Source organism: Chlamydotis macqueenii, chromosome 22 (assembly GCF_036417535.1).
Source record: "Chlamydotis macqueenii isolate bChlMac1 chromosome 22, bChlMac1.mat, whole genome shotgun sequence".
NCBI lineage: Eukaryota > Metazoa > Chordata > Aves > Otidiformes > Otididae > Chlamydotis > Chlamydotis macqueenii.
In genome coordinates this window covers 3,882,578-3,954,666 of record NC_141577.1, presented here as the reverse complement: position 1 = coordinate 3,954,666, position 72,089 = coordinate 3,882,578, and positions in this window count along the sequence as shown.

Here is a 72,089-nt window from a genome sequence, read left to right as displayed (position 1 = left end):
TGCGCGCTGGAACTGCGGTGTTTCTGCACGCATTCTGCACGTATTTGCATTCTCCTCTTCTTCCCTCTTTTCCCTTCCTTTCTTTTCCAAGTTTAAAATAGATTTCCAGTATGAATTGGCCATCAATGGAATTCTTTAGTGGTTAATTTATTCTTAATAGAGACTGGTGGGTTTTTTTCTGAAGAAAAAGGAACAATACCTCTTTAGAACAAGTTTGTAAGTGTCATGATTTTTATACTAATTTATACTACATACTTCCCCTTTAAAATGTAAAATTCCCTCATTGTATCTCTGAATATCATATATACTCGGGCCCGAAATTAAGCTTGCTGTATAGCTGTCAAAATGACCACAATTTGCTCTGTGAAATGTCCTGATTGCATGTGTAATTCAAAGCAACCCTAATCTCCGTATAAACCAGTGCCGACTGCTCGGGGCAGAGTTTATGTATGCTGATTGGGCCTTCAGTGCAGCTGATAGTGAATACACCTCTGTGTTGAAAAAGATGCGGTGCGGAGTTTCAAACTCCTAAATGCTAAAGAGAAAGGAGAAAGAAAGACGAGACGAAAAGCTATTCCACTACAGCAAAGGTTTCAAGAAAGGCTCCGTTTTTGATATATATATATATTTTTGTTCCAAGCTCTGTTGGAAGCTGCCTAAGAATTACCTCTGCGGTGAATATATTCATGTAGGAGAAATTGTATTGCAAATACGACTCCAACCCGCGGTTTGTCCCAGCTCTTACTGAAGTGTGTGATTTCAACAACAAAGGTGAATCATATTAGGAAAACGCCTCATTGAAAGTAGCCCCATCCCGAAACTTTCGTCCTGTTCGTCTTTCTAGGAAGTACTTAAAGTATTTCAGGTATTACTCAGGAAGGAGCTGGCTGTTGAGGAAAGTTGCTGTAAGTCTTCTGAAATCCTGCAGAAGTTTGTGACGTTTTCTGGAGGACTCCATGCTTTCGTAAACGTTTGAACAGGGTTAATTCTTCCATATAGGTAATTTGTTAACAAATCTGTTATGTGGCAGAGAGACATGTAACTATTTAGTATTCTTTATGTAATAATTAAGGCAGATGTAGTGGAACACAGGTAGCTGGTATGCTGTAAATAGAATAATTTCCAATTCTGAGAACTGTTTCAGAAATGCACATATGAACATGTGCTGCGGTGGAACAGCTTATGCAGATTCATACAGACTCCATAGTGTGAGGCCCTGTGTGTTTTGTTATAAAGAACGTGTAAATTAGGGACAGTTCCTACGTAAACGGCATTTCCTGGTTACTTATGTGTTATTGTAATGATCTGAATTCTGCTATTGTAGGCAAAAATTATTGTTCTCTATTTAGTGTCCATCACGGTTACTTTGAAAATGAAAACATCGCGGTGGGTAATTTAGTCAAAGGATTTAGGCTTTACCTCTGCATCGTACTGATGAGCAGATCATGCTTTTCTCCACGTGATACATTAGTAACACTCTTCCTTGAAAATGTTTTGCCGGTATTTTTTATCAACCTTGAGAATGACTTGTAAAGTTTAGCTGTAACTGAACTTATTATCTGTCATTAAATATTGCTGTGTTTTACTGAGTGAACACAAAATAGCTCCCAGTAAGAGTTTCTTCCTGATGGAACTCTGCTGTTGATTTCCACAAATGCCTGTGTGTGGATTGCCATTTGTTTTTCATGAATGAGTGATCCACTCCAAGTTCCATTTCTCCAGTGTCCATAAAAATGACCATTAGTAAGAGGAAAGGCATAGGTTTATCAAGTCACACGAGGAGAAAAAAGGGTCTTGTGGAAGCACTTCTGTATCATTGTAGTTGTTGGGTCTTCACCGCTAAGTGACTGGTCTGGAACCAAGGCTGAGCTAGTTAATGAGTTTTATTGCTTCAGGAGTGTACACGGGTCCAGAAGCACTTCTTTGCGCGTAGGTGTAGCCCAGCTAAACGTTTGGAGTAAATGTGCATGTTTTCTTCACATTTATTGATACTGAAAAGTAGAATTTGCCGTGTCATCCAGTCCAACCCCCCTGCAAGGAGCAGATCGGGTTGCTCAGAGCCCTGGCCATCCTGATGATAATAGATCACATAAAAATATCTGGTAGCTAAGGCTGACTGGAGCCCAGAGCAGCCTGCTCCAGCCTTGCCTGGTCTGTGCTTGTTGCGTACGCTCCCAAAACCTTGCCTGGGCACCCAGTCAAGACAGACTACCCTTTTCCTAAACGTCTGTATGCCTACAAGAAGTTCCTCCTGTGCATAGATGTGTGAATGATATGCTTCGTCACAGTCGTTTCTGCAAAAGGCACCCTTTAGAGATTGTAGCTGCCAAAAAAGCATGTTATTCAAGGTAGCGATACCAAAGTAATCAATGCAAATTGAGCTCATAAACGCCTCACGGGCCCCGAATCTCTTGCTGATTAGTAGTTGAAGATTCCTATGTAGATGTGCTGCTGGTTGTAGTTTGTTCTAGTGAGAGCTTGTTCTTCACCTGTTACTCGAAGAACCTAAGAAATCGTTCTGAAGGATACTGGCAGCTTTGCTGCTCATTTTCTTCTTTTTCATGTTCTGATTTTACACCTTTTAGGCATTGCATGACAAACCTAGCCAAATACGACTCGAGTCACACGCAGAGTGTTTCCAAATGAAGCATTTAAGCTCGTGAGTTTCTGTGCATTCTTTTAGATCATCTGGACTCTTACTAGAATATGGCTCTGAAGAGTTAAGGTGAAAGCTTTTCCTAATTTCCTAATGTTCAGCTGTCAAAAATGACCACAAATACACACATCAACTCTAAATCATAATAATCGGAATCATAATCATAATTTGCTCAGCATTGACCATAGTTTTGATATGTTGTTATGAAGAAGTGTTTTATTTTCCTTCATTAACCCTGCTTAAGGTATTTTAATTAGCTTTTGAGTTTGTTCATTTGACATAACAAACGAAGAGTTTGGTCAACCAACTCAACAGAAGCTGGGATGCAACCGGACCATTTTTTCCCAGAGTAAGCTTTTTCATTACTTGCTGGAAATTTTGCATTTCTTCCTCAAGCTTCTGAAAGTTCTCAGAAAATTATTGCCAGTTTCCTCAGCTTCAGTCATACGGTGGGAGCTTCTGGTGAAATGTATGTGCTTAATAAGAGTAAATAAATTCTGACGTTTTATTTTTACTCCTGAATAAAAATGTTCATCATGTTGGTGAAAATAAGCAATCACGTTCTATTTAACAGCGAAAAAGAATTGTATATATCACCCTGCAGGAGCTGAGGAATCTATTTTCATTATAACAAACATTGATTTTGCATTAAAAAGTCTCATTATTTGTGATAATGACTGTTGGGTTTCTTAGTTATTCTTCTTGTTCCTAAATCATTTAAGCTATAACGGTTGAAAAGCAAATAGGAATGCAAAAGACCCCAAACTGTATTAAAATCTGCTCTCATTTTGTCTTTAATTAAAATTACAATCATCTTTAAAGGAGATACATACTATCATAAGATTATCTTATTTATTTTGAGCTCATTTGAATGGCACCTGTATTTTTGCCTGTAGGAGCATCGCTGAACCTGGCTGCATTGATTTCTGGATTAACATTAGGAGAATTAATACGTAGGCTCCCGGGGGCCTCGTTTATCAGCGCGTTGCTCCGGTTTCTCGGCAGTGTCGTTCCAGCTGCGCTGAATCAGGGAAGCTCACCCCGCGTTTCTTACAGTTAGCAAACGCAAGACAAACCCCCGCAGCACGTGTACAGATGTACACACGCTCCCTCCCTCAAATCCTTCTGGTTATGGACTTGTTGAGGAGGGGGTCTTGTGTGCTTTGCTTTTTGGAGATTGCGGACTACTTTGAACAATTCCAGGGGTTTTGCCTTTTTTTTTTTTTTTTTTTTTAACGGGCCTCAAAGGAAGTCGGTCCCCTCTGTGCACCCCCTTCCCCCACTGCCGCGGCGCTGGGCATTAATGCATTCCCCGGCGCGCGGGGCTGCGGGGCGAGCCTGCCCACCAGCAGCACCATGAATTATTGACGGCAGGGACGTTCCCTGGTGTATACTTTTCCAAGGTTATACTCTCTGATATTAGATATTTATTCGGCGTAAGGTAGGGATAAGAACCTCATTGCCACGTTATGTCTGACACAATCAAGTTTTGGGGAATTTCAGGAACAACAGAAGATTTGTATAATGTATTCTTTTAGAGGCAGAGGCTCAGCTTTAAACAAAGCGTAATCCCTACTGCATCTCATTTCCAACCTAATGCAAGGAGAAGAAGCAGGACCTTAATGCTATCTGCATCATTTCCCTTTTGTGTTCGGTTGCAAGGACTGTTCACCTAATATTCAAAATGTATGTGTCAATTTAAATGGAACAGAATGATGGGAAAGCTAAAAAAAAAGTAAGAAAATAATGAAATAGATATCCATGAAAGTGGCATAAAATTGAGTTATGACATCTAGTTATATGATAAAGTATTTGGAAATAATTAAATAGGTGACATCCAGTACCTTTTCCAGTGTTGAACACTGCAATTGTAGTATTTTTGATGCTCACATTATTCCTAATTTCTTTGAATCAAATATTGTTTGTGTTTATATTTCTGCTATCTGTAACAAAAGGATCCTGGGAACATTTTATGCATTTTGTCACCCGGCCTCTCCTTGTCAGCCACTTTGTTAGCCCGCGCCTCTAGGGTTTGTGTCCTGGACCTTTTGTACTCCTTACGCTGTACTCGTAGACAATGGGGAACACAATAAATCTTCTGTGACAAGTTTACTTAAAGGGACACTATCGCATTAAATAAGCCTATAAATATACCCACGAGGAATACTATTCCTCTTGAAATTTTGGAAAAAATGTTTTGTCTCGGTACCGTTGTCATTACCTCATCTGCTCGCGATGCAGTAATTGTGAAAATCACATCATTTCTCACACCTCAGACTGTTCTTTACAGAGCACTTTTCAAAAGCTAGGAAAACAAGTCGGTTATTTTGCAGTTTATTTTCAGTCAGCGTTCAGGATCTGAGTGTTGTGTGCTGCCTTGGTGGGAGACTGGGATGCAAATATTGCAAGGGAGCATTTGATCTTAAACCAGACAGTTGTATTTCTAGTGAGTCGTTCATGGAAAGAAGCCAAAAGAGCGTATTTGCTAATGATGAGTGTTGTAAGTTACAGAACCTAAACAAAGCAAAACGTTTTAATGAGATTAACCTAGTCTTTTTCAGGAGAAATTCTATTAAAATACGAGGTCCTCAGATCTGTCTGGTTGTTCTCCTTTTTATTTTATGCAACTTTGTAAGTTCACTTCATGTAATTATCTTTGGTGAATAATTTAGTGGATTTTAGTGTGATAATAGAACTAGAGTGGTTTTATAGTCATACTCTTGTCTTATTAAATCTGGCTGTTTATAAGTAATTGGAGTTATTTGTTTATCAAATTCTTAGTAAGAGGGACTGAGATCTCATGATAAAGATTGAGGGAAACAACACAGAGATATGTAGTTAGAAAACATGCTGATGGAGAAAATACTGCTTGATTTGTTAACTATGTAAACTGAATTAGTAAATGAGGTTTTGGTAATGTTTCTGTAGCTGCACACGCACCCTGTCACATGCTGGCGTGCATACGCGCATTAATTTCACGCACGCTTTTCCATCAGCACAGGAGTGCCAGGGAAATCCTGTGCAATAGGAGCAGCCACGGCAGCGGATCTGCCAGAGCTTTGTGCTGCCGAAGACATCTGTGTGAGAGCCGTCGTCGTCATCATCATCATCATGTGAAGTAATCTGTTCTGGGCTGTGAGGCCGCGGTTCCCAGTGTACGGCTGCTCTCGTAAGGCTCAGGAGCTTCTGTGGGGATTTCTCTGTGTCTCAGCTTTTCTGTGAATCTTTCTGTATATTAATTAATTACACAGAGGGTTTTGTTTGGGGTTAGGGTTCTTTGTTGTTTTGTTTTGTAATGCTGGGGGTTTTTTTTTGTTGTTGAAAATAAACCCTCAGTGCTGGGTTAAGGGCTCGGGAGCTAATTGGATGGTAATGAATGGAGGAGAATAAATACCTTGCTTGGGGAAAAAAAATGTTTGCTATTTTGAAGTCCACTTTCTCTGGAGATTCCGAGGTGTTTTTCTGCAGGTTTCGCCTGGGGTGTATTCTAGGGTATCGTAAAGTTGTTATCTAATATTTAAATTAACATACACATTGCCCACTTGAAAGTTGGGTCCCATTGTGCTGGACATTCTACCGAGATGTGTGTGTCTGACTCCCTTCATCTGAGGAACATACGGCTTAAAAGTATCTAGCAAAACAATTTGTAACGCCAAAAAACCCCGATGAGGCTGAGTCCATCATACAGTTCTGCAGTAGCTGTTTGGGAAGATTTATTAGCTTTTTCTAGAGACATTTCTTGGCTCTAAGGATTTTCTGTGACATGTAAAGTGTTTTGATGTGGCATCCAGCAGATCATTGAGCAAGGCATGAAGAAGGTGATGCATGCCTGAGCGTGGGACCTCCCTTACCTCTCCTGTCATACCTGCAAGCTGTTCCTCATCTACCTTCTACTTTCCGCTCTCAGAACTCGTGCTGCTAGACCCTGAAGAGAGGCAGCGTGCATCTAAGAGCTGCATTCAGCCACAAATCTTTCTTCATCTCTGGTTTACTTCACCAGTTGAGAGCTTGGCCTTCATAAGACTTAGTTCCCAGTGATGCTTATGCTTCCCATCAAGCACTATCAAATTGATTTAATTGTTCTTAGCGTACCTGAAACGTCCAGAGCAGTTTGTCTCGCCTTCCCTATGGGATGGGCGCAGAGTTTAATGTCTAGAGGCATTCAGAGTATGACTTCAGGGTGTTCCTAGTGAGCGTTTTCCTAATTTATTGAATTTTCTACTCTTCCGCTGTCCTGGGAAATTCTTGTTTGTCAACCGTGCGTTCATCAGTGTGCAGTCTGTCAGCACAAGACCTATTAGTTGCTTACAATGCAACTTATAAATGCTATTAAAAATTCCCACTAAAGATTCTTTATTAAAGACTCATTTTGCCGACTCACTCTTCAGACCGTGGCAATTCCCTTGGGCTGGAAATGTTATTTGTTCAAGACGTGCCACCAGGCAACTTCCTCGCTATTAGACCAGCAGCGGCTTGCAAAATGTGAGAAAAATACTGTTTAATCTGTCAGAATCCTCTTCCTTCCTCCCAGCCTACTCCAACAAAAAGAGACACGTACCCGATTTGTAAAAAACACATTAAAGGAACTACGGGTGGACGCAGAGGACACTTTGAATGGTGTCCCTCTGAAAGGTAATGTACAGCGTTGGCTTAAGGGTGGTCTTGTGGGCCGTGTTCAGTGAAGGAGGTGGATGTTGTGGGAGGATACATAAAAAATGGAACGACACCTCTGATGAAATCACTTGAGTAAGAGAGTGACCGTGTGAATGAAGTGACTTTGCCACCCTCGCTGTGTGGAGCAGGCCTCGGCGGGGTTAGCCAGCAGCACACGCCACGGGCCACCGAGGCAGCGGGGGGCTCCCCTGGGCCCGCCTGGCTCCGTAAGCAGTGCTGTCCCACACGCACGTTACCTTGGAGGGACCTAGAGAAACGCCCGAGACCCCCAGCCAGGCAGCAGTGTTTGTGGTGGTGTGGGGAACGGGGCAGTTATTTATTTCACTTCGAGGAAAATACCAAAAAAAGTTAAAAATTGTCCCAAGAACTACTGAAATAATTCTGTATTTTGCAGTAATAGAAACCTGTGTGAGAACAATGAAGGTTATTGAAGTGTAACTTTGCTGCAGAATATTCAACAGAATACTGTTCTCCATGGAAACCTTCCCCCCCCCCCACCCGAGAGCCAGGGGGGCAACTAGATAAAATAATTTGGATTTATTGTGTCTTTTTTTCTTTTTTTTTTTTCTTTTTTTTTTTTCTTTTTTTTTTTCTTTTTTTTTTCTGCAGTTCGTAACTGATCTCTTGTTTCTGGAAAGCGTCGTGTTTGTCCTACATGTAGATTGGAGGAATTAGGCTGAGCTCTAATTTACACTTGTTTAACCACAGATGCATCCCCACTGCTATTTGTTTATCTCACATTTATTACACTCTTCCAAATTCAAGTTAAGCACTCAGGGGCTTTTTCTAGTAACACTAATGGAGGAGAATAGATGCATTATATGTGAATAATGTATTATGATGATACAATTTGGGTCTCTTAGCTCTAACCGAGACCAGTCCTGCCTTACATTATTTATAATTTACACACACCTTCCTGAACATTTTTATGTAAATATTTAATATAGAAAGTGAGTTAACTCTTTCGTTTGGGAGGTTTCCAGTCAAAACCCAGGAAAGAATGTAAGAGGGCACGCAGGCATCTCACCCAAAGTAGGCAGGTGGCCAGTCTTGCTTATTTATAAAAATTAAGAGGGAAACATGATAAATTACAGAGGAAAAATGCACGCTGTCATAGCACCGAATGCTTTTTACCTTTTTTCCTTCCCTGGGGAAAAATTTTTAAGGGACAACCTCTTCTAGTGAACTTCAAGCAAGTGATTTATTTGTGCAAATGTGATCGCTTTGTTAGAGGAGAACGCGTCCATTTTCAGGTGTGTGCAACGGCACATGGGACAGAGGGTATCTGCAAACTGTAGGTCGGTACTCGCTCTTTTCTAGCATGTGCTGTGTTTTAGTAAGGCTTGCTGGCTCTCTTAGCTGAGTTGCTGCTTTTGTTGTGTAAAAAAAAAAAAGAAGAAGAAAGCAAGATTAGCTTCAGGTCTTTTGGAAAATATCATCCTATAATTTGAGTCCGTGTACCTACAAATTCCCAGCAGGCCCTGAGCCAAAGAAACCCAGGGATGAAGTAAACGTACAAAAAAGACGACTGCATTTTGAAATCGAAGAATTGAGTTATATACCTTTTTGACAGCTTCCTGAATCACAGCCCACGTCCAAGATGAGTAAATAGGTATCTGGCCCTTTAACTGGGTTCTATTTCAGATAATTAAAGACTCCCAGAATTAAATGGCCTATATGGAAAGTGGCTTTCAGTGGACTAAATGCCTGAAGCAATCTCCTTGCCTGAGCACAGAAGTGACACTGGCTTACGGATCAATATCATCTCTGTTATTAATATCAAAAGCACATTACTTTGTTTTTGCCTGGCTGCGCTCCAAGCCTTGGGCCCAGCGCGCCTTCAGCCATTTGCCTGGCCCATAATTTACTTTCGTGAGTTTTTAAGGTATTGTTTTGTCAGGGCCAATCACCGTGAAGTTATAAATGGTTCTGAGGACTTGCACTCTCTGTTAGTGGCATCTGCGGTGAAATTAATTTTTAAAAGTTTCACGTCAATTACTCCTGTCCTTGAGTTATGCAAGGGGACAAAAGAGCAGGGACTTAAAGACATGAGTGATATCAAACAGATGAGGTAACGACAAACAGAAACAGCAGCTCGGGACCACATCAGACATTACACTATCTTTAATTGATGCATTGAATTAAACAATGCTAAAGCTAAATAAATATTGACCACTTAGCAAAAGACCCATTGATTTTTATGATGGACAACGTTTACATCATATACTGCTCTGCTCTACAGGGTTTGGGCTGCTAGCCTGTCGGCTCTGGCACGGATATCCTGCGGGACGGCTCGTGCTCGTGCTGGGTCCCTTTCTGGAACCGTTGAGGTAAATGTCAACCATTTCCCCCACGTTTTGTTTCCAACGGTTGGTTGTGAAGGGTTAGGTTCCGCCAGGTCTCTCCTCCCCAGCGAGCAGCTGCGGTGTTTTGCACAGGTAGACAGAGTTTTGCAGTAAGGTGGCGCGGGGCGCTGGTCGTATCTGCTCGCCGAAGATCTGCCGCCTCCGCTCTTGGGAGTGAAAGGAGGGCAGACGCTCGGCTTCTGTCCAGCGAGGGAAGGGCTCCCTGCGCTGCGGTGGACGCTCCGCGGTGGCGGCAGCGCCCCTCGTGCGATGAATAGCCCCATGCCGTGAGCTGGAAAGGGCCCATAGCGCTGGGCACCCTCACCCTCAGAAGGGGTGACCTTTCCAAATGCTCCCTGTAGCTGCTTTGCTGAAGCTGATGCGTTAATGTTCACTCTATTAATATTGATTTAATTACTTAAACATGCCGTATCTTAATGGCATGATGTCTACCTACTCTGGAAACAAACTCAGACAACAAAATAACGTGCTGACAGAGCAAAGGTTTACACCTCTGTGACTGGTAATGGTAAAGCTGCAGAGCTAGACTGTATTTTTTTAAAAAATAGCTAATTTCTGGTTCTTTAGCATGACATGTCTCCTGATTGTGAAACTTAATAAATGCCATTAATAATTGCCAATAAATGTCATTAACGTTTTATATTCTCACAGAAAGGGAAAGTGTGAGGTCTCTTTCTGGCAATACGAGGATTTCCTTGAGAAGGACAAGTCTACATGCTCAGTAACGCCAGCTTCAGCGACATACAGCCTCCTGCGTCTGCCAGGACTGCCAAGACACCACTTAATAGGTTATTGTTTCAATTAGTCCACGATTACAGCTGCTAATCTCTAATTCCTCATTGTTGTGGCTTCTTTTGACTTCACTCTGGTTATTAAGAAGCATTTGGATTTTATTACAATTGACAGGAACTCCAGCCTTCTCCATAGATAAAACACTGCCTGTTGCAAAAGAAATGCAGAAGTAATGAAAAGAGCCTTTTGAGTTTGTTTTTAGGGATTCTTAAAATTACATCATAAACACAACGCAGAATTCAATTAAGTTGGAAAATTATAATGCTGAAGGGGGAGAGACTGGATTTCTTACAGAGATAAATCAAAATTTCTTTAATTAGTTTTCAGTTGTGAACACAAGTCTAGCTTGGTAAAATGAAAAAATGAACTAACACAAAATAAGAGAAAGGAATTATTGCTAATAGCAGGGTAGGCAGATAGGTGAGGCATCCCTGTACTCCATCGCACACCTCTCCGCTTGGAGATCTGTGCGTTGCATTAGTTCGACCTTGGAAATGTCAATGGTTCAGTTTTGATGAGCGCGTGGCAGTGGGCACAAACCGAAAGACAAGAGGCTCCGTTTGAACATCCGGAATCGCTTTTTACTGTGAGGGTGAGCGAGCACTGGCAGAGTACCCAGGGAGGTCCTGGCGTCTCCATTCCTGGGGATATTCAGAAGCTGCCTGGACATGGTCCTGGGCAGCTGTCTCCGGGTGGCCCTGCTTGAGCAGGGAGGTTGGACCAGGCCTGCAGAGGTTGGACCAGGCCTGCAGAGATCCCTGCCAGCCCCCGCCATTCTCCCATCCTGTGATAAGCCCGTTGGAGTGCTTCCGCCTGCCCGGCTTCAAGGTGTACACAGCTAGGCGGACAGGGACCGAGAGGTGAGTGATGGGAGATCTAGGCGAGGAAAACTGGAAGTGATCTAAGGGGAAGAAGGCTTAAGCCATGAGGAGGATTGTCGGAATGACTGAAAGAGGTGCGATTTGAGTTGTGTAAGGCTTCTGGTGCTGTATTGTAGCTCTTAAAGAGGTAGGAGTTGTCCTCTTAGGAAGTGTGCCGTTCCCCCTGCACAGAGAACCTGACATCACAGCGTGGTTTTAACATCCGGGCAAGCACTGAATCTGTTCCTCCGAAATGCCGGGCAGTGGGTCGTAAGCTGATGCTGGAAACGCTCCTTTCCTCTGCTGCCCGTGATGTGGGTAAGAACGCCGGTGGAGGGGGGAGCTAGAGGATGTCTTCTGGTAGAATGATGGAGTTCAACTTCCTGCAAGGCTACGGGACCCTTCTTTGCGGATGTGCAGGTCACTGGCTCGTGTCTGTCAGAGCGTCCCGTTGCTGGGAATGGGCCGACTAAAACCCTTCCGTTGGTGTCCTTGTCCTTGCAGCGTGTAGGACCTCCAGCGCTGGGCTGGCAGCGGAGGAGTTTGCCTCCGTGTTTAATTTTATTGCGGGGCAGAGAGGGACACTCTGTCTTGAGAGCAAGCGCTGAAGCTCGCTGCAGAGTTCACAATCCTGGGAGATGGAACGCGACCTGCTTCACATTTTAACCGCAGGACGGGGAGCAATAAGGAGGGTCTGTTTTCCCCTCCCCCTTCCCAGCGTGCAGCCGCCCCCAGTTACAAACACGGCAATTTAAAAACATGTAAAAGTCATAAATGAGACAGCAGCTGTGTACAGCTTCAGCAAAATGCTAAATTGCTGCATCACTGTGGGCTCTAAATGACAATAAACCTTCCACCTCTCATAAATTAAGCAGACTTTCAAAAAAATGATATCTACAACTGCAACTTTTTATGGATGTTGGGTAACTTTAATCATTTTGCAAAATGCGATTCCTGGTCGTAAATTCTTTCCCAAGTACAGATTTAGGGAGAGCTAAAGCGCTGCAGTGACTTGATAGGTAAGTTTTAATCTGACAGTGCCAAAAAGTCTATTAGATTTATCCTGAGGCAGCGGCTGCCCGGTAATTACAGCAGGGCAGATGTAACAGGGGTTTTGGATGCCAGGAAGGTGACTTACAGGGTGTGTCACAGGTTCAGGAGATGAACTTGGAAATACTCCTGATCTGATTTTAACAGGTAACTCTGGAACCCACCTACTTTTTAAAAACCGGGTCAGGGAAAGGCGGGCCGGTCAGGGGACAGCTGTGACCTCCCAGCGTACGCTCTGCTCACAAATATCTTCTTACCATTCAGGAGAAGGAACGTAATCCTCCTTTCTTGCTGTTGTTTCTAGTACAAAAATGACATTCCTGCATTCATATGGCTGTGATTTTTCACCGTGCAGTCGTACACTCGGTTTTTAGCTAGTGTTGGTCATTCCGTTTTGAATTTGGCCCTAAGTTCTTGTGCGCAGGACTAGGAGGTGAATGCGCAGCCATCAGATGCCAGGGGCTGGGGCAGGGTTGCTGAACCGTGCTGGACCGCTCGTGCCGTGTCAATTAGAGGTGGCCTTTGATTAATTTCCTTGTTGGAAACCTGATTGCACTTACTGTTCATCCTCTGTATTATGAAGAAATTATTTTTTTTCAGCAGGTGAAATGATTTCTTTCAGTAACTGAGTTAGGTGGTTTTCTGTTTATTTATTGGTTTTTTTTTTGTTTTTTTTTTTTTTTGTTTTTTTTTTCAAAAGACAGATATCCAATAATATCACAGGGTGGCCTGGCTAACCATGCCTCCCTTCCCTAACTGCTAAGTCTGTCTTGTATCCTTTAATAAATAAATTTAACATGAACTGAAAGGCAGCAGACCATTCATTTAACGAGAAAAGCTGGAGTAGTCAATATTACAGATGAGAAATGCAAATGAGCTCACAATGCTATTGGAACATTGACTTTTCACATTTATAAAATTTTACTTTCTGTATTTCAGATTAGGAAAAAAAACCTATTAGCTCCTTGTGTTTTTTTTCAAAGCACTTAGGAAGGTTTTCGTATTGCATTTTCCTCGTGGGGGGTTGATAGCACCGCTGAACCCAGTTCACTGTCGGTATTCCGTACTCGCCCGGGGAGAGGCGTCTCTCCGCACGCCGAGGGAGATCCACAGAGCTTTTCCCAGCATCGTTTCTATATTTAGACGGAGACTTTTTTCTTTGGTTTTGTCACTGTGGGTACGGATCGTGTTCATACCAAGTTACGTGTGCGTGTGGGTAGGAGAGCAGGCGCTCAGGGCTGCCTTTCTGTTCGGCTCCAGAGGCAAAGCTCCGTATCCAAGCGCTTGCGGAAAAGGAAACCACAGCTCCTGAAGTCACCTGGGGGAGACGGTGTTTGCAGTTAGATACAGTCTCATTTGGCTCAGGAGCAATTCTACCTTCGAGTGACAATTTGAGGTGACATTTCCAATGCTGTGGAAGAAAAATCGCTTTCCTGGATGAAAAAAAGAAATAATGTTTGGTTTTGTGGTTTGTTTTTTTTTTTTTTTTTAAGAAAAAGAGATTACAAATACACAATATCAGCATTAATCGAATGAAATGAATGCTTCCAATATTTTTTAAAGCTTCTTCATTTGAATCAACCATTTCTGAAAATGTGGTTTATCGGGTAATATTGCAGTTATATATGAGCAAAGTGACGGCCATTCTGCTATGTTATTACTCCGTGCACTAGGGTTGCGTTTTTTGGATAAAGTTAACCTTGGTGAAATATATTGTGGTTCACTAATGTATCTTCAGCTGTCTGATAATAGGCCTTGCCCCTAACAACATATGAATATTTAAATTACTGTTAATTATTTATAGTATATTTTCATTACACTGACTTTCAGCTTGGTCAAGGAGCAGATAAAGCTCGTTATGCTCTCAGGTCTAACGTACATCTCGAACAGCATCGCTGCTGCTGAACGGAAGATAACCGCCGTGGTTTCATCCTGTGTTGGTTTCCGTGAGAGTCTGAAGAAGGTCACTGAGATGAGGCGCTCGTTGGCTTTAATATTTTAGAGGGAGATTCTAATATCTGCGTGCAATTTAAACTACAGGTTGCTGTGTCTAATAGAAACATTTCTTGAAGTGTAGCACCTCAGCACGTGCTTGGGGACAATAAATAAAAAAAGAAACAAATCCAGTCTCTTTCCAGTAAGGTCCCAAGCAGTGGCTTGCACAAGCCTCTCGCCAGAGAGATTCTTCCACAGCCTGAAGATTTTTATTAATTTTAACCTAGGTTATCCTGTTTCCATGTTATCTCATTGCGCGTGGTGTGAAAATACATTCCTCCCTCCTTGATAATCAGATATGTTTTATATTTCCCACTTTTCCGGCGAGCTCTTTAACCCCTTCCTGACCGAGCTAAGCGTGCCGTTCGACATTTTCCCACATTTTTGGCAGTTGTCCTTTCAACTTCCTCTTGTTTTTCTGTTGATCCTCTTTGGATTCCCTTCAGGTTGGTGTTGGTTCTGTAGCGAGCGCGGTGATACAGTCCATATAAATACCTGGGCGGGTGGGGGTATTGCTGAGGCGTCCCGTTATATACAGCCTAGCGCAGCATTCTGCGTGAGCTAACGAGAAACCCCCGTAAGGTCTGATTGAGATCTCCCCGCTGCGTAACCCAAGGAGATGCCCCTGCACGTGTTGACAGGATTTCATTAGCCTTTTCTGTAGCCGTATCTTCGTGCAAAACCATATCTAATCTTCAGTTTGCTGTCTCTGCTAGATCTATTTCAGCGCTGCAGCTTCTTTGGATCTCTCTCGCTAAGGGTCTGCATTGTGGATTATTTTCCCTGGAGGTATTAATGTATATTTTTCCATATGTGAAGATAATAAATGGAAGAAGCAGAGATGAAAAGAAAAACAATTACTTGAGAGCAGAAATAGAAAGAGATGCAAAGGAAAGACTGACAGGGGGATAACGGAAGAAAAATCAAGGAAGAAGAATATGAAAAAATGAAAAAGGAGTTAAATAATCAGAATAAATTAATTAATCAAAGTGCAGATCATGTGGACTAGAATAGCAAAGCACAAATGCAGAGAGCTAAAAGGAGACGGGGATAAGGATAATGAAGGATAAGTTGAAGTACAGTATATATTTTCAAAATAATGCGTTTTAAAGTGCTATTTGACTTTTAGCAAGGCAGTCACACTCCGGGCACTGTAAGGCTCATGAAAAGGGGTTGTGAGGAACAGCACCTTTTTCTCTTAACAAAAGCAGTGATTCTTACTCTGATCATGTTTTTGTTTGCACTTCAGACCTCCCTGATTTTTAGTGGTGACTCATGATTTTTATCCCTATATCACAGATATGAAAATGTGATTTAGAAGGGCTAGGTGACTTGGCAAAGGTTATAAAAGAAGTCCTTACAAAGAAACACGCATTTCTAAGTCTCCGGGTCAATCCACTGTCCCTAAGTTTCTGCAATGCTGTGGTTAGAGAGAAGGAATCCTTGTCAATTCTCACACCTTCTCTCCATGTTATGGATGCTCTTTTATCACAGGGGTTAATTATGAGTTGTTGACCTCCTCTTTCACCGTCTTGCCTCAGATGTAGAACACTGGAACAGGTTTGTAGAACACTGGCCCAGGTTACCCAGAGAGGCTGTGGGTGCCCCATCCCTTGAAACGTTCCAGGCCAGGCTGGATGAGGCTCTGAGCAACCTGATCTGGTTGGAGATGTCCCTGCTCCTGGCAGGGGGGTTGGACTGGGTGGGCTTTAAAGGTCCCTTCCCACCCAAACCATCCTGTGATTCTATGTTTGATCATGCAGTGCCCATATCATCCAAAGCCATTGCCTAAATTAAAGATAGTTGCAAGAAAAGCATTTGATTTGCTTTTCTTCTCCTGGTGTGACACCGTGAGCTCTCAGCACGCAAAACGGCCTGCTTTCTATAAGATGGGGGCTTAGGACCACCGTTTGGGAACCACTGGCCTCAGTGCTGGGGTCGGGAGGAGAGGGAGCCCGGAGCAGACCCTGGCTGGCTCCTGGAGGAGACTGGAAGGCAGGGAGAGGAATGCCACTGTCAGCAAGTGTGGGAGGCTGGGGGGAGCGCGGGGAGGACGCGGTTCATAAGCAGGTTGCCTGCATTCAAAGACCGAAGGTACCAGATACTGCAGCTCCAGGCGTCCCTACCATTGCCAGGGGCTCAATGTGATTTGCGTAGCGTGCATGGGTATTCCTAGGGGAGAGTGACAGAGATCATTAAATGAAAAGAGATAATAAATCAGCTCCTTACAGCCCCCACGGTACATAAATATGACGGTGCGTGGGGCACACGGGCAAAGATAAACGGCTCGGTGTGTATAGGGTGAGGAATCCGTAAGGCAGAGAGTCTTCGTTTTCCCCTTTCCGTCCGCAGACGCTGCGCTGGCGTACTGCTAAGGAGGGTCAAGTGACTGTCACGGACCGTGCCAGAGAGACGTAACCTGTGTCAGAGCTGCCAGCCGTTCCGGCTTGAAAAGGTCGGCTCCCCAGACACGGGAGGTAATGTCACACGTTAAGGACACGAGGGCCTCCTGAGCGCGTTGGGAACAGCAGCCGAGCCGCGTCCGGCCCCGCCGAACCATCCGGTTGTCACGGGGCTGGCGGAAAAGGCGGCTGAGAACAAGCGGGCTGGTGTCTGTAGTGGAGCTGCACATCTTTTCTTCGTTAGAAGGTTTTTAGGATCCCAGTCAGTAAGGTTGTGTTGCATGGGAAGATGAAGGATACGAGGAGGTTTCGTGGCTGTAGGTGTGACCCAGTGACTTATTCCAAAATACGGGCTGCCGTGGTTCAAATCAGACTAAAGCTGAGGGAATTCTTGTAACTGTGACCTTTCCCGTGACTCAGATCACAAAGATTTTCTGTCAGTTTGGTCTGGGCTAGATTGAAAATTATGTCATAGAAGTGAAAGACGCAGTGAGTGAATCAAGCAGATTAAGCTGAATTATTGGCTCTGGACTTGTAGTACTCTTTTCTACAGGAGATCACAAATAAATGTAAAAGGCTGGTTTGCCATTTCCCGTGAAACAGTTCGTATTTCTTTAATTATGAACATGATAGAACAGCACCCAGTTTCAGGCTGTTACGTTTCATGGCAGGTCGTCTCGTATCTCCCAGGAATTCAAGCCAACACCAAACCAGCTCTATATCAGAGTACTGCACGTTCTCTGGTATTTTTACTGTTTAAATATCTAAAAATAAATATCTTAGGAATCATGTTCAAAGAGGAGAAGAATATTTTTGTTGCTTTCCAAAGAGAAAGGATAAAGTTTATTCTTACTGCCTTTTAAAAAAGGCTGATAAATTGGATGGAAAATGGAGAAATCTGCAATGTCAGAGAAAGTTTAAAAGATATTGAGCTTACTGATTGCAAAATCTGGTTGTGACGCCAGGTATGAAGGGAGATTGGAACGGATCTTTTCAGTGCACAGCGTTATGCCATGACACCTCTGTCATCTCAGGCTATCTACTGCAAGTAAATGTGAACGAGTCATTCGTGTAACAGTTGAAAAAGTAGCTTCACGCTGTCTTCTCCAGCCTTTAGTAGGTATTCATTTCTATTTTTTGTCTATCCAAACCTGCAACAAAGATTGCAATGCGATGAGGAAGGTAAGTCAGGGAAAGCCTTTAGCGCAGAGACGGAGCGAAGCCCTGCGTTTGCCTGCGCTGGTGCTTAGCGCCTGTGTGCTTCTGCCGGAGTTGGTGGCGTTCCCGGCTCTGACAGTTTGTCAGAACTGGTGCCTCTTGGGATTTCTCAGATGTCATGGCAGGATCAGACTTGATAGTCATTTCTGAAGAGACTCAGACAGTAACAACTGAAAATGCCATTAACGTCTCTAGCTGTGGGCTTACATTTTTCCCTTACGCTTCTAATCTCAGCTTGCAAAGTGTGGCTTTTTGGGACGGTAAGTGATTTATTACTATGGCCGTATTACCATATCCTGAAAGTTGCTCCCCCTTTTTTTCTGACTCTGCTTCCTCATTTGAAAGTTTGTTTGGGCAATGCACATCCATACCCATCACCTGATCAGCCAAGTGGTACCTCTGCATGGAGTATCTGAATTGCCGAGCTAAAACATGTCTGAAAGCTCATTTAGAAACAGGGGAGAACTTTTCGGATTTCTTAGATGTTTGGAGAGGGAAGAAGTAATCGCTACAGAGCTAACTGAACCTACAGAACTGATCTCTGAGCCAAACTTCCCCAGTTCCAGTGCCTGCGTTGAGGTGGTTGGACGCGTCCATCACTACCTCCAAATGCTCTGAAGCAACGGCAATTTTATCTGCTTTTCCTGGAAGCCACAGCTCCTCAGAGCCACAGCAAAATGTTTTGGTGTCCAAGTAAATAAGTGATGTTTAACTGACTCAGCCTTGACCTTCGTATTTCTAGAATGCCAAAGTTGCATTATAGGCAGCTTGAGGGTTTTTTTTTGGTGGGAATTTTTTTTTATTTCTAAAGTGCTGCAAATCTGACATCTTAAAAAATGGACATTTAAGAAAGAACAAAAGAATCAGGACATTCAGACACAAGGAAATGTTTTTAGCACATTAGGAATCTGGGACCAGCTTTTGGAACCCATGATGGTTAACATGGTCACCTTAGGACCTCTAACTGACAGAGTTGGCTACAGCTCTAACTCAGCAGCTGGTTTAATGTACAGATTAGATTATATCAGTAGAAAAATTCAGGGTTCTTACGAAGTATCAGATACTTTCTAAAAGGGCTTGAGATAAAGCTGGAATCCGCTGAATGTCAGGTGGAAGACACAATATTGACCAGGCTGCGGCTTGTTCTTCGGTGATGACACTGAAGACCTCTCTGACATGTTTTGATTTCTTTCGTAGTTTTGATTCTTTATGAAGGCTTGAAGAGTTGAGGTCCTTCAAAGAGTTGAGGAAAGCTCTGAATGAAAGTTTGCGTGAGCAGAGGATGCCCTGCAAATGTGAACCAAGCATTAAGTACAGTTGTCTGCAGTGCTTAATTGCCCCTGCAACTTTTTTTGTCTGTCTTCTCATTTTTCCTAGGTTGGCATTTTTGTGGATGAATACCACTGGGAGTTAAGGACTTGCTGTGACTCTCACTCTTACTTATAGGAGTTTTGCCTGCAGCAGTCACATAGTTGAAAAATATAGATCCATGTGACTGCTAAGAGACCACTGAGAAGCCAAGTAAGTAGGACTCATGGCCATTTTGCAATTCCACCTCATTAGACATGTTTTGGGGCTTATGATTGTGCTGTGAGGATAAATAAGTATAAATATTATATTTGCCTCCAGGTTATCTTTAAAAATGTATTTCTCTGTCTCCCTCCCCCTCTTTCTTGCTTTTTTTTTTTTTCCCCCTCCAATTTTCAGTGTAGTCTGTCAGCTCCTGGTAGGTGAGTTATCAACTCCGTGGTCTCACAGTATGGAGGCCCAGCATAAGGTATTACATTGTAAAGGGCTGCCTTGTGCTGCCAATTACTCGAGGTTCTAGAAAGCAAAACCTGCAGTAGCATGATTAAGTCCATGTGCTAGTAGAAATTCACATAACCCCAAAACTACTGTTAGAAAAAGTACTGCAAAAAATATTTGACTTGTCCTCATTTTCAAAATATAAAAAAGTGGCGATAGCTGTCTTTTTTATCATTTGAACAACTCTTCTGCGTTACCTTTGAGATACAGAGGAACAAGCCACTACAGCAAAACTTGGGGAAACACAAACCTAAACTGATATTGTTACCCAGACGTTGGTCTTTCTTAAACAAAGTGCAAATTCTGTGTTGGACGCACTGATCCAGTTCGCTACCTGCTGCAGACCTGTGTGTCTCCAGTGGAGTCCGTGGAATTACGCCAGTTCACACCATGGCGACCGATCCCTCAGTTCTCTCTCACCTCAATGCAAAGCCCATGAGTTTTCAAACATGAATGGCCCGGTTCCTGAAGGAAAGGAACGGCACCAGCTTGCTGGAGGTCAGGAAGTAGCAGAAGCAATGTTTCTGTGGTTATTGCGGTCTTCCTCGTGAGTGTTATTAGTCTCTGTTAGACACGTAATCATCAGTTATGTGGAGCTTTAGTTTGGCTTGGAATATTCACTCTTCCATATTTCCTGATTTTGGTGTTACATGGCTACCAGTGTTGGTATTATGACAGACTGCTTTTGATTAGTTCTCCAGTCTACTTAATTAGCTTTAATCTCTGTAATTCATATTTTCACAGATTTTAGGAGCTCCTCTCCAAGATACCACTGAGATGTCATCATCAACGTGTGTGTACAAAGGGACTGCATTAATCAGCACACGTGATACAGCGGTGTGGAGTACGGTCTGAGGAGGTAAGCAGAGTGAAGTCCACATCCTGATTTATCTGACCCGGGACGATACAAAGCACGGCATCGCGCCGGTAAAACGTGCTCATTTCTTCTGTCTCCAATTTACCGGGGCAGCGTAGCTGCTGAAGATGCCAGCTATGTACAGCCTGGCTCCAGAGCTGCCGCTGCAGTGCGGGAGGGCGTTACCCACCAGCCTGGCCCAAGCGTCCGCTGGAGTGACAGCACACGAAAGGGTGTTCGCGCTTCCTTGGAAGGACTTCAGCATGTGCAGGGGGAAGTAGCAACGCTTGGGTTTTGATTTCCTAAAGGTGTTCCTGCTCTTTTTTTCCTTACAAGTGTCTTGTCTTTATTCCAGTGTGAAGATTTCAAATCCACTGGAGTTAATGGAGGTTTGGTCTAGTGTAACGTTACCGTAGTCAGCTCCAGTGGTTGCTGGTTCCATTTCTACCCATCCAGGAGCTTGGAAAAAGTCATTTGGCTGCCTTGCTTCAATTCAGCTTTAAAATGGCATTTTAAATGATGATCTGCCTTTCAGTACACAGCCCTCTCAATGGCTCTGTCATGAGTGGTGCTGTAGGAGTTTAGAGAACTTTGATGTCACAGAGACTGGAAAACCCTGACGTTAGCGAGTTGGGCTTTTGAGGCAGCCGCTACGTGATGCAGCAAGAGCAGTTCCTTTCAAGTAGAGAGCAACACTGGGGTTTGTATAACTTACATGCTTATTTTGGCTCATTGATATTTCTCGGAGATGATGCCAGGAAATACTGGTACCTTTTCGTGTCCACGTTTTAAGAGGCCGTGTAGCATTTGGGGCGCGTGCGGCTCAGGAGTGGGGGTCTGAACGACCACGAGGAGGCAGTGTGGAAGGCCCAGAGCATGGGGTGATGGCACCACTTTCCTTTAGGTTTGTTATCAGAGCAGGTCACCGGGGGACTGGATGATTGTTGTAGGTCCTTTCCAACTGGAACTATTCTATTCTATGTTTTCCAGTAAATAGAGATGTTAAAAGCTCCCGCATAGATCCTGAAGGATTTCTGCTTTTACAAAGGATGCTTTAAGCTGTTGTGCACTGATAGTCCAGATGTGCTCCAAAATTTTGATGAAGTGAGTTTGAATACTGCTCGTGAGAAGGCCTACGATCCTTTAGTTAAGGATGAGAACGGAGTTTTAGGAACAACGACCATACTGTTTCTATTTCTTCCTCTACCAGCCTTCCCCGTTCTGAAGTACGTTAAGAGGCTGTGCTGTCTTAAACGGAAATGTTTGACAAATACAAATTCCTCTGACTATATCTAAGTGTGTGTGTACACACATGCTGAGCAAACAGACACAGGCGGCCAGCAGAGAGGAACTATCCTCACGTTTGCTTCTGAAACATTTTCACAGGGACCATTAAAAGAGCCTTCTCCGATATTTGGGAAAACCATGTGCCTCTCCAGTGAGGGACAGTTAGTGGGGAACCAGGAACCACGAACACCAAATGCTGACCAGCTTTGCCAGTAAGTACTTTTTGTTTTCCTTTGTTAATAAATGTTTATTCTTTTGAATACTTGCACAATGACAATAGGGAAAATTGCATCAAATGCAATGGCTTAATCTGTGTATAACGCAGTCATAGATGGTGTGAATTCATAGAATCATAGAATGGTCAGGGTTGGAAGGCACCTTCAAAGGTCATCTAGTCCACAGTATGCTGGGAAGAAGTCATTATTGCTGCCAGACTTGTACAAAACAATTCTTTATGGCAAGAATTCTGAGTCTGCATGCTCAATGAGTAAGTGAAACTCTAACAGTGAGCAGAGCTGAAAAGAATCCTGTAGTTCTTGAACAGATACTATCCAGAAGGCTTCACATGTCTCTTTTTTCAGCAGCATACAAAGTCTCAATGCATAAAACCCCTGGCGAGGAATAAGTTACCTTCAGTAGCAGTGTTCCTTAGCCAGAAGCCATATCCAGATGTGGTCTATGCTTGGTGCTGTGGGAGGGGTATAATTGTACTCTGTCTCTGGTCAAACCAGGCATTGGTCTTCTCATCACAGAAAGCTTCCTCACAATTTTAGCAGTGCTTTCGGCTCGGTGAGGGACCCTCCAGGTAAAGAAAATTGAGATGCAGTTTGTAGCATTTCTGCAGTGTGCTTTCACATGTGGTATGGACTTTACCTGTAGTATCCTTCGGTTGTTTGGGTTGGATTTTCTTCTGTTTGTTTCTGTTTGGAGGTCTAGTTTCAGGTTTTAAAACCTCTAAAAAAATTAGTGTCTTCCTAGCTCCTCATAGTGAAATAGGTAGCATCAGGCTGTTTGGGTAATGAAAGTGACAGTGTTTTGGGGAGATTTGTGGCATCGCACTGTAATACATTTGCATTTATCATATCATATTATTTCAAATTATTGTCTTTAGGAAGTCAGAGAGCCTGCCCTAGGAGGTTGTTTGACTGAATACTGGTATGTTGCCTATAAATCTTGCAAAAGAGGCCGTGTGGCTATTTGTGTGTGGTGGCTCTTCAGTTCATACTGTAAGAGAGACAATCTCATTTAAGCATCTGAGTGTTGCCTTATTTGTATTAAGCTTTTGCATACCAAGTACCATATTTAGCAAAACTGAGCAACATTCATATACTTTTCTTCAGACCTCCGCATAATTTTTCAAATCGTTTCTTCCCCTACATTCAAGGGTCCTCTGCACTTTTCCATCGTACTCCTGTCCTCCTTGGCCCCCAAACTCTTCTAGTTTATTTTTCATTCATCCCACTCTGCCAAATGAAAGACCCTGCTGTAAGGTTCCAGAGCAGGGTTGTGAGCAGTAGGGATGCTGGCTAGGCTACTGTTTTGACTACAAGCCTTGGAAGAAGCAGTCTACTAGGAGCAAGTAGTGAAGGATACTTGAAGATTCAGTGAAATGCATGAACCTGCCAACAGCTGATCCTGAGCCCTACCCATTCCCTAAGAAACAAATTACATTCCACAAACTCCACATCTTCTCCCTGCTGCAGATAAAACCATGAACTGGTTTCTTTTAATTTCCTGAACAAGCACAGAAGGAGAATTCTGTAAACAATTAAAATTGCAAATTGCTTGTTTACTCAAGATCAGATTTATTCAAAAGGGTGCTTGCTCTTTGAGGACTGGAAGAAGGGTTTTTTTTGAGATGCCTTTTGAACAGGTAAGCATTTTTTCAGATTATGCCCAGCATAATATGCCAAGGGGAATACAGTGCATTTGTTATTTCCCTTAAAAAAAAAAAAAATCAATGAACTGAAACATTCCCTCTAGACCTATAATATTTATTTCAATGTTCTGTCAATAAATATAACAAGGTTACTTTTCTATCACATTAGTTGGAAGAATCATTTGAGGGAATTTCTATTTGGTAAGCTCGATTGCAAAAAGCAATCAATAAGAAAAATTCCCTTGTTGTTATCGAAAGAAACATTGAGGTCCGAGGAGTTGTCCTGGAACAAGTATTTATGTCTCTGCCCCAGAATTCTTTTGCTGGCCCCTGAAGGCTGATTGGCTAGCCTTTCTTCTCTCTTGCTTCCAAACGCCAAAGGAGGGGAAATGGAAGCCCACGAGAAGTCTGAGACGATGTTTGAGACTGGTGTCGCAATTCTTAAGTCTCTTGACTTGACATCAGTGCATTTCTCCATATTTCAGCCTTTTTTCCTTGATTTCTACTGCAAAATCACAGCGCATATACTGAAATGTGAGATGCTGCCGTATTGAAACCTTTACAAAGTAAAGTAGCTGTACTGGCGCTGAAGTACCAGTCTGTTAACCTGTGTGCAACAGAGAGCGAACTAAATTCAGCCGGTATCTTCCTTATGCAATTAAGTAGTAGAGATGAGCCTAATTGACTTGAAGTTTTGCACAAGCATCGTGTCATTTGTAGGTGCGTACATCCTAATTCCTGGTGTAACTGTGCACGCTGTGTGCGTGTACGGTGTGTAGGCGAGGATGAGCTGCAACTGCGCTTTGCATATTAACTGGTGATGCCACAGCGAGAAAGATTTGAGTTAGAAGAGCTCTTACCGGATCATTTGACAGGCAATTCTCATAAATTTAGTTCTTTCAGACTTTGTTTTTCCAAGGGAAATCTTTGTAACTTGGTAAAGCAAAAAAAAATCCCAATGAAAATAGAAGTTGTGTTACCATAGTCAGAATAAAGCACTTAAAAGCAATTTCTTTGAGATGGCGTTCTGCATCAGGCATGAGGGAAGCACAAATGGGTCCCCTTCTGTCACTCGGCTGGGTCAAGGCACTGCGCTGACACGGGACCGCTCTGGTGGGAGCAGTTGGCCAAAATTGCTTTTCTGATTTATTCTGGAGTAGGGAGGTACTAGGAGCAACCCAGAGGGGCCAGGGAACAGTATAAAGGCTGAATATAAAATAAATTTCTGTGATTAGATATGGTCACTGAAGCGGAGCTGAAAAAAAAGAGAAGGTGGAGCTTTACTGAAAAAGCTAATAAAGATGAAAACAGTGCTCGATAATGGCAGTGTTCCCTTCAGAATATAGTCAAAGGTTTGGGGTGAATCCTCCTGGGTTACGTTCATGGAGAGTGTCAGATGTTTTTTGCTAGGGAGTTGTTGGATGTAAAACATTATTTTGTTGTTTAAAATGGCAGACAACTTGGGAACTGCCCAAATTAGCCTTTTCAGCCTGTAGAAGAGAAGGCTTAGGAGGACCTCGTCATAGTGTTCTGGTACAAACAGCAGCTACAAAGGGGATGGAGGCTCTCTCTGTGCAAGGAGCCACATGGGGAGCACAAGGGGCAACAGGTAAAAGTTGCACGGGGAGAGGTTTCAATTGATACAAGAAAGAAATTTTTTACAGTGAGAACAATTAATCACTGGAACAACATCCTCAGGGAGGTGGTGGAGTCCCCATCTTTGGAGTTTCTCAAGGTGCAATTGGACAGGATGCTAGATAACCTCACCTACCCTTCCTTTGCCATGAAAAGTTGGACCAGATGATCTTTCAAGGTCTCTTCCAGCTTGAGCTGTTCTAGGATTCTATGATTTTCTCAACAATTGAGTCTTCTGTGTTAGTAGATTTCTCCTAGATGCTGACATCCAGAGCTACTGCTGTCTTTCGGCAGTGGCCGCTCGGCACATGAGATGGTGTACAGAATTGTCTGGTAAAAGCAAGCCAACGTTTAACCTTTCTTTTTAGTTTGACATTGGAGCAGAAAAAGATCTTTACTCTCTCTCTCTATAAAAATATATATATACAAGCTAATGAGGGCAAATTGCCTCTTCTGTTCTGATCTGATACTTGAATTGTTTTTCCAAAAATGGTGATAACTCTTTAAAATTTCTTCTTCCCTAATCTGAGAATATATTTCAGAGTGGCAGAAAAGAGAGAAACAGTTTTCATAAGGTCATGATGCGTTGTGGCCTGACAAGAGAAGCAAGAGGTCACAGCCCACAGAAACCGGCTGGAGTAGGCGATGCAGGGAGACAGTGCGGAGAAATCACAGCGGGGGAAAATATCGTTTAGCCCTTCATTTTCAGTTACCCTTAGTGTTTGACAAAGACCATCAATTCAATAGTGTGATAGTGAATATTTGTTGTTGTTCTCCATTATTCCTCTATAAAATTTTGAAATTAAATAATTAAGCTTTTTTTATCAGCACTGAGTTGTATTTTCTATGTATGCACAATCCGTAACACATTCAGGAAGGGAGTGAAAATAGAGCTTAAAAAGAGTGGAAACAAAACTGTCTTAAAAGCAGGGATTGGCCTTTCATATGTTAGCGTTTTCCAGCACGTTAGAGATCGCAGTCGTGGTATTTCTAGGTTGGTTGTGAGTCAAGGCAGAGGATCTGCCTTTATGCTTCCAAGTGCAGTGTGAACGACGAGGCGACATCATCTCTGAATATCCTACTAGTGTGTTAATTAAATTGTAACTTTGGTTTAACTGAATACTTAAACTTGTAATTTTCTTAGAAGCTGGTGTTCCAACAACGACAGATATATTTAGCAGAAATGTGTTAACTCTCTATTTGCCAATACCATTAAAGATAATACAGAAACAAATCTCCGCAGATGTCCTGCGCTCCAGCGGGTAAGTGATTTTCCACTGTGACAAAAGGTAAAAGCCTATTCATTGAAGTGCAGCTAGGAATTATTTCTAATTGGAATGAAAGAATCCTTAAATCTCTATACTGCTTTTAACACTTTGGGCTTAAATTACAGTTAATAGTTCCCATAAAAGAGGCAGTAGGAGAAATACTAAAATTCAGAATCCTTGAATGCAAAATGCTGTCTACATTTCCAGTCATAGCATCATCTCTAATGGTTTTACTGTCAAAAATAAAACAACCAGAAACTTATTTATACCAAAACAAGATGACAAATTTTTTGCTAAATACCCCTGGCATTCCGCAGCGGAGTGCTCTCCGGGTTTTTGTGTGAAGCAGCGGGCTGAATTTCAGCGCTGCGGGTGTGCGCCTGCAGCAGCGCAGGGCATCTCCCCGTCCTCCCTGCGGGACGCTCCGCGCTGCCGGCTGCGAGGGCGGGTTTGGTGCTGCTCTGCGTCGCAGTCTGAGGGTGTGTGCCCAAGTGGGCTGCTGTGGGGGGGTTGTACCGTGTGTGAGAGAGGCTCTGGGCTCTGCCCTGTTTTGTTCTCTCTGTTTGTTCCCTCTGGATGGGCTTCCTCTTTCACACGTGTTTTGCGTACTGCTTGCATGTTTTGCCAACATCAGGGAAGTTTTGAAGTTAGATGAGCATTCATTCAGCGGTCAGAAATGGATGAATATGCAGTCATATTCTTCAAATTCCTTTCTCCTAACTTGTTTTGCATGAAACATCATTGCTTCTTGCCCCAAGCAGGTGGTCTTGCTAGTTTCTTGAATTAATACTCGATTGTTGCATAGAAAAAGTATCTAGGCTTAGGATTCAAGTAACAGCATGATTCTCTCTTTGACATCATTGGACTAACTGCTACTGTTAACTAATAATCTCCTCTACCAGCGTGGTAAAGAGAAGGGCTGGGTGACAGCTGCATTCGTACGTGCCGAAAGACTGGTTGTGTTTGAAGATGCGGACAAAGGCAGACATGAGAGGAGGATGTATGTCTTGGCTCACCTGTCTGACTTGGAGTCCCCTTGTGTTCCTCTAAGCATGTTTTTCAGGAAAGTGCTGTAACATTTCTGTGAGCTCTTGAGCGTTGAGCCATGTGGTTGGCTTACCTGCCTTGTGAATGCTTGCAAGGTGTCCTCCTCTGTTTATGAGAAGACCGGCCACGCTTCCCTTTCACGGCAAGCACAGCACAGCACAGTCCACAGGGCTCAGCGCCGCTTGCAGCAGTGGTGGGACGTGTGCCGTAACAGCCCAAAGGGTGGTGACACCAGCGATGGGTCTCAGAGAGGTTCCCTGTTCCTGGAGCGTTACAAGGGTCCCAAAGGTACCTGCAGAGTGTGTTTCATTGCTTTATTTTTAGGTTGTTGGAGCTAACGGAGCCATTACGTGTGTAATATGAACTGGAAAGAAACTAGCACATGCCTTGGGCAACAAGCAGTTCTTGTGTTTTTTTAATATCATTCGTCTCTGGAGTGTCTGTCAATGATGCATGGCATGACAAAAGACTCATCCTTAGATACCAACATCTTAGCACAGAATAAATTAGCAAGAGCAGAAAATTCCCCTCCCTTAAACCTCCACAAAGCGTGGCTGCTGTGGCTTGTCTGTGGCGGTGTGAGCGTGGCGCTTGGCTTGGCCCGGGACTGGGAGGCTGCTGTCCCGCGTGGGGAGGGGGAAGCCAGGGTGTACGGAGAGAGGACAGACCCGGTATTGTTATTCCATGTTTGCCTCTTCATCTTCTGTTTTTACAATTGAACATTAATGAGCAGCGATACCTGGGCTTATCCGCACTTTAATTACAGGTGAGACACTCAGGGTTACTGCTGTTGCTCCCCTGTGCTTTTAGCTGTACTGTCGGGCTTCTCTCTAGATCGTTAAACTCTCGTTTTCATTAGTGCTTTATTTAAGCACAGCCTACTCCTTATAACTTATAGGTCTGTCTGGTTACCCTAATTCAAAGGATGAGTGGCTAGGAGAGGGCAGAAAAATACAGCATCAGTTACGCGTTAGCAAATCCACGGGTTGCGTTAATTGTCAGCTCGTAAGAGTCTTCGCAGCACTTGGCTCCAGCTCATCACTTCACGGTTGTGAACAGGATGGTCACATGCAGTGTGAGCCCGCTCTGTGGTTTGTACTCGAGCTGGTTTTAAGCAAATGCATCTTTTATTCACATAAATAACGGGTGGCCGCCATGTGAGGGCTAATCTCAGAAGTCCAGTAAGAAGAGGAGTTCCCGTAATTTCCAGTTTTTGTGATTTTAAAAGAATACTGTTGAATCTGCACTTGGAACAGAGTTGCTGCATCTTATTTATAGCTCTGCTCCGCCTGGTTCATTTCCTCTTACTTCCCCACAAAATGCTGTGATTGAAATGAAACTATTGACTGTGTGGACAGCAATAATAGAGCTTATAGAAATGAGATTTTCATAGTTTCAGGACTAAGGGAATCAAAAGCCGAAGACTTATGATCATAGAGAACGGGAGAAGGATCGGGCTGTGCTAGCTGAAGAGGTCCCACTGGTGGATCTTCTGGGTTTGTGGGGGTTTTTTTGGTTTTTTTTTAAGCACAACTTCACAAATTACAAATTCTCATAAACGATGTGAACGTTGAGAAAGACTTATGGGGGCATGGAAACTCCGTGTCATAACTGTAGTTCTTGCTTTCGTTTGCATCCAAATAGCAAGATAGAATTAATTTCTACAATGTACACTTTTATAAATGAATATTAGTTTTAAGTATTCTTAATTTTTTGGTTGTTCAGTGTTTTCCAAATGAGCAAGCAAACCACAGAGCACTCAAATATAAATCTGCCCAAAGCCAGCAAAAGCCACGAGCCTTGGTACATCTGGCGAGGGGGTGCGTTGCAGGCTGCAGCCAGCCAGAAAGACAAAAGCAGAAAAACGAAAACTTACGAGTATTCCCCAAAAGCAGTGCTGTAGAGTATTGTATTATGACAGCGCTATAACTTGCCAACTCAATCAAGCTAATTTTTATTTATTTTAATTCGCTCAGAGGCAAGAGTATGCGAAATTTTGTCTGTAAACGAAGAAAGCATGGTGCCTTCCTCAACAAGCTTACTCTGGGTGTTTAAACACTAACGGTCGCGACGGCCGCTGCGGGGTGTGAAGGTGCGCTGGAGGCGAGCCGGCATCTCACGGCGGAGCTCTGCCGTCTGCGCGCGGTGGTGTACCGCAAGCGTCCGGCCTGGTCCAGAGTGCCCCGACGCCACACCCCGAGGGTGGCATTGCTTCCAGAGAGGGTCCTGCACTTGCAGGTCTCCAGGTTTGACCTGAATTACAGCATTTTAACTGTAAAAGCGTTGACTGCTTTAAGGGGGACTCTTTTTGCAGGGATGGATGTTTTCTGGCCTAGACGCCGCTGACAAATGGTGACAGAGAGAAAGACTTATATGAGAAGTAAGCAAACACTCTGATACCTTCAGGTTGATTTGAAGTTAAAATATTCAGACTGTTTGTAATAACTTACAGGTTAAATTATACACAAGTATATTATGAGCAGGATTACATCCAGTATTAATCACAGAGTAAGTGCATACAGCTATCTTGCTGCTCCTGCCCTGGCATTTAATGACGTTCTGATGTACGTAACGTATGAACAACAAGTGTGTAAAAGAAAATCGTCAATATATGGGAGTTATCACAGGGATGTGTATGTGGCAGATAAAGAAGGGAACCTGAATTATCAGAGAATGCAACTATGCAGGTAAAATATTGTCAAATAACATGAATGTTTTGGCTTACAATAAAGAAAAGTTTTGCAGGTGCTAGGGAGTTCTGTCAGACAGGCTTAATTTCTGCCGGTGCCTGCGAGACAAGGATAAAGAAAAAGGAAAGCTGAGATGCATGAGAGCACTCAGTGCTTGTCTGTGCGCCACCGTGGCCTTACCGCTTTGTCGCCCACTCCGTATTCACTGAAATGGCATTTAAGTGGCTTGGATTTAGCTGGATGCTTCGCTGCTTCATACTGGTGTGAAGCTAAGGAAACTAAAAATGAGATTAGAAATGTGAATGTCTGAGTTTCCCCGGCTGACGTGCAGTGCCGTGACGTGGGATGCTGAGCGCAGGGCTGAAGCTGGTGTCTCCGAACGGGACCAGTGCGGGGCTCTCCGCGTTCCCGCTGGCTGAAGCCCTGATTGCACCCAGCAGGGTATCCTGAGTGATGAGAGAAGAGAAAAAATCCCAAGTCTGTCTCTTCAATGAACTGTTACTGCTGTGAAGGTGGAGCGAAAGCTCCGTTTATACCTATTTTTCTTCTCTGTGCAAGAAAACTTTGCCTGCTGCCACCTTTCTGGTTTTGCATTCCCACCCAGCAGTTTGTAACGAAGGCTGCGTTCTTTAGGAGTCCTTACAGATTGTTTCTCCGCTGTTAACTAACAATTGTCTTTACTTTAAAGTTCATGGCTGGCATGTGGTTAGTCCCCACTGAGGAACAGCACTTTGCTGAGCACAAAGCAATTAATTGAGCCATGAGTTACCAGACAGCAGGACACGTTCCAGTCTCTACTTGCATATGTGAAAAAATACAGTGCAGCGATATTAGATGTCATGTTGCTAAAAGAAATTATTGTCTATAAGGGACTGGACAGTCGGATAAACTTGGTGTTGCATTTATTTCGGTTTGAAGACATTTACTTTTTTGTTTTCACTTTGCTTTTTTAAGAAACAGAAATTAAATTACATTTCCATTACTGTGTAAATTTCTTGAATTTTAGAGTACGTGTTTGGCAGAGGAAGGTTTTGTCTGTTGTTGTGCTTTACTCAAATACTAACTGGAAGTTTCATCATTAAGTTAAGAGACAAAAAAGATCTGTTCAGTAGTTCAGCTTATTCCCTGGGGACCAGTTCAGGATCGTTCTTCACAGCGTTGCTCTGTGTACGGCTTTGTCCAGTTTCGTTTTTCTGTGTCTCTTGGATGGGAGCTCCTGCTTCGCACCATCACATCGTGGTGTTGAAAAGTTAACCAAGTGAATCTGACATCGTTCTTGCATCAGAACACAAGTGGATGTGTACGTGCGGTTAATTTAGCAGCGACCAGTGCGGCTGGGAGCGCAGCGTTTAGACTGACTGAAGTTCCGAGTTTATGGATCTTGATTACAGCCAGCGGGGAATCCCTCAGTGATGACAGAAAAAATATTCAACAGCCTGTCTCTCCGCTCTGTCTGTTGAACGCACTTTCCTGATTTCAAATTGGACGTGTGCAAGTTCTGGGAGCCAGGCTCCTTGTGAAGATGCCAGAGTCTTGGAGGAGGGAAGGGAACAGCGGCACTAACGGTAGTGGCTACAGCAACGACACTCACGTTGCTATAACCCCGTCGGAGCTGGCAGTGAGGTCTGTAAGCAGAAGTGGTTAATTCCAGAGAGTGAAAGGTGTCCGTGGAAATATTGGAACCTCTTTGGGTTTTCTGTGCATGACCACAGCACAGTTGTTGGGGATTGTATTATATTATTATACTTATATATTTCTAGGGCCTATGTACCTGTGATTGATAGAAATTAAATGGATTATTCTTACTGAAGTATTACATGACGGAATGTGCTGTGAAGTTACTTTATTGTGTGTAGTAATTACAGTATGGATACAACTATAATTTACATACATGTTTTTTCCAGTTTTAAATGCAATTATTTAATACCTGAAATTATGATTACTGTAAAAAAAACCTCCAAAACTTAGTTGTATATTCACCCACAGAAGAGCTGAGTTGCCAATTCCTGTTTTTTATCTTCTTTCTTCAGCTCCATGAATAATACAAATGTGCCAGTCCGCAACACTCTTGATTACAAGGGTCAGAAATGAGACACTGGTTTTCTAGGAATGGTCTCCTCCTTCAGAGCTTACACAGCACGCGTCAGCCTCAACACGCAACGAGAAGCAGGTACTGCCACATTTTGGTAGTAACAGAGCTTTTTTTTTTATTTGAAAAGCTCTCATTTAAACTGAATACAGCAGAACAGCTGGATGATGGAGGATCCTGGATGCTTAGTTTGAATCCTGGTTCACCGATGTCTCCTCACAGCCAGCCACTGTGATGTGTCCTGTAGATGCTTTCTTCCTGATCTGTACTGTGTGGCCTGGAGACCCAACGGGTGCGTAATGACGTAGAAAATTTTCTTAGTGCAGAAGAGGAGGAGAGAATCTACTTGGATGGCAGTGATTGCCCCAAGAGCAGGTGTAGATGTGGCATCCAGGTGATAGCAGAGGAGTAAATACAGTGTTTGAAGCCAAACTAGCCCATGTTCAAGAAAGGCAGCTGAACACCCTCATCAGCAGAAGGGAAATGGAAGCAAATTTTCCAATGAGACTTTTTTATAGTGCAGAAAACATGAGAATGTGTTGTAATGTCATTAATGCTTACTTAAGTGAGCAATTGCCCATCATTTGGTATGTTGTCTCAATTTGGGCAAAACTATAAAAAGTCAGCAAGTTTTGGCACCTAATTTTTTCACATGGAATGGAATGACTTTGGGAATTAGGATGAAATGAAGACAGATGCTTTCCTGGAAGTAACATTGATAACTTGTAATCTCAAAACAGGCAGTTTGTAGGGAGTGGTCCTCAGAAAACCATCTCCTTATGTCTGTCTTCTGCCATTCCTCTGGACATCTCTTCTCTTCTCATCCCGCAACTGTCTGTACCCAAACCCTGCGTCCCCGCTGCTTTGCAGCTGATTTGCTCTGTGCTGACCCTTCTCACCTGTCTGTTCCCAGGCAGCACCCTGCCTTCGTTTCCTCTGAGAGGGTGAGCAGAACAGGATGCTTTCTGTGCCCTGCAAAGCCTAGGACATGGAGAAGCTCTGTAGCCTGCTCAGCTGTTTTTCACAAGTCTCCGAAGTGCTAAGTGAGAAGAGCAAGAGGTAACACCTTAAATGAGCAATCTCATGTATGTATTTTATTTTGATCTAAAAAGAGAGTTGAAGGCTGTGGCCTGATGCTGTTGCTTAATAAAGTGAGTGATGGATGGTTGGGACAATCTGTGTTGCACCCAGAGCTGGATACCGAGGATATTTTCAGCTCCTTTGCAAAGTTACTAAAAGGAGCTTGGCTGGCTTTATGAATCGCTTGGCTGCTGATCACCATTCCTGGTCAAAATGATGCTGACACAAATAAGCAAAAGCTAATCCCACCCCTTGCTTCTCCTGTCTTTGGATCTTCTGTGCCTGTCCAAGCATCTGTCAGAGCTGCCTCCAGCACTGTGCTGAGCTGAGCCCTGCCTCGGAGGACACCTGCCTCTGGAGCACGTTTACGCTGGTAGATCTACAGAAACTGGGCACTGCAAGAGGGACATTGCTTTGTTGTTATTCCTGCCTCCAATCTGGTTTTTGATGAGGAGACCAGAGGAAAGTGATTTCTTAGTGTTCACTTGCAATGCTCAAGAGAAAAATCCTCCCTGCTCCCAGCTCCTGTGTGACGTGCCAGGAGTGCTGGAAGCAGGCTTGAGAGAAGGGCAACTGAGCCCAGGCAGGCCAGCAAAATACACATTTTTCTAGCTCTGCTCCACACGCCAAAATATTCCCCAAATTTACCTGATATTTTCTTCTGGAGAGCCAGCAGACACGTTTCTGAGACAGGGAGCTAGTGGGAGGCATCTTGTCAGCAGGCTTGCGAAGGATTACCGCCAGAGAGTGAGTTTCGTGTGCGCTGCTCCCAAACCCGAGGACTGGTTATAGCTCAGAATCTGCTGAGGTGGAGAAGCAAAGAGGAGCTGATCGTGAGTCTCGCTGTACAGCGCTGCAAATGCGTGGGTTACACGAAGGCTTTTCCCGCTGCAGACACTTGTAAGCAGGGATGGAGTTAGAGCTCCTGTAAGAGCAAATGTCAGGTTTCACCAGATGTTCTGCCCAACTTGCAGCTAATTACCTCGTTATTTTCCTTTCCACTCATGCAAATAACAGTAAGTAGTATTGCTAGGACTTCCTTCTCTTGTTTAGGTACGATATAAAAGAACACTTTAAGAGTTTTATGGTATATGCCTTTCTTATTTTAAACTGACATCGTCTTGGTTTGCTGCTAAGTGATGCAGCACATCCAGTGAGGTGGGTGTTTGGGTGGATGCAAACTCCGTTTTTCAGGAACAGGACAGGCACGTGTGTGTGGTGTATTGCTAGCGCTCAGATTGCCTTTTTTCCTGTTACGTTTCTAAGTTTGGGAGAGAACCCTGGAACTCCAGGAGAGTGATGAAGCAGTTTGATTTCAGCATCATGTCCTGTGACGTTATTTCTGGGATGTGGTTCTCACATATTCCCTCGAAATAGGACCTGTTGCCCATCACACCGCACCCCTAGTCCCGTCTGGACTCCGACCGCTGCCCCCGCTTTCTCAGTAAACCTAAAAAGCTCAGCTGCGTGCTTTTGTTCCTCCGCCTGTGCTCAGCCAGGCCGGACAATAGCGCCCTTTCTCTCAGACCTTCTAAACCTGGCTGGAATTGCTGTAATGAATGTGTAAGTGACAAAAAGAAAAGCAGACTGTAAAAGATGCTAATCAGCCTTTGTTCTTCTCAGACATGACATGCAGGACCTGAAGGATAGATTTTGTATGGAGAGAGATAGATTTTAATTAAGCATCTTAATAGAGAACTCCTTCTTGTTTTTTTCGGAATAAATTAAGGAAGTAACTTTGATGCAATATCATTTTCATCTAATCAGTAACATTCTGAAATTACCATGTTGTTTTCCATTAGAAATACCATCACCCAACAAATCAGATAAAATTATTTAACACAGCTATATTGCAACCTCAGCTAACGTTAGCCTGAGCCTGTGGATACACAGAGCGGCAGATGGCGAGGGAACTGTCGAATGTTTATAGGAAGAAGAGGGCAGACAGTATCAACAATTTTATATACTGCTTTGAAGGAGATGCCCGTATTCGTTCTAGGTTCGCTAATAAATAAAGGCTGAGCAGGTTTTTGCCATCTGCATATAGAGAATAATGATCACTGATCACCAATAGAAGGCAAATGTCGTTAGCTTTTACTTGTATTCACAGATTATTAATGTCTCCATTAAAACATTTGACTTCATATTTGGCATGAATTGAAGAGGGTTTTGTTTTGTTTGCCATTAACCCATACATTGACAGAGACATTCCCATTGGCTTTTGTACCGTAGCATTGCCCGTTTCATTTTTTTAACATAGAAAACAAAGTGCGTGAAGAGAAATCGCCGTGCAAAGCTGGGACGGGAGTTACAAGTCTGGCAAAGCTCTGGAGCCGCTGCTGCGTGGCTGTGTTGTAGGTAGAGGTGTGTGGTGGTCGTGACAGTTGTACACACCCGTAGTTTTTGTGGGCAAATTTGTAAAGTTCATATTCATGACAGCCAGACACTGGCCACAGTTAGCCTTGCACATCCAAGCACTCTCCGTTGTTATTAATGGTTATTTTCTGTTACAGCAGTGCCTTGAGGTCAAGTCAAGTGGGTGCCGTGTTTGCCCAAAGTGAGCAAGGAACAGGAAACTGGAACACCTGGAGATCAAGTTCCTTACTCAGCAGCATACAGAGAATCACAGAATCACAGGATGGTTTGGGTTGCAAGGGACCTTCAAACCCCATCCCCCCTGCCAGGAGCAGGGACATCTCCAACCAGATCAGGTTGCTCACAGCCCCGGCCAACTTGGCCTGGAATGTTTCCAGGGATGGGGCATCCACCGCCTCTCTGGGCAACCTGGGCCAGTGTTTTACAACCCTCAGTATAAAAATTTTTTTCCTAATATCCAATCTGAATCTACCTCCCTCTATTTTAAAACCATTCCCCCTCGTCCTGTCACACCAGGCCCTGCTGAAGAGTCTCTCCACCTCTTTCCTGCAGCCCCCTTTGGGCACTGGGAGCCGCTCTCAGCTCTCCCCGGAGCCTCCTCTTCTCCAGGCTGAACAGCCCCAGCTCTCTCAGCCTGGCCTCACAGCAGAGCTGCTCCAGCCCCCTGATCATCAAATCTTTATGTGAGCTGGAAACAAAATGCAGAACGCAGCTCATCTGAGTAGAGTCTCTCTCTTGACCCATAATATGCACTTCTCTTTCTGATGGAAGGAGTTTTCCCGAGAATAAGACTTTCCCAGCGGAGGTGTAGGGAGTGTCAGCTCCTGCTCACATTCAGTTCTGCCAAGAAGTCACATGAGGGTCTGAGTTAAGAAAACGTAAGAAAACCAGAACTAATCACGTCTCATTTTCTCGCCTACCACAGAAGCTGAGCTAAGGGTTTAGGGTGTATGAACAGGCATCACAAGAGCATCCAACTTTCCCCTCTCAAAACAGACTTTCAGGAGCACTGCAGTTGTCATCTCTGTTCCTGTCATTTGGCTAGATCTTTACCAGTTCAAGCAACAGGAAAATCTAAGACCGCTAGTATTTTTTTTTACGTGACTTGAAGTCCTGTGTAATAGGCTCCATAAAAAAAAAAACAAAAAGAGGCTTTTTTGCCATCACAGCTGTAATGCAATTTAATATGCTGTCCTTAAGATTGCTACACACACTGTAATTTCTCACATACAGCTGTCAGCAATAACCTTTTGTGGCAGCAGAGAGAAAAAATCCCCGAAATACAGATTTGTCTAACACATACTTGTGCACCTTAAATCCTGCCTAACCGCAGACAGCTGCGTTTCTCTGCTCTCCGGTGAAGCAGAGGGTTGTGCTTTTTGCGGGGAAGCAGAGCAGAAGCAGCTGGCAGAGCCCGTGCGAGTTGGATCGCGGAGGAACCCGGTCCAGCCGCAGTTCTGCTCACCTGGTGCTTGCGAGGACTTGGCACCCTCTGCAGTCCTGCGTATGCACGAGAACAGAAAATACTCAGTGTTCTTGGCGCTGCTTTGATTCTGAACACAAATAGCAGCTTAACCTATTGAGAAGTCAAAGGAAAAAGCCCTACAAAGATGGTACAAGTCGAGAACAGGTGAGGGCTGCGGGACTCCTGGATTTCAAACGCCCAGCAGCGTGTTTCACCTCCTGCCGCCTCTCCCACTGTCACAGACCCATTTAGATTTTGTGCCTCAACATGAGATGCCCCGCTGCCAGCAGAAACTTCTACTGATCCTCACGTGCTGCTCTGGAAACAAGCTCTGAAGAATATGGAAGATTTTGCAACATATTATTCCTATAAATAAGAATGTGTTTCTCAGCAGGAATTTATATTCAGATACTCCTTCACACGTTAGCATTGTGGGGTTTTTTCTCTTCTGGATATGCATGACCCTCATTCATGTCCTTTTAGCTTCTTCAGATACCTCTTTGCCTTGTGGACTCTGGAAAGCAGTAGTATCGCCAGTGGGATTTTAGTTTATGGATTTGTGTGGAGATTCCTCCTGGTTTCCTTCCACTTAGGAAGTTGTGACAAGTCCTTTCCAACCTGTAATTAATACATTGGCTGAAATACTGCAATGAGAAAGCTCCAGGTAGCAAGCCACTCACCTTAATGTCCACAGTTACACACTGAGCAGCGCTCCGGCGCTACGGTGGTTTGTAGCTGTGGAAGCCTTTTTGGATGATCCAGATTTTAAAGCGCCATCCGTTGACAACCAGCTTTGTTCGTGAGGAAACTGCACCTTGAGCAAGGAGCAGCGTAGTGTCACAAATTGGTCCATCCCTTTTTCTGGAACATCTGTGTTCCACAGAATCACGGGAAAACTGGTTAATTCAGCTTGGAAAGGACCTCTAGGTGCATTTGGTTTAACGCCCCACTCAAAGCAGACCAACTCTGAAGTTTTATCAAGTTGCCTGAGGTTACAGTGCAAGATGCCAGGGGAACATAACTGACCCGTGATTTTGACGCAAAGGCCAGACTTAGAGCTGTGAGAAGATGAACTTCTGAAGCGCTGTAGCCCAAGGTAGATAGTGCTCATCCTGGATAACAATCTCCCAGTCTTTCTCATGGTGTATTAGTGGGATTAGCTGTCTAGTTTGCCAAGTTTTATGTAAGAGGAAGATTTCTCGCTAAGATAAGATCAGCTACAGAGTGACTGACTTGACAGAACTGAGTCTCAGTTCTTTTTGTGCTTTGGCTGATATCATACAGGTCACCTAAACGGTTGTGCTGGTTCCAGCTAGGATAGAGTTAACTTTCACCTGAGCTGGGAGGGGAGCTGGAGCTGGTGGCCCCTCTGGCTGGGACACAGCTGGGACAGGTTACTCATTACCCCACAGCTGGGCCAGGTTACCCAAACTGGCCCAGGGCTGGTCCATCCCACGGGACACCCTGCTCAGGGTATAAGGGAGGAGGGTGCTGGGGGTCAGGTTTTGGTACTCAGGAGGGAGCTGGGCAGCAGGACCCGCTGCGAGCTATGGTATTGTAACTTATGTGCTTCAGTATTTTCTGGGTTTGGTTTGTTTGTTTTCCATTTCTGTTTTCTTTTCTGCTGTTGCTCTCTTAAATGCTCTTTATCTGAAGCCATGAGTTTTGCCTTCTTTCCTTTCCCAATTCTCCTCCCCATCCCGCTGAAGGGTGGGGGCAGAGCCTGCCTAGCTTGGTCCTGAGCGGGGCTGAGCTCCGGCGCCAGCGCTGTCCTGCTGGGAGGCCTTACCGAACTTCTGAAACTCAAACACCTTCCTGACCCTCTGCTGTCCTCGCCTGCCAGTTTGGTCCATTTTTATTCCCTCTGTCCTGGCTCCAGCACTCCCTGAAGCTGTTTGAGGTTTTTTTTTTTTGTGCTTCCCTTTTATGAATGCTGTGCTGAAGCAATATATGGCCAGCGAGCACGCAGCTCTTGCAGACCATAATGTTCTTTATTTTCTCAGTGTGGTTCATTTAGAGGCAGGTTAAGGAAACACTTACCTGCAGGTTGCTTGTGAAAGGAGATAGCTTTGGGTAGCTTCTTTATATTCCATTTATCTTGACTTTTACATGAAGTGCAAACGTACGTTGATAATACATGGAAATGGTCAAAAGGAGAAATTAAAACCGCTCGCATGTGCTTCTTGAAATGTGTTTCTGCTCTGAAAAGTAATTCTGTGCATCTGACCTGGCCTCACTTAGCTCGTCGTCCCCCTGAGCGCCAGGTCCCTGACGTTAGCGGGTGGCTACTGTAGTCGGAACAGTCTTCATGGCTGCTCTCTGGGAGACTGAATTAGATTTGGGATTTTATCCATCATCAGTAGAGATTTTTTTTTAATTCCCTGTAAATTCTAATTGCAGGAATACCTCAAGCGCTCCTGTGCCTTCAGGATATGGATGACAGCGGGGCACACGTGTGACTGAGATCCTGATGAGCATGCGAGATGACACGGATGTATAAGTTTACCAACAGCAGAACTGAGAGGATTTTTGATGTTGGTGAAGATGAATGGGGAATGCTTTGGCACCTGTAACAGGTAGGAATGCCGTGTGATTTCTTTCGTGTCTGGATGCATGTTGCACACGCATACACCTCTGAATTTTTTTCCTATCTTGTGAAGAATCCCAGGGACATGCATTTGGCCACATTTATTATTTATTTTTAAAACTTGAGCATGAGTTTTTGCAAATTTAGGCTTACAAAGATCAGATTTGTCTTTTTAAAAAAACAGAGGTTATTAGAGGAACTTCCTTTTCCCCTTGAAAACTGCCATCCGCTACCCTAGAATGGCTCTTGGCTTGGAAATGTCTGACTTGAATTGTTAATCGGTGTTGGGTTTGCGCATGAAAAGCTGATATTCTCTACCTCTCTGAAAGGAGAGAGGCAGATGACCATTTTAGAACCAGTCCATTTCCAGTCTATTCTCTATTCCTACCACTGATGCCCCTGCCTTGCATGTGAAATGAACCAGCTGTTACAAGATTTTTTTTTTTTTTTGGTGATTGCAAAAGATTGTGGATATTCCAATTTGTGTCGGCTTTGCTTCATTTCAACGTCCTTCACTTGCCTAGAGAAGCTGAACTGTGTGAATTTAGAAGCACCGTGATACCAGTAATCCCTCCCTGTATATAATATATACTCCTTTTTTTTTACTGAACCAGAAATACATCAGTAAAAACCCAGATTTTTTTTTGTTTGTTTTTTTAGAATAACGTGCAGCTAAGGGGATTTTATTACATAACAAATAGTAAATGTGATCAGTACTTGGATTGTAACGCAGGTGTGTTTCCACAGAACGTGAAGTAAGTGATAAAAAGAACTTAGTAAGTGGGTAGTATTGGAGTGTGGTGTGCTGGGCACTATGCTGCAGGATTTATTAATTCTAATATCTGTTAAAAAATACATTTATTGTTAGTCCTTCTCCACCCATAGTTTCAAATCTTTCCATTGAAATCTTGCTGTAGAAATAAACCTGTTTAAAATAATTTATTTCTGTGGCACAGCATGCCTTGAAATTTAACCAAAAGTCAATGTGATAAAAAAAAAAAAAAAAATAGATCAGTTCAGTGAACACGTTTCTTTGCCTTAAATTGAAATGTGCATTCTGAAAGAGCATGGCTTGTGAATTGGAGATCCGTGGAAGGAACAGACCTGCTAAAAGAATAACATTTTGGTGCAACAAGCTTATTTGCTTAACAGCTTTCTACTGCAATTAACATATGCAGCAAATGTGTTTATTTAACGTGACAGTCTGCTCAAATAACCCTCTTTTAAGAGTGGGATTATGTAATCTGGATATAGCAAAGTTACGCTGAGATTAAAATTATTGAACGTCTTGTTGATCCAAAACGCCAGCAGCGCTGCCTCCTCCTTTCCTCTGTGCTTCGCGCTGACTTGTAAATGATCTGCTGGGGCTCTGGTGTGCTTAAATTAACGAACTGTCCGAGAGCGCCGTCCGGCATAGGGCTGCCATGTGGAACAAAAGAAAGAGAAACTGAAAGGAATCCTGAGGAAGAGAGATGATGCAGCAGCGTTGCTGGAAGTCTTTGACCTCATCCAGAGTTGCTTCAGAGGGAGGCGTTGAAAATCATTCATGTGGTCCTCAAGAAGGCAGGATATGATAGGCTAAAATGTTGCCCAAGGGGCTGAGCTAGCTGAATTGAAAATTTAACATGGGTAGTTGTTGATGAATTAGGGGACTGTGATGCCAAACTGTTGTTATCCTCTGAGTAGATTATAAGGTTTTTAGAGTATGAGAAACTTCCTGACCGTTTTTTTTCTTAGCCCAACTAGGAACACAGGGCAATAATTCAGCTGAAAGTTATACTCAGGAGTAAAGTACTGGGGAATTGAAGAGGCCTGTTTTGTATTGAAGAACAAGACTTGGGAGTCTGTGTAGCAGAGGAAAACGTGTGTGTGAAGGAGCCTGTACCGTTGATTGCTGATAGATGAAGATGGGCAGATGTCTAGGCAGGTTGCGCGTGCATGTACAGAGGGCTAGTTCCCCTCCTGCGTCCTTGGTCCTGTTGGAAAACTTGAGAAAAGAGCTAGGTCAGGGGCTCCAGACCATAAGCCAAGGCAGGAGCTGTAGTAATCTCGAAGATTTTCTGCACGTTGGACTGTTACTACCTTGTGCTGGTTAGTTTTGTGTCATTCCTCTTCCTCCTTCCCTTGCGTGTCTCTTCACCTCGGTTCCATTTCGCTTGTGCACTTCTTACCCTTTTTTTTTGTCGTCCTCTCCTGCCCTTCCTATTTACTTATGTTGCACTGAATTTTCTTCTTTACTTAAATCATGGCAATGTTATGCTGTTTGTTTCCATCAGCTTGTCTGTTCTGCTGGGCTATTTTACCCCTTTTCCCAGCTATAGAAATTATTTTATCTAATCAGGTGGTGCTCTCTGCTCTGTTTGTCCAGTGCTTGGCGCGGTGTGCCTCTGTGTTGTTACCTCTTAGGATCTATGCCTGCAAAAGTTAAAATTTCTTAACAGTAGTCATGCTTGAGGATGCCTACGTAGGATTTTCTACAGCGCACTGCAAAGTACCCTGACCACAGCCTGCCCGCTCGGGAGCACGCTGCGTAAGCACTTGTAAAATTGTAAGGAACCAGGTCCTTTCTCTTCTTATCTATCTGGTGCAAAAAAAAAAAAAAAAACAAACCACCCCACCTTTTCTTTGGTTAGTACTTTGGCAGAAGCTCTGTTTTAAACAGGTTCCACGAAACATCTCGAGACCACAGTGTCTGTCCCTCTGTTTTTTTTTCTGAGAGTCTGGGAAACTCCTCAAGATGTCCCCAACCCTGGAAGACCTCCAGGTGTTCCTGAGAGAGTATAATGAGGCTTTAACTCTGAGACATTGTACTTTCAAATGTGGAGGGGGCTGTTTCCGTTCTTGCCAGAGGATTTGGCCATCACTGCGTCTTGTTTCAATTTGAGGGTGCAAAGCCTTCCTTCAGCGTGGTCTTTGTAACGCAGGACATGCAGTTGGGTATTGGGCAACATGGAAAAAGCTTTTGCTTGTGGCTAGAGGACAGAGAGCAACCAAAGACTTCATTTTTTGGTCCCGTTCTCTCCACGTTTTAAAAATGACTGAGTTGCTAACTGCTGAGGCCCAGAGAACGCCAGGTCACCTCTAAGGGAGCAACGTCGCCTCTTCTCCATGCTAAACTCGCAGACTCTTCAGGCTGCAGCACCCGGATTTCCCTCAGGTGTGCTGAACGTTTCAGGTGATGATTGACCGCTCTGCCTGATATTTGTATGATTATTAGTCTCTTCTCTGCGTGCTATTCAGCGGACAGCACTGCTCGTAAAAAGCAGATAGGAGCAAGCTGGGCTGCTGCCTCTGGTGAGTAGGAGAGAGGATGGGCTGATTGATGACCCTTGGCTGTTTTCTGATGTTGCAGTTGTTTTTTATGATGTCATTAGGAGGCTATAGTCACATTAAGGAATCCCTCATGACATCATAAAGGACTTGATATTTCGCTAATGTTATTTCAGCAGAGTGGAGCTCTGGCATTTTATAGTCTTTGCTTTCCCCACAGAATTAGGAGTTGTCTAACTAAACCTGGAAGAAATGCAAAAATAGTCAAATGCTGACTTCAAAAGTTATGACTGAAGAATGCTAATATATTTGGCTCTTTTGGAGCACACAGCACCTTTAGGTGGAATACATGATGTGTTTATAAAAGATGCCATTGGTGAATACATATGCCTGATTCTTCCCTTGCATGAGGATGCTTTCCACTGGTTTTGGTGCACTGACGCACACAAAAAAAAATATAATTCTGAACATATTTTAGAGTAGCATGAGAGATAAATGGGCCGTAGGACCATGGCACCATGTGGGCTTTGGTGTAAGAAGACAGAGTTGTGGTGTAAAGGTGAGGTCAGGAAACCACTGTCAATGGAGCCAGAAGCTATCATTCCCTAACGTAAGAGGGGATGCTAAGCCCTGTGCTGAGAAGAGACGCTGTTTTGAAGAGCTTGGCGTAGGTGGAGGAAGCACTGTGGGTGCTGTTGCCAGCTGTAGGTTAGAGGGGTGTGTGAGGGTGAGGTTGGGCAGCCTTAGTGTCACCGTGCAGCGCGAGAGCCCAGCATCTCCGTGGCAGAAACACAGATGTTTCCCCGGGTGACATTGCTGTTAGCTAGGGGTGGGAGACTGGGGAGGGAAGGGGGAGGAGGTCTGCGTACCAGGGGAGAAATCGTATTACAGTTTGCTTTACCGAAGTACTAAGGGATCCCTCTCCATGGCCTGATGCTGGTCTCTCCTGCCTTCCTTTTCTAATAGTGTAGAAATACTCGGAATGCACCTCAATCTGTCCCTTTTTCACTGAGGAAATACAGCTCTGCTTTTACATGTGTTCTCTGAGAGTTCCCAAAGCAAAGGAACTTATTTTTAAGCTACACTTCTATGAGTTTTGCTCTCTTCTCTCTGGTTACCCCAATATGTATGTACTAAACAGCAATAGTAGTATTTATTGCATTGTTTTAAGATTAAGAGAGGTGGTGGATGCCCCATCCCTGGAAACGTTCCAGGCCAGGTTGGCCGGGGCTCTGAGCAACCTGATCTGGTTGGAGATGTCCCTGCTGTCTGCAGGGGGATTGGACTGGGTGGGCTTTAAAGGTCCCTTCCCACCCAAACCCTTCTGTGATTCTATGATTTTTCCATTACTTCTTATCTGTGACGTTGGAATAGTACCTGGGAGGCCAGCTGAGTGCCAGAGCACCTGAAGCCCCACCAAACTGCGATGGGAATTGGACCTTTGCTTTGCACAGATGCTTTCAAAAATCCTTGCTGTTGACTGCAAAATCCCTCGAAACAGGCTTTAGACTGCTAACTGTTCTAAAAGCCATTGAATTTTTTAGCTGTAATGACAGGCAGAAAACTCCAGGATCTGAAAGACTGCCATATGGATGTTAATCGGAAATGAACACTGTCAGGTTTCACATGGAGAACTACACAAAATAAAAAACTCCCTCTGAGACCCCAGCTGGGTTTGCTGCGGAATCCTTTTGGCCAGAATCCATCTGCATACTGAAAATTCAGTAAATTAGAATGATGGACTTGCTTCTCTCCAGAGAAGCTACTGCAAGTATGAGTATGTAACACCTCAATTATTTTACAACTCCCAAACCAGCTGATTGAACTGTTTGATATGAGACACAAGCATTTTCTGAAATACAAGCCAAAAAGTAAAAATAAATAAAATCAGGGTAAAAGTTAGTCTGCTAAGAAGAGGCTATAGCATTCACAGAGACTGGGGAGCTCGGGGTCTGGGACGCGCTGTCAGATGCTGAGCGAGAACGGTCCATGGTGGCTTTCGGTGGTTTTTTTGGTGAGTCAGGTGGGAAGCAGATAGATGTGGGGCTTTTCTTGATTTTCAGCAGAAGGAAAATATAAATGTACCTCTCATTAGAGAAAACGTAGGAGAAGGCAGAAAGGACATTCCTTCATCTGGAAGCTTAGGCCTCTGTTGCTTTTTCAAGGCAATGAAATGAATGTTGTTCCTTATGCTGAAAATGGAGAAAAGCCTTGGTTTTCTTGATTCCGGAACGTATCTTTAGGAATGCTCAGTGCTGCTGTTCTGCGATGATAAAACTGCCTAAATTAATTTCTATCTAGGGCTAGTCATCTTACCCATGTTTTACACTCTTCTCTGAAGTTTAAAGCTTTAATTATAGTTTTCTTAGCTGGCAGATTGTTTAACGTTTTTAAGGAATAACTAAAATTGTCATTTTCTGTGTATCTTACTGAAGCAGCATGTTCCTTTTTGCCTTTTATTCCAAGACTCTCCTTTTCCTAGTATATGTCAGTACAGGAGGAGAATAACCAAGGTGTTTGGGATGGTGGGGGGGAGGAGGAAGAACATTAAGTGACGTTAAATCAAAGATAATTATCAGCTGTCAGTCAGGGAATGGCACAGAGCCAGAGCAGCACTCAGCAGGGGTCTGCCTGTCCAGCCTTACTGCCTTTCCCTCCAGAGCAGGGAAAGGTGTAATATTTGTCTTTAAGGAGCATAATTTATTACCAGGTGAATCGGGAATTTTAATACAAAGCTCCATTTGGAGAATGAAAAGACCTTTCAATAGAACAGTATTTCTGGTGGTGCATCACTTATCCTTTCCATTTCGATGCCCTGGCCTCAGCATCCGGTATTGCAGCAGTTTTGTTTATCTCCTGCTTGGAAAGAAAGATCTTTTTATAATTCTGAAGGGGTTACTGTCACTGACATTATTAATAGAGCTATGTTATTGAATTACTTTGTATACACCGTGTGTAATATTTGTCCTTTAACATGCTTGACATAATCTCAGTGAGAGACCCTGTTTCAAGAGGACTTCAGAAAAAAGCAGTAAGGAGACCTTAATCTGTTCTGGACGAGAGGGAAGAGGAGTGGGAATCCTTCTTTATGTTCAGTGAGGACTAAATATGTCAGCTGGCTCTGAAACCTTTTCTCATGTTGTGACATGTTCCCAGTATTACGTTTGACCAGTTCCTGTCAATGAACTGGTCCTTGCAGCGAAACTCTAGGATATTTTAGAACTCTGCAGTTTGTGTTGGATTTATGCAGCCAAGCAAAAAGCTGAATAAAAAGTCATTGTAAATACCAGAGGACAAAACGCCCTGTTGTTTCTACTAGTTTTAGACTACTTGAGTTTGTTCCTGCATAAGAGGCTGTTGGCAGGGTCTTTTGCAAGTGTATTTCAGAGCGGGTGCCTCATCATAAACGTTCCTTGCAGTACGTGGCTATGCCACGTTTTTTTCAGGCAGCCCTGCCTGTGCCTTTGGCTCCTGTCCTTAGATCTGTAGAAGGGAGGACGGGCAGGCACGGCGTATGCGTTTCAGAAGCACACCAGTAGCTCGAGCTACCTGGAATCTTGCTGAGACAGTCCTTCCTCAGTCCCGAGGCCATGTCCATCTGCCAGTGCCCTACTCGTCCCACTAGCGCTGAGCCTGTGGCCCCTCGACAATCCTAACCCCCAAGGCAGCAGACTTTCATTCTTGTTGAGGGTACACATGTGTCTGTCAGAGCCTCCCCTCTGCCATTATTCTGACTGCCAGCTTGTGCGTGGTTTGATCGCAGCCAGCGTCGCCTCTGAACAGCACAGCCGACAACTCACAAACCTGCTCCCCAGTCTGTCCCCGGCTCCTCGCTGCGCTGACACCAAACTCGCGCTTTGCATCAGAAGTGAAAGGGCCCTGGGGAGCGACGGGCACTCCGCAGCGTGATTCGGTATTCTTCTCTTGCGGTCGATAACTGGTTTTGCCCGCGCGTAGGCTGCGTGTGTCTTGGGCATTGCTCACCACCCCTGCTGCTCGGTTCTCGGTTGCAGCCAGTCCCCTCCATGTGAGATCGCAGTCAGCCGCTGTGACACTGCAGGTAGATTGGGACTTCAGATAGCAGATGAGAAGCAGGGGGACACAATCCCCTGAGGAACAAACAATTTTTACTTTTGTGCATTAACAGCACCATGTACAGTGAGGATGAACGACAAAGGAGAGTCCTCAGAGGACATTCTGGCACTCGACATTTCCCAGGGTCACTGGTGGCTTTGTGATTCTTTTTTTTTTTCTTTTTTTGTCTTCTTTTTTTTTTTTTTTAATGTATAAATCAGTGATTAAATGTCTGTTTGCCAGGTTGCACCACCCTGGACATGCCTAGAGATGTCCCAAAGGAGGAGGTGGGAAAGGGGGAGAGTTGCCTGCAGCCTGGGATAGTTATCTGTTTGCTTTGAACAGAGCAACTGATCTACCTCTGGGGTTTTGCTTTCACACAAGTTCATCCAGTTCACCTACTTATACTGCTCGTTATTAATAGAATCGTTAGCAGGTTCACTCCACAGCTCATAGGGAAGGTGTGCACGTGGGTGGCACCTGAAGACAGAAAGCATCTGATTATATCTAATACTTATTTGGCTCATCTTCCCAGGTGTGCTGTTCTACAGATAATAAACCAGGCAACTTCACAGAGGAGGCTCAGGCACACCCTGGCTGTGGGCTCCGGCTGTATTCCAGCATCGGCTCACAACTGGGGTACCCGTGCTGCTGAGGAGTTAGGGCTGTGCCTGCCTGGACAAAGCAACACAGACGTGGATGCTCTGACTGCAGAAGTGGCGCGGGTGGACACATTTGTTCAGAGCCACCCGTGTTCTCAGCCCAGCACTGGCACTGAGCTGCGTGGTTGTCTAGGGACACGTCCTTCCCTTTCTGTGTCCTCCTTGTTCCTGACTTCTGCACATTTATACAGAAGCTCATCATGGCACGACTTGCTTCCTGTAGCTGCAGTGCAGCGAGATGTGGCTGCAGCACGGGTGTATTTACTTGAATTTGCTTGAGTGTGCCTGCTTATGTGCCAGCAGCGGTGTAGATGTGAGCTGTGTGTTGGAGCACGATGTCACATAACAGAACTCGGGTCTGGTGTGTGCATAGGGATCGTGCACGCTGCTTGTGGTGACAGACTGCTCTGGGTCTCAGCACGTACGAGGAGGAGGAGGAGGTCTGTCTGGACCTGAGTGCTGTAGGCTGAGCTCTGCTCCTGCGGCATCTGCGGTCTTCTTCTGGCAGGGAGGCTGAGCACTGATACTGAGAGATGAGGTCCAAGATTTCAGGTGGAGGCAGTCGAGGAACAGAAAGGAAACGGAGGAAAGAAGGTCTAAAACAGACTTCCCCACCTCTCTCTGTGTTCTGTACAATGGACTTCAACTGGATTCCACTTACAACCTGCTACACTACGTCTAGAAATGAGCGTGTAAGGGTGAGCAGTTCGTTACTGCTGAACGCTCCCTTCTGCCCTCACATGCAGATAGGGATCTTGATTTAGCTGTTCAGCCATGGATGCCTTTGAACTCAGACCTAGCAGAGAGGGCTGAATCTTTTCCATCTGATTCATATCCAGAGCTTCTGCTATTTACTTAAGCCTCTCGGGTGGAGACATTGGGCTGGAGAGCTTGTGGGAACAACTCCCTTCAAGTTCTAGCTGCAATCTGAAAGCTGTGGTGTAGGAAGAAAAACAGGGTAACCAGCCTGTCTTCAAAGTAAGCCTTTCTTCTCCCCAGAGCAAGTGTAGCTCTGACCCTGTTTAACACCGTCGCTCTCGCACAGAATGAGAGGTTAGTACATGCAGCGTTTCAGGCTCGCAGGTGAACTTCTCTGCCTGAGCGGAGCAGATACATGTGTTTAATAAGCACTTTCTTCAGTACAATTACAGTAAGGGTGGCAAGCTTTGGTTTTTTGGGTTTTTTTTTTTTTTTATCTGGACTGACATGTTTTCATGGTAGTCTTGATGTTTTTGCAATGCTAGCTTTAGCAGCAACATGTGCTCCGTGCACTGAGGGACCCTTCAGCAAGTTAACGCTTCCAGATCTACCTCGGAGCGAGCTGGAGACCTCTGGCCGGAGCAGCACTGTTTTAGCTTGTCTGGATGGGTTCATTAGAATTTTCATTGCAAATTTAGTGCATGAAATAAGTTTGGCTTTCAGCCTGGTGCCTCGTCTCAGTCACCTATGCTTTTAGCCTGTGCTCAAGATGAGCAAGAACCATCTTACTCAGTGGTAATCATGTCATCTTGGATTTTAAATCTCGCCTTTATTCCTGGCAAACAAACACCTAATTAGTTTGATAGCATTAAAGGCAGTGGATATTTATGTGTTATCAGTTATTAATGTACGTTGCTGATACGTGTTTCTGTTTGACTTGAACGAAGTGCTTTTTACACTCCAGACCAAACCAGACATCGCTTTGCTTAACCACTGGGCAGATGGTCGCCTGATAGTCACTCGTCTGCCCCTAGAAAGCGTAGCGCTGGTGGACCAGTTTCTTGGGCAATACCTTTTTGTGCCTGGTAGTCAAGGATTGCCAGCTTTTGGGATATCGTTCCCGCGCATCGTTGGCCCAGAGTTTAGAAGGTATAGTGGGAGCTCTTCAGATGAACTCTGTTGTATAGATGTGAGGACTGTGGTTGTATTATTCATGAATGGGGGAGAAAAAGACGGTAACACACAGATTAGTGTACCTGTTGCGTAGTCCGAAAAAACTGCACAGAACAGATGCAGCACAGCAGCTGTTTGCTAAACGTTCACGGGCGACTGGGTCAATGAAGCTGTGCGGCAAGGCTGCAGAGAGTACTCCGTTGTTGCGGGAGTTCTTTGGGACGTAAAGCAAGTCCCTTCTCCAGTGGGATTTTTTTAATGCACCCGGATTAAAAATAAAGTAGTAGTAGGAGCGTTCTGTAAAAGGCAGGAGCTTGACCGAATAAACTTTAAAATAAAATTAAAAAATTAAAGCTTATTCAGTGCCATGCTCTCCTTTCTATTTATTAAACTTTGACATATTTATCTTTTATTTAGAAAATATTAGTCCCATACTGGGCTCAGATGCTTCATCTCCTGTTTGAATTATGAGCAAGAAAAAAATATTACAGCAACGATACCCCTGGAGTGATGGCTTTACATCTTTAATTAATTTATGAGCATTCCAGGGACTCCCTACTACAGCACCTGAATGCCTGGAAATCCTGCATTTGGAGAGTTTTCTGATTGGTATTTTATTTCCTCCTGCTGGTGTGGGTCTCGTGGTTCCCACCCTGCAGTGGTCGGTACACAGGAAAGCAGTATTAGTAAGTCTTAGTGCTCATTATGTCAAATAAGATGGAATTAATTTCTCCCGGGTTGTTTGTTGGTTATATTTGTCTTGTTCTGGTGAGAAGCTCCCTGATGGCAGGGTAAGAGGTCCCTATTTGTGGCTTCTCCTGTTGTGTGTGAGGCCTCACCTCTGCTTTGTTTTCTGTAACAGCAATAACCAACACATGGATGTGTTTTCCTTAGACCTTGTGTTACAGGGACTGAGGCTGTCTTGAGAGAAACCTTTTGGTTTTTTAGGCTTCCAGGAAGCAGTGGTAGATGTGGCATCGTGCGATGTGTCCGGGGTATCCAAATCCAGCCTATTTCAAACCTGAATCCTGCTCCTCTTTCCCTCTGGCAGGTGTGAAGGAGATGGAAAACTCCTGAATTAGCATTTACTGTTTGTTGGTGCTGCGCTCCCTGACAGAACCAGACTCGTATTGGCTCTTTTTCTCCCTCTCTTAATTAATTTTGCCCGTGCTGAGCAAGCGGGCTCCGGCAGGCTCGCTGCCGTGGACTGATTTCCCGTCTCGCTTTGATGTGTCTCCGGAGAGGGGCAGGGCACGCTGGAGAAACTCAGCAGAGACCTGCTCTTGCTTATTTTCATGCTGCCTTGGGCAGAGCTCTTCTCTGTCCTCCACTCTTAACGTTGTTCCTCTTCCAAAAACAACTACATTGTCATCATACGGCAGGCGTTTCTGTCTTGTGAGCTGTGGGAAGCCCGGGGCCCGTTTGCTCCGTCGCCACAGCAGGATCGGTGCGCACCGAGCGCCCGGGATGGGGTCGGAAACCAAAAGGCTGGGCCTGGCTTCCAGAGGCGCTCGGCAGGGCTGGCGCCAGATCGTTTGTGGCTCCAGCTTCGCCCAGCGTGCCTCCCTGCCCAGCCCAAGGGGCTCGTCCCCCGCTGGGAGAAGTCCCCTTCTCTCCCGTGGTCAACCTCTTACTCCCCTCGGGCCAGGGTGGCTCTGCCTTCCTGAGCCGGGCGAGGAGGCAGCCGGCGGGAGCTGGCGGTGGTCGGCGGGACGGGGTCGAGGAGAAGGGGTGCGTCGGCCAGGGACAGCGCAGGCCTGCTGCGAAGGAGGGAGGGTGCTGGCGCTGGGAACCTGCGACCTCCGCGGCTTCGGAGCCGGCGTTTTCCATGGTGCTATTGGGGAATCTGCTGAGAGCTGGCTGCTGGCACCGGGAACTAATGAGCTCGGAGAAACGCCGGTGCCTGCCTCTGCGTGTACGGGTGTGTGTGCGCGGAGCAGGCGCCGGGCTGCGATGGTGTGTGCGAGGCTCCGTCGCAGCGGTGGGGCTCCTGCTTTCACCGCACCAAAACCAGTAACCACAGCTCTTCACTTTTTGCCATATTTTCCTCTCTCTTTTCTCTCTTTTTAAAATTTTTTTTTACGAATATTGCAGAGTAAATGTTAGCTTTCAAATGCCTTCATTATTTAGATTTATTAATGAGATTCCCACTTGATATTTCTGTATCGTAAAAACAGTTTGTGAATACTTCGTAATAAATTCTTTTGTGTGAACTTTTGAAATTCACTTTAATTATTTAACTTTTGTGGAGTATGCCTATTCCGTGACTGGGCAGAGCAATGCAAGTCAGCAGCACAATATCAAGTACAAATGCCAATTCTTTGCCAAATACTCAGCTCTGAACCTGGTGACGGTACCTGAATTAATTATCTTACTCATGCATTCCCACTTAAAATAAATATAAATCTCTCTTGCAGATCTTGGCTCAGATATCTATGACCCAAAACTACAGACTTGATCTCGTTTCAGAACTGATCTTTAAATTCAAGTGAATAGTGGACAAATGATTTTGTCCTATTGAGTCAGCACTGCTCTTGAGCAAAGAGTCCTTAAGAATGGAGAATTCAGCAGTGTGGACAGGTGGCTACAGCATGGGTGGAGAGAGACTGAAAACTGAATTAAAAAAAAAAAAAAAACCCTTCTTTCATTGTTGTAGAAAAATAGACAACAATCCAAATTTCTGATTTAAAATTTCTTTGGAAAAGAAAGCCCAGGGAGCACCCTCCCATCCCCGTAGTGGTCTCTTTCAAACCAAACTCCTGGAGTTCCCTGCTGGGTATTTATTGCCTGAATTAGAAAATCAGAAGCCTTCCTCCCCCAGCACCCTCAGCTCTCCCAGCACCGAGAGCATCGTTTCACAGACGTGACGGCCGCACCGCTCTCTTGCCTCCACCGGGTCTGGAGGGCTCCCGTGCCTGGGAAGGTCAGCGACGCTCGTGGCCCCGAGACACATTCTTCCTTTCAGATACGGCATTTCATTTCAGTGTTTGTGTATTTTCCCAGTGTCCAATCTGTGACACAAACAAGGATTTCTCTGCCCCGTGTTTCCCACATTTGGCTCGGATGCTGCTTGTTTCAGCCCCTCGTTCACGCTCTGCGGTGGCAAGAGGCCAAAATAAGCTTGTAGCAGCCCGACTTCTGCGTTGGCCAAGGAAATTAGCACAGTACTTCTGTGCAGCAGGATTCTGCAGTGAAAAAAAAAAAAAGCATTTTTTTCATCTCAGTGGCAAGGTGGTAGTGAGCTGCCATCTGACCTTTCTTCCTTGGAGGCCTGGACTCAAACTCTGCCAGCAGCTCCAGTCGGAGAGCTGCCGGTGCATTTGTCCCGATCCGGATAAACGCGTTTTGTCCAAGGGGAAGCAGGGCAGGAGCAGCAAAGGGAGATGCACGAAGGGGAGTCGCTCTGACAGGGCGATACCTGGCCAGGTCCCGCTCCAGGGCCGGGCAGCTCGGCCGTACGCACCGGGTGCCGTTCCGAGCACAGCTCGGCATGGGCCATCTCCCCGGGCTTTGCTGGTCCTTGCCAGCGTCTGTGCGGTGAAGCTCAGGGTCCGCCAGGTTCCTGAGGTTTCCTGCTTTCCCGCAGCTCCGCAGGGATGGCTTTGCACGGGGCAGAGGCTGGGTGAAGCTCCTGAAGTGCTACAGGGCTCTCCATTTTCTGCAGAACTGGGTCTGGAAAGCCGCGCTTGCTAGGGGCGGTTTGTTCTCCCAGTCCCATCACCGGAGACCGCTGCCCTGTTCTGGGCAGAGCACTAAAAAGGGCAACAAAGGGTCAAAATCCTTTCTTTGGTGAATATTTTCAAGGTTCTTTCAGAAAAGTAGAAGTTGGAAAGCTGGAACTGCTCTTTAAGTGTCCCAGTGCACCCTTCTTTCCGAAACGTGGATTTGCAGGTGGGTGAGCAATCGGGTTCGCGGTGGCCCACGTGCGCCGTGTGTGATGCGCTGTATGTGGTGCAGGGCCGCTTTCCCTTGGTTTTTCTCTATTGAATAGCACAATAAATATGCTCCCTGACCTTGTTAGTGCACAGGCTAAGGTACCCTGAGGCTCTGCCATACCGTACACTTTTCTTGTCTTTTTAATTGAACTGCCAATTATGTATTTTAGTGAAAGAGCTAGAGATAAACAAGCCACAAATCTGGTGAAAGGAAATGGTCGCTGGAGCCACAGCTGCTAAAGCACGTATTACCTCACCTTTTGTTATCTCTCCCTGGTGTTTATAAGCCTTTCTGTGGGTTTTCTATACCTACTGCAGCTGTGGGAATTCTCATATTCTTACGCTGCTTTCAATTTGTTCTTCTCATCTGGCCAGGCCTTCGAATACACCCCTTTAGCTGGTCTCTGAGGAATAATTGTTGAGTGCCTGTGCTTTGGGCACACCGCAGCAGTGCCCTCTGCGTATCCAGATAGCCAGAGCTGGTTGGAATATTTATCCTGCCTTGCAGAGCTGGCAAGAAAAAAAGCTGGGAGTGGACACTGGGCCTCATACAGCGTAGCCTGTGAGAGCAAGCCTCACATGGCTCTCACTAGGTCCTCAGATCTTATTCTCCTTCTCACGCTTGCTGTGGTCCTGGCCGCAAAATTGTTTCCTCAGATCCTGTTTTGCAAGAAGAGTTAAGAAAGCAGATGGGGAGAGCAAAGAAGGTGAGGAGCTGGGGGAGAAACAGATCAGGGAGTTGGGCAAGGAACGCAGAGAAGTGTTGCTTGGGTCCTTGCTCTTGTTCAAGATGTTAATTTGTGACCCTTTTGGCAGCTCCCAACCATTGTGAGGAAGCCTAAGGCAAAACCAGCTCAGTGATTGCTGGCCATCTGCTATCGAAAAAAACCTGGAGTGGCAGAGTGACTTAAAGAACATGGGATGGTTTTGGTCCAACTGATCATTTACTGAACCCACCTGCGGCTGCTTCACCAGCTGAAAGGTGTTTGGTGTGCTTAAACATTACCCAGTTGTGTGGCTGCATGGAATGTGTGTTCAGAGCGTTCCTGCTGAGGCAGGAGCTCCGGTCCACGCCACCCGTTGCCAGCGTGTTCCGCCGTGCGGCGTGCTGCACGCTCCTCTGGGAATGTTCTCGGCAGCATCGGCATGCTGAAGCCACAGGGACTTCTCTCCCTTTTGAGCTGTGATACGGAGGTGAACTAGTTGAGGTGAAATCTTGTACTCCATCAGGATGATGCAGCCCTTCATCCATAGAAGTCTTGTTTCTGAGAGCACGTTTAAAATCATAGGCAAATGGATCGTTAGCTGTTGTAATCACCTAAGTCTGTTGTGGCGTTTACTCAAATTTTTTTGCAAGGCAACAACAGAACCATAAAACTAGTTATCAAAGATCACTTTTAATAGAAAGAAAAGCCTGGTGGTTACTCTTTTCTTAGAGTGGTTGGTGCTTTGCTGAAGCCCCAACTAGCCCAGAGCTTGGGGGAAGAGACAGCTCAGCTGCATTGTTCCACAGTCAGAGAACAGGCTGAAGCCTTCTGGATGCAACAAGCCATACGGAGAAGACAGAAAAGATGGCCAGGCTATGAATGGCCACTGAAGAAATCTTTTTAAAGGGTTCTTGTTCCCGGTCTCCAAGAGGATTCAGCTGAAGAGCATCCAGGTCAGCCCCATACTTCTAGCAGGTGAAAACAGAGCCCTGGTTTGGATCCTCCGTGCGTGCGCTTACAGATGCCTTGGTCCCACCTATGGATCATGAGAGCCAGCCTCTGTCGAAGCTGGCAGCAAGGGAAGCTTTTCTTAGTGAAAGCATTAAAGGGTTAATTACAGTTCAGGTTTAATATAGGTCTATCTTAACATAACTATTTTGATAAAAAACTTTTCAGTGTCTCTGTCCTGGCATGCACCCTCTGAGCCACATTCCAGAGTTTTGTAGAGCCACCCGTAAGTGAGCGGAGCTCCTCGACAGGCGTAGGAGAGGCAGGACCAACACGCACGTTATGTGTAGTGTTGTTTTGTCATTTCATAGGGCACAGACTGCCATGCCCTGTTTCTTTGAGATGTACTGTGGAATGCTTCTTCCTTTACAAGTAGAATGTATTTGAACTCTAAAATCCAGCCTACAAAATGGTATTGGTCAAGCGTGTCTCTTCTGGAAGGAATGCTTCTGTTCTCGCTAAAAGAACACCAAGTGTTAATGGGATTTAGGTCTTTCCCTGCCTGTTTAGTTGGCAGGAAGCTGCAGAGATGCTTGGATGACCTTAGGAACAGCCTTGAGGAAAAATCTAGAGGGTTTTTTTTTTGTTGTTGTTTGTTTGTTTTTTTCGTAAATTGCTCCAGAGAGCACATTTGCAAAGCTGGTTTCTGGATGATGTTGAGGCAGAAGCTCCCAGGGAAAGATCTGACTCCACAATTACTGTCCCTGCTTTCTGCCGTCCATCTAGTTCTTCGTGTGAGTTCTTGATACTTGGGCTGCAAGCATGCCATACGTTAGCTTAATACAAGGACCTTCCAGCTTAAGCACAGGCATTGTCCAATTTTCATTTTAAAATTAAAGACAATATTATTTGCACATCAAGTATAATGTTCTGCACAGCTGCTACTTCGGTAGTAGGCAAGGGAGAGAAAGGGCAACAAAGTCTGCCTGGTACAGATTGCTTGAGTCATGAATATTCATTACCGAAATGAGAAGACCTGGAGTTTTCATAGCAACTCCACCCACCAAACTGAAATAACTGTTACAGTCTTTGCCAATAAAATAAAAAATGAAACGGATAGAAAATGAAGCAGTGTAGATGGCGCGAAGCGGCTGTTTTCCGCTCTGTGAATGTCATGGACAGAAACAAGAGGTCTCCAGCAGCAAACAGCAGCTCTAGGTCTTGTGACTGAATATAGAATCATAGAATGACAGAACGGTTTGGGTTGGAAGGGACCTTCAAACCCCATCCAGTCCAACCCCCCTGCCAGGAGCAGGGACATCTCCAACCACATCAGGCTGCTCAGAGCCCCGGCCAACCTGGCCTGGAACGTTTCCAGGGATGGGGCATCCACCACCTCTCTGGGCAACCTGGGCCAGTGTGACACCACCCTCAGTGTAAAAATTTTTTTCCTACTATCCAATCTAAATCTAGCTCCTTTTAAAAACCATCACCCCTCGTCCTGTCACACCAGGCCCTGCTGAAGAGTCTCTCCCCACCTTTCCTGCAGCCCCCTTTGGGCACTGGGAGCCGCTCTCAGGTCTCCCCGGAGCCTCCTCTTCTCCAGGCTGAACAGCCCCAGCTCTCTCAGCCCGGCCTCACAGCAGAGCTGCTCCAGCCCTCTCAGCATCTGCGTGGCCTCCTCTGGACGCTCTTTCAGCAAAGGCTGGATGTGGAGGGTGTGCGTGATCTGGACTTTCATTGCCGTGCCTGCACCCGCGCGCTGTACTCGGGAGCACCGTGTGGGAACTCTAGCGCAGACTTTTCCTGGGGCTGAGTTGTTTTATGTGACTGTAGTAATCCCCTCCTGCCAGCTCTGCTTGCTTTCCATGTCAATTCTCTTGTATCAAAACACCTAAAAATCCTTCGCTGCTGGTTTTAATTACAAGCGTGTTAGCTGCTTCTCTCCATGTAATTACTAAAATGAATGGGGAGAGCAGAGATGAGAGAGTGTAAATGCTCTTCACACAGAAATGCAATTACGTCTGCAGGCACCTTTCCAACTGCTCCGTATGTTATGTAAAGTTTGTGTACGTATATATGAGTTAATGAGGATATTTATGTTTTCCCTTCTTACCTTCACAATGGATTAATTTCAGACATATTTTATAAGGTATTTGTGATTGTTAGATAGACAGATCAGTATCTCCTTCAGGTACAGTCACATCTGCCTCAAAAACCAAAGAAAAGCGATTATGTGGTGATCCCGTGTACGTGCGCTATAGGCAAATACCTGATCTCGTGTGCTGCTCATCTAAAGTTAGGCCAAGCACAGAGCCTGCGTACCTCCCGAAAGCTGGGACATCAGGGAAGCACCTCCATCATTGCTTTGAGGGCTTGGCCTCTGTGACGTTAAGTCAAGTTGTCCACACAGTTTCTTCTCCCCCGTTGGCCTCACTGGAATAAAAGCAACTGCATTTAGCAACGTCAGTTCTTTGTCCTGAGACTGGCTAAGCTGTTCTGTGAGCTCTCGTTGACTCTTCTTAGTCCTTTTAGGATGTGTGGTAGGGCTCAGAAGAAAAGCGTGGAGTACAGTGGTATGTGAGTGAACCTGGCCTGCGTGCCTGTGGTAGAGCGATTCTAATGGCCTCTGACAAATTGTACTTGGTCGGGCTTTGTCCCACATCTCCTGCTGAGGCAAATAAGCTCAACCGCGCTGCTGTGTCCAAGCTGAAGAGGTTCTGTGTGTGGAGAGCACTTGCGTAAGGAATGGCTTTGTAGTGTGGCTAAATTCATACAGCTGTTGGTTTAGGATCTGCCAGCTCCCGCTCTGCTTCAGGCATGGAAGGTCGGGGAGAGGTGGTCACTGCCTCCGCTGCGCCTGTGAGAGTCTTGGCATCAGAAATACGCTGCTGAGTTCCTCACGAAGGACAGAGGTGTGGGGGTGCTGCCAGCAGCCTTCTCATCTGGTCGTTCCTGCTAGGGAAGTCAAAATAAATGAATTGTAGAACCCTCGCGTGCGTTTCTCAAAGGTGGCTGCTATGGCAGTGAGCTGGTGTGAATACAAAAGTGTAGACTTAGCTAAGCAAAAAAAAAAAAATTTTTTTTGCAATTTATCAGAAAAAAAGGAGAAGTTGAGTAGGTACTTTTGGGGGAAACAATCACAAATGCATGTGAAAAAGTGGTTTTTTCGTAGATGTGTTTGACTTATATTTATGTAATTTTCGCCAATTTTTCATGTAGGAATTTTTACATGAAAAAAGTCTTCATTCCATGTTAATACTTGCAGAAGTGAAGCAAAAATATCTTCTCAGGAAGCATTTGAACCTGAAAGCCTTTGATGCATAGTAACTTACAGAGAACAGGGATTGAGAACGATGTCGGATGGCTCGTGCAATCCAAATGGCAGCCCTACCTGTGGACCAGAGGTGTCGTAACACCATTAGAAATACAAAACAATCTGTAGGTAGATGTGTCTCTTCATCTCTAAATCCTACAGACAGAGATGAAGAAAAGTGCATGCATCAGATACATTATTGTTAGGAGTTATTTTAATAGGTTTTTAAAGAAATAACAACTGTCCTTTGACTGAGTTGACTCAAATATTCTTACACAGGCAGTGCTGAAATAAATGCAAGACATAGTTAAACCCTGGGGACCATAAAATCACAAACCATTTTTATCACTTGAGATAGAAAGTGAAATCTAGCTCCAGTGAAGTCAGCAGCAAATTTCCTTTTGCTCTGCACTCTTTGAGGAGGCTCTTAAATAGAGGAGATACTTGGTTGTGCACATGGGGAACATTCTAGTGGTGCTGGACTTACTAAAGTATTCCAGAAGTTATTGTTCAGTGATATCCCTTTTGAAGAGTGGAATATTTGAAGAAGCAAACTGACTTGATTTTAAAAAATACACTATAAGATGCACAATAATGTATGAAAAATTGGAAAATATACCTAATAAAACACAGAAGTTGCTACCATAATGCAGGTGAGATTATTCAGTCAGTTGTGCTGTTTGTGCTGCCTCTGTTTTCCACGCTAGAAAACTTTGTTTCTCATTTTCGACCTAATTTTCGGTTTATGTCATGACTCCTGGGGAGTATCAAGAGGAAGTTTTTATGCAAGCCGGTGGTTTCTGAGATTTGTGTGACAAGCCTGGGTAAAATTCAAATGACTCCGTGATTTAATCCATTTGGAGCTGTCGCACTAAATCACCGTGTCTGGTGCTGACGTACCAGCCCACAGAAACCTGGAAGCCGATGATAGAAGTTTATCTGCGTATCTACAGGTGAAAACTCAGGCAGCCTTGAATTGCAGGGAGAAGCGGTTGCCTCTGTTCTGAATACATTTGGGGAACGAGCAGGGTCTGCTTCTCTGAGCGCTCTCTGAGAAGTCTCACCATGCTTCTCTCCTTGGAATAAATTGTCCTCAAGCTCGTGCTTGCTTCCAGAATACGCAGCAGGAGCTTTCCCGTTTGTTCCCAGTGACACTGGCCACAACTTTATTTATTAAAGAAAGATCAGGGAGCCAAAAATATCCATAAATTACTTATTGCTGGTGTAAGGATCCACTTGACAAATTTGTAGCTGGCCTCAGCCTCCTGCGATGGAGGCTCTGGTTGGGAACTTTCAGTCAGGCTTCAGTCATCCGGATAAACCCTCTGGACATGGCTTTGGGAACGTGAGCCGTAGCGTTAACCTTTCACCATTCTGGTGCTTATATCATGTCTGCTGTTACTTTATAAATAAACTTTGAGGTCTCAGCCGTACCCCTCTAAGCTGATCAAATGTGTTACAGAACAATTGCGAGGTCAAGTGTCTAGAATTGCAAGTGAGGGTATGAATTGCGAGAAATAGTTCATAGAAGCTAAGATTGAGAATATTAGAATATAACAGAAGATAAAATCAAACAAGATATATCACTTTCTAAATGAAGAAAGAAAAGTTAGAATTTTCCACTCTTGGTTTTCCTCTCAAGAAAGCAATTTTTAACAAGCCCTAAAAGGAACGAGCACAAAGATTAAGACTTTCAGTGTGTAAGTCAGTATGAATGGAGAGGAGAGCTCTGAGTGGCAGAGCAGCACACGCAGGCAGATCATCCAGAGAATTTGTCACCTGTTCTATCCAGGTGTATTTTATTTTCAGTTAAGGTGTTGTTTCAGAGGCTATGAAAGTAGCAAGCTGCTCCTTTTCAGGGGAGCATGACCGACGTCATCGCTCACAGCCACGGCAGCCACCTCAGGATGAGGGCCAGGGTGACCGTGTTCCTTCCTGTCCCCTGGGACGAAGGACGGGATCATGCAGTGTTTCTGTGCCGCTTGTTTCTCTGTGGGCAGAGATAATCCCAGACCCAGAGTCGTCAGGCTGGCACCTGATGCACCTTTCAGCATCCATTGCAGTGACTTAAAAATTTACAAAAAGAAGCCAAGAGGAAAAGCTGTGTTTCATCCAGATCCTCTGCCGAGTCATGCTTTGTCCCAGTGGGGTTTAGCTCCCGTTTTCCTTTGGGTTGTCTTCCGAGATTAGGAACGTGGTGTATGGATGTTGGGAATAGGAGACTGAAGTTTCTGTGGGGTCTCTGTAAGTCACCAGATGGGGATTCGGGAACTTGACCTGCAGCATTTACCTGCCGCACAGGAAGCTTTTGGCTGGAAGAAATACGGTGTAATGGTAAGGTTTTGTTCCTGAGTATGTTCTTGAGTATATTCTTCCTGGCAGCTGCTCTGAAGTGAAGCTATTGTGCTTCCCACCTTGTGCCAGAATCTCAGCCGTTCCTTCCGGCACAGAAGTCAGTTCTACTCATTAAACATATTTTTCTCTTTAAATCCATTTTCATAATTTTATTTTTGGATGAACCAATAAATAAAGTACTCTATTATGATAAACGGAGTACTTGCAGCAGCTATAATGCACAAATTAAAGTTGGAGCAGGAGGTTTGAAATGTTTCCATATTTCATAATGAAGCTTTAGTCAGTTCTGTCATCACTGTGCTGAGCCAGATAATGTCTGGGAAGAAACACATGAGAGCTTCCCTGCCCTGTTCTGGGAGAGAGGAGAGGGGGGTGCCAAGTTTGAGCAGGTGGAGGAAAGTTATTGCAGTTAAAACATTCCTGAGACGGAGTGCGTGTGGGGAGAGCGCAGCCCAGGCGTGGCGCTCGGAGAGGCTCTGGACGCGGCCGTAGCGCGTACGGGATGGCCATTACATCATGAGGAGGGCAGCTGGGGAATGAAAGCGGTGTTTGGGCTGGGAGCGTTTCCAAAACAATACCAAGCTCTTTCCCTTTGTCCTCTCAGTTATACCACCTGTGTGCCTGGGAAAGGCAAAGCCGATGGAAAGACTCCAGTAAATTGTAGGTGTGGAGTGAAATGCCTGGAGAGCACAGAGAGGATAGGCAGTGCCAATCCTAGCCGCTGCCTTATTAAATTTAAGATGAAAGGCCTCAACCCCCTTCCAGTCTCTCTTCAGACAGCCTCAGATTAAAATTTTCAGAATCCTGCAAGCTCCTTTGCTTTGCTCAGGAAAGTTAATAACATTTTCAAATACTTGCCTTATGGTGAAGGGACTCCTGACAGAAGTAGGTGGTTGGAAGTGGCTGCCAAATCAGGAGTGAACCAATTTCAGGATGGCATAACTTCTTCCAAGCGTGCAGTGCCTTTCAGGATCTCTTCTGCATGCCCTGCAGAACTGGCAAGTAAAGGGAAAACTCAACCTCTGGCTTTTTCCTTTGTGTCAGTGGATATCCTGCTCAAATGTGCACAGATTTTACTTTCTTTGCCTGCGTTAGGTTCATCAGCTGCTATGCAAAAGCCACATCACCTTCTCAAGAGTCTCCACTGTGCAGCTTCCCTAGAAATTCCCATATTATCACACTACTGTATGATTCTGCTGTAATTCCCATCTCAGGTGAGCTCTGCTGAAACAGGACCACAGTCAGAACAGAAAGATTTTTTTTTTTTTTTTTTTTTTTTTTTTTTTTTTCCTCCAAGGAAGACAACTTCTTGGTAGCTGGCAGAAGTAAGAAGGTGAATTTTGGTTTGGTTTGGTTTCCTCCCAGCCGCTTGGCACTGGCCTCTTGCAGCAGCCCACCGTGAGGGGAGCCCCGGGCAGAGCAGCCTCAGGTGTAGCGCTGGCTTTGAAGGGTCTGTCACGTCATCTCTCTCTGCTCCGATCCGCGTCGGAGCGAATGCTTATTTGCAGCTCCGGTGTCGTCAAGGCTGAGGTCTCTGCTCAGTAGGTAATAACTGATGAGGGGCAAGCAAGTTTGCTAATGAGCAGGCTGATTGGTCTACTTCTGAGAAACGCGTCTTAAGCTAATTGTAGAGCTCTGAGGTAATGGTTAATTTCTGCCAGATAAAATAATCTCCTCTCTGCCATGGATTTGAGGTGATCCACCTCAGTTGTGCCCTACATTGAGAAGGGAGGGCCAGGAGATGGGGGATGCACTTCTACCTGAGACGTGGTGTAAGCGGCGTCAGCAGTGCTGGCATCCTCAGCAGGCTTCAAAATAGAGGGAAGTAGATTTAGATCAGGATTAGGAAAAATTTTTTTACGCTCAGGGTGGTGGAGCGCTGTCCCACGTTGCCCAGAGAGGCGTTGGATGCCCCATCCCTGGAAACATTCCAGGCCAGGTTGGCCGGGGCTCTGAGCAAGCTGATCCGGTTGGAGATGTCCCTGCTCATTGCAGGGGGATTGGGCTGGGTGGGCTTTGAAGGTCCCTGCCAACCCAAACCATTCTGTGATTCTATGAAGACAAGTTCTCTGCCAGCCCTGCTCGTCCCGGGCTCAGGGCAGACACTGCCCTCCAAACATTACCTCTCCTGGAACAACACTCAGAGGGGAAAAAGCACCTGGGGATCCTTTTCCCAGGGAGTATATGAAAATTCTCTCCCATGTGTCAGTTGTGTGGGCCATTTAAAAAGTGTTAGTTTTTTTTCTAGAAAAAGAAAAATATCTGAGCTCTTACGCAGTGAAATGGAGAACTGTCATGGCCATGCTCCTGTTTCTGTGTTCAGTTCTCCTGACCTGGCTTTGTGTGGGCAAGGGAAGCTCTGTTAAGAACATCTCTGTATTGCTGTTGTTGCAAGGAGATTTGATTTTTAAAACAACTTTAATTAAAAATGGAATAAAGCAGACAGAAGAAATCTAGTGCTTCCCCTGCCTACTGTGCCTCCCAAGCCTGCGATCATTCTCATTTGAGTGGCTGGTTGGGTATTTCTGCTCCCCATGGTGCAAAATGCGTTTTCTCCTCTGCTCTGTCTGGCAATGTATTTGCATCTCGTGCTAAACAAGTGAAATAAAGCCCTCTTTGAAGTGCATGAAGCCATTTATTTCAAAGGGGAAGCACGGAGTGTGGCATGTTGGCAGTGCAATGGGCTCAAATTTATCTTGAAGTGCTGAGATGTCTTTGTGTGTTTTTATAATTACATCGTTAGCACCTTTAAAGCCTATTTCACTATCTTCTTAATGTTCTGGGTAGAAATTCGGAGATGGAGAGGTGTATCTGAGTGAGTGGAAGAAAACCGGGCACGCTTCACGGGCCAATTTTCTTGACCCATTAGACCAGCGGTGGCAGCCGGTCCTGTGGAAGGTAGAGCCGTCTGCTCTGCTTCACCCACGAGCACCATGTGCTTTTCCCGCAGGCTATTTCTTATATATACATAAGGGAAACTCCCTTAAAACAGTCACTTCCTTAACCTTCTTTCAGGCTCTCTGAAGACTCATCTTTGATGCCTGCCGAGCCCTGCCAGCTGGCAGTGCCTGGCGGTTGCTGAGCAGAGAGTTCTGCTCCGTGCGCGTAATGCTGCTGGCTCTTCGCTTCCTCCTCCTCCCTCCCCTCCAGTTTGTCTCCTCCACCTGCTGCATCTTGTTCTCATCTGGTTTGCGAGCACTTTGGGGCAGGGACTGTCTGATTTATAGCGTGTCTGCGTGGCCCCTAGCACAAGGTAAAAGCTATTAATTCAAATCACCCTATACTTAAAGAAAGCTTTATGGGATCAATACGGTTGTGCTGTAAATAAATAACGCGGCTACAGTGCAGCAGCCTCGTACTGTACATCACCTTAGAATGGCCCTGTAACCTGTTACAGAAGGAGTCGTTTCCTCAAAGCTGTGGCTGGAAGCAGGCCTGGTTTGTAGTTCTCCGTTGAGTGTTGTGCCTTGGAATCCTGGTCACAGAGACAGACCGGGCTGGGCATAGCGCTGGCAAAATTGGGTTGATTTTTAAGAATTCCAGAAGTGCTGGAAGCACTAAGGGTACTTTCTTCTCAAATAACAATAAGACTACATCACAATTTATTTAAAAGCTTTCTTATTTTCTGCTTTGAAGTTGTGACTCACGTTTAACATTTCTGTGGCGTCTTTCAGATTAGAAATGATTAGCGATGTTTGCTCAAATGTTTCACTTGCATTTGACTGAAGAAAAACAATCAGAAAGAAATAATGTAGTAACTGTTTGCTTATTGGCTCTCTAGAACATCAGGCTGGCAATGCGACGTTCTTCCTTGGGGACACCGTGGGAATCCTGCCCTAGCCGTGCGTGTGCCCTAGGAATACCGCAGGCTACAGCGGGACTCTTGGCAAGTGGTCATCTCGGGGCAGAGGGGCAGCCCTCGGGCATCAGCTGGGAGGTTTTTTGTGGTCACTTGGCCACAAGAAGTAGCAGCTATGAGTTGGGGAAGGTTCGTACCATTTGGCCACTAAAAGCCTTGCCATAGCAGATCTGTGGTTTTGGACTGCTTGCCTTATTGACTGGTACTGTGCGGCTGTGACGTGATATCACCTCGTCTCCGGTCGTTTTTTTGCAAACTGCCAAAGGCTGTCTTGGTGTGACATTATGTCTATGTTATTAAACATGCGTACCCTGTGACAGCATCACAAAATGACATCCTCTGAGTCTAAGATGGCCCAGACAAATACGTGAAAACGTGATGCTGTAGAGCTTTTTATAATGATGCTGGACCCTGCAACACTCGCCCAGAGTGTCGCGCTTAAAACCAGGAGACGACGGGGCATGCGGTGTGTTGCTATAAAGCCAGCAGGTGCCAGTCAGCCATCTCTGGAAGAAGCCTGTGTAAAACACTCTAAAGAGAAGGCATCTGTCCTTTGCTTTGACTCCCTGGGGGAAGTAAGTCCTCTGAAGCTCTAGCGACATACGTGTGAGCACTTCGGCTCTGCCAGGGCCCTGGGGGACTCTGTGATGCCTGTCCCCGGCAACGCGCTGCACCTTGAAGGTGGGGTCTGGGAAGTCAGTGGGTCTGTGCACAGCTCTGACTTCCTGCCAGGTGATTTTCATGTGGAAAGGTCTCCTCCCATTCCGTCCTACTTAACTCCAGACTCATCACAATGAGGAAGTAGAAGCACATGCTTGGTTTGATGTTCCTACAAGTACAATCTGATTAACCGCCATGCAGAAACGGGCGAGGACCTGTTTTCCTGCTGTGACCTCTTTCTTCCAGGGCTTCACAAGCTTCTGGCACTGCTTTGACATCCAGACCGATGGGTCAGGGGGCGCTTCTGAGAGCGGCAAAACCAACTGCACAGCTCTGGAGCTTGCCCTTGCTCCTGATGCTGTGCAGCCAAACTTAAAATAATAATAATAATAAAAAGATGAAGGGGTCCCTTTATGTCCTGACTTCAGAGATTGAGAATGGGTTTGCTTCCACATTGTTTCCAGTAGAACTGGGAGCATCTTGGCAACGGACAACTGGTTTTGAACGTGTAGTATAAACAATTGACCATTGAAAGATGAAGGGGACATTTATCCTCTGAGCATTACTGCTACCTCTGCCACAAGCATCATCTGAGGAAAGTAGAAACGTCGTTCGTGTGTGTTGAACGTTATGTCTGCGTGCTGACGTTGGACGTGTTACATCTCAGCTGCAACTGATGATTAGATGTAGCTATGCATACCAACTGCATGTGTAATTCCTCTTTAGCAGTATATTTATGATTCAATCTGAGTCTTTCTGGCTTTTTTTTTTCCCCCAGGCTATTTTTAAATGGCTCAAATGGCAGGGCAGTCATTATTTCCACTAGTTGACTACGGGGTTTTTGTTCCCTAGTAGATGTTTGATAAAGAAGTGCAGTGGTTCACTGTCTATTGAAAGTGGCTAATTAATAATTGCATTTCTCCAATCAGTATTTGGAGTAGTTTCCCTGAAAACTGTCATGGGAAGAAAATTATTTTCATAATTTTTCCAGAAAGAGATAAAGTTGTAACAGAATGTAAACTTTTCCTATAGTTTCCTATAGGTGAAAGCTCTTGACAGTTAAGCCTTGATTTGTGATCTAATCTGTCTGTGCCTCCGGAGCATCTTTTGAAAATTACTATATATGAAGATTATATAAAATATATATATTATATTAAAGATTAGTGTGATGCAAATGCAGTTTTCTGCACTTGGCTGTACTTCCCCTTTTGGTTTGTGTATCCCAAGTGCAACTGGCTTGTAAGCGAATTAATTTTTTTAGAGGTGAGCACTGTATCCCAGCTGAAGAACACGCATCCCATTTCAGTGTCAGGAAAGTGTGTTGTGAACAAACCTGCGTACAGACGAAAGGCATGGTGTGCTGGTGAGTGAATTAATGACTAAGGCGCTGACAAAATCATGATTATTGGATAAAATCACTCAGTAAAGGCCTACTGTGTTTAACTACAGCCTTAACGATGGAATAAGCAGATAGTAGTTTGGCTTGCATTATCAATATGTTTCTGGTTGCTTTTCTTTTCACACTTTGCAATAACAATTACTATGTAGGGGGCTAGAATATAATCATAGAATGGTTAGGGTTGGAAGGGACCTTCAAAGCCCACCCAGTCCAACCCCCCTGCAAGGAGTAGGGACATCTCCAACCGGATCAGGTTGCTCAGAGCCCCGGCCAACCTGGCCTGGGATGTTTCCAGGGATGGGGCATCCACCACCTCTCCGCCAGATGTGACTGTTATTAGACCATGGTGCATCTTACGCTCCTATTTCCAAACTGCTCCTGTTGTATGGGTTTTGTTAGGCAGCTCCAGCAGCCTCAGAGCTTTTTGGTGTTCAGCCTTTGGGTTTTATGACTGAGGCTTTCAGTGAAAACCCGCTGAAGTCACTTTTGGCTCTTTGCTGTTAACAGGTCATTGTGAAACCCAGAAACCTGGGTTTAGTTACACCAGAAAATACTGGGCCTGTGTAGGTCTGAGCTGGAAATGCCGTCCCGTCTTATGTGGGTATCCTGTGTCACTGGTACTGCCTTGAACAAAGACGTGAGAGCTTTAATTTTAAAAACAAAGGTCCAGCGTTATTCTGCAGGTGAAAGAAAAGATGAGGAAGTGGATGGCTAGCGTATCGAAAACTCGCAGCCTGCAGCTTGTGTCAGTGCTCACCATCGTAAATGGTGTAAAATGGTGTTCCTCACCTCTGAGAGAGGCTTTCTCTTTCCTGGTCTCTCGTATGCGTTAGGACAAGCAAGAACATGGAAGTGCCTGTTTGCTTTCTGTCTATGTAGAGATGGGACAGCACCTGTAACTGGCATATTCTGATCTTTGTTTTGTGATCCAGGCATGCAGAAGTCAGTTAGTTGAAATAAGATCACTAAAGACAAATTTTCAAAGCATCTAAGTTATTAAGAAGCCTAATTCAAGACTTTATTTTTTACAGACATTTAGCTGCTATACCAACCAGTATTGCAAAGGCAAAGTGATTTAGGAATTTGTGCTTCATTCTTGTGAATTACTTCCAGCTTCAGAGGCTTTAGATACATCGTTCTTCTGGAAGTCCACCTCTGAATTTGGCTGCAAAATGTAATGGAGCACCTGGACCTCAGATATCCATGTTATATTGAAAATCACTGGGATCTACCCTCTGAAGTGCCCACACCGTGTGTTAAAATACGAATTAAGACCTAGAATTGCACAGAAACTCTTGAAGTTTTTACAGTGAGTTTCCATTTAATTCCACACTTTTTTTGTTATCACGCAAAACCCTTTCTCTCTGATCTTTATTTTTCAGACATTCTGAGTGCCAGCCCTCTCTTGGAAGCAAATAATTTCCTCTGTCAGATGGGGGGAGAGTTATATGGGGAACTTTCCCGAATGAGCAGGGCTCCTCCCTCTGCTACGCCCTTCTTCCGAAAAATAAACCATGTTTCTTCAAACAAAATGGTAACGCTTATGCTTCCAGTTCTGCTTACCCCCTGGCCTGGGCTTTGTAAATGTAAGTGCAGCTGATGAATGCATGTGCAGTGTCTGATATTTCTAGGAATAATACTTTATAACTGAAATCTCTCTTCTCCTGGGGATGAAAGGAAAACAAATTTAAGGATTAAATCACACAGAGGTATAATCCCCAAGGGAAACTTACTTTAGTTATTATGATTATATTACGATGTACGCCTCAGTACAGCAGAAGCTGTGTGAATACCATTTCAGTGGGGAATAATTTTTAGTCTTACAGCCTGTAGTACATTCTAATGCATTTCTGGGAGCCTGATGAATCATAACTGCAATCCCCAGACTACTTTGCTTTCTTCAGTTATTTTGATACTCTACTCTTCTCCTCTAAAAGAGGAAGGAAAAGAACATGAGATTCTTAAAATAAAAACTTACAATAATTTTAGTTAGAGAAGTTTGAATCATGCATTAATGGCATGTCTCTGTATAGGCTTCATGGTACACAGTGTTTGTACTGTTTATGGAAAAGTGTCAGGGTGAGCCATTTCAAAGGGTCTGGTCTTTTATACTGGTGTAAAACCCGAGTGATCAAACCAGGTAGACTTCTGTGCTTGTTCTGTCGAAGTCAACTGTGTGAGGTCTAGGATGTGGGAAATGAGGGCTTTCTGCACATAGTAGATGCACGTTCTTGCATGGTACTGCTCACGTGGTGCCTTGAGGCAGCAAATTCACCCCAGAGCCCACCATGGACCTGGTATTGGCTGGACTGAGATGTGGCATCTTGCATCCCACTGTTCCCGAAGAAGGAAATCTAGAGCTCAGTTGTTAGAAAACATAAGTTCTGGGATTTCAAGTGACTTTTTTTTTTTTTTAAGTTGTCACTGAAGCCTGTCCTGATGTTTGACTGGATATGCAATAAATTAGACTAGCTAAAAGTAAAACAGAAGGACATGGTCACAGCGTAGCAAGTGCTAAAAGTCACAGGTACAAGAACCACGAGCCGCGTGGCCAGTACGCTGCTGTGTGGTGGTGCTCAGCAGCGCTGTACCAAGGAGCGGCCAGACGTACTTCTGCATCAATAGCAGATGAACTACGCTGGAAACCTGCTGTTTGGTTACTGGTGTTTGCTGTCTGGACAGCAGGATCCTTATCCTGCCCCACTTGTCAACGTACTTTGCTGTCTGTGTGTACCAAACACCACAGTGCGTATAGATGCTCAGCTGAAGAGCAGACTAAGTGATTTGACCAAGGTCACACAAAGAGTCTCTCAGAGCAGAAACATGAGCCCAGGTCTCAAAAACCCTTGGCTGGTGTCCTTACTGTTAGATCATCCTTCCCGTGAAGACTGAAAATCCATACCGGTTGCATAGTTGCACTGTATACAGCTTCAGAGCTGCTGCCTCTAGAAGACTGTGCACTACAGAGCACTTCATTACCAGGAAGATATTGATTGACACATTGCAGGGAGTTCAGAGAAGAGCAACAAAAATAATTAGGGAGTGGAGAGATTGACTGGAGAGATTGATTTATGAGGGAAGATTAAGTGAGATAAATATGTATAGCTTGGCTCACCTGTAGCTGAGGATGGTGCCCAAGTCTGCAAATATTGAAAGGGTGTAAACAATCAGGAGGAAGAATTACCAATACTGGTCCAGTCTGTTTGTAATTTGGTGGTGCCACATGTGGTTGTTGTACAGAGCTTTCTCACAGCGTGGCTGGGCCACAGAGCCCTGGACATCCTCAGGGGAAAAAAATGGCTATTGGAGCCCTGGGACTGGTGTCACAGTGCAGCGGGGATGCTCCTCTGGGGCCGTGGCGGGGACTTGGGAGCGTGCGGTGGTTTCACTTAGCAAGGTCATGGACTCATCTTGCATGCGTTTGGAGGGCGATTCCTGACCTGGAACAGCAGGACCTAAAGTCAGACTGATACCAAATGTGTGATGTGCTGTAGAGGAAACAGAAGAATTGTGGTTAATATTACTTGCATCAGTTAATGTCAGTTGCCATGGTAACTGTGGTACTTGATTATTATGGAATAGCAGAGCAAAAAGCCAGGTAAAGCTTGTGGAAGTTCTTAGTAAGTCTGGATTGGATAATCCCAGTTTTGATCAACTACAGAATGAGCTGGAAACAAGCTAGCTCGAATAAATCCCCAAATAACACCTGAAAATCAGTTTTTCGAGGAGAAAGTGGGTTTCATAACAAACCCTCCCTGACCCTGTAGCTTTAATAGTTTCAGGTGACATTCACTGGCTGCCATCAGATGACCATGGGCCGGCTTGCTGGGTGGCATTGCTTACCCAAGACAATTTCCATGTGTCGTTCTGTGTGTAGAACGGGCAGATCTCTTAAGTCTTTCCTGTCGCAAGACGGTGCTGAGTGTTCGGTGTCCTGGGGCAGCCCCTCTGCTTTCTGTGACTGCGTCTCATCGCAAGCAGAAGTCTGAGATCTCTTGGCTGAGCAAAACTACACCCTGAATTACACAGCTGTTTCTTATTTTTTATCAGTCTATGTCCACTCCCTTTTGTAAAAGAGGAAAAAAAAAAATAATCTCAAAACCATGAATTCCCATTGTTTTCCAAGTAGGTGACCTGCTGCGGTCAGGGAGGCACACCTGAGGCTCAGGAGCACTGTTACCAGGGAGCTGTTGTCAAGTTAATTATGCCATAAAAAGGCCGAAGGGACAGATACGTAGGAGCAAATCAGAAAGGAAAGGCAAGCATCAACAAAATGAGGATGGGCACAGACCACCTTCTTGCTCTTTGAAGACACACACAGCGTGGCTGTGCCTTGGCCGGGGACGAGGTGGAGCCGGGACGGAGCCCGCGGCTCTGCCCACAGCAGAGAAAGGCACAGGCCTGGCAGGAGAGAGAAAGGGGGTGCTCCGCTTTGTTTTCAGCAAAGGAAACAGGTGTGTTAGTTTGAAAACAAGGGAACCTTAAGGTGCTTCAAAATATGTGTGCTTAGCAGGGTGGTGGTTTCCATGGGATGGGCTGTTCGTGCTGTAGGACAAAGCTTTCAGTGGTGAAATCCTGAGGAAGTTCATAGCAAGTGGTCACACTTCTGTAGGGACCTTTAGTCATCTTGCACTGCTGGGACGGAGTAGATGGTCCGTGCTGTAAGCCTCGGCAGGACGGAGCCTCCTGCTCTACAGTCAGGTCCATGGCTCTGGAGTTATCGTAATTCTTATCTTCACGACCCCGGCTGAAACATCTGTGGGGGCTGCTGCTCGTCTGTGAGCGGGCTCTTCTGCAAGGGACTTGTTTCCCAAGCTTGCAATGAGGTTTTTTTGGATTTAGGTTTTGGTTTTTCTTTTGCTTTGATCTGATCAAACTGAGAGAACCTCTTTTCATATGCTGAAGTTTTCAGTTGGGTATCATTGCTCTAGGCGTAGACCTTGTGTCATGGACC